The sequence below is a fragment of the Arvicola amphibius genome, chromosome 5 (assembly GCF_903992535.2).
Source record: "Arvicola amphibius chromosome 5, mArvAmp1.2, whole genome shotgun sequence".
NCBI classification, from domain to species: Eukaryota; Metazoa; Chordata; class Mammalia; order Rodentia; family Cricetidae; genus Arvicola; species Arvicola amphibius.
Genome location: NC_052051.1, coordinates 157,815,503 through 157,887,591, shown reverse-complemented (window position 1 = coordinate 157,887,591; position 72,089 = coordinate 157,815,503).

Below are 72,089 nucleotides of genomic sequence, written 5' to 3'. Positions count from 1 at the left end.
CTTTTCCTTTGTATCTACATTTGGCTTTTCTGTCTAGCTTTATTATGCCTGGCTATAGATCAATTCAGCTTTTTTATCAATCAGTGAGAGCAACACATATTCACAGAGTACAGAAGGGTTATCCGACAGTATTTTCTTCTTTCTATCTAAACAGAAAAGAAGGTTTTCATTTTAACATAGTAAAATTACATACAACAAAACAGTTATTAAGCAAGAATTACAGCTTCAATATCTAGTCTATTTGTATTTGGCAAAAGTAAAGAAAATACCCCATTATCTATCTTATCTTGATGAGTCTAAAGCTTTATATTTAATTTATCTTTTTATCACAACTAAGAAAAACTGTAAATATAATTATCTAGTCTTCAACTCTATCAAAGACCTGAGAAGGAAAACAATATTACTGGAGTATGCAGGAAGCCCAAGAAATGACTTCCCAAAAAAGTCAGAAATGACAGAAACAGCGGGCTGCCTAGATAGTCAGGCAAGCCTGCTAAGGAGCATTGGAGCTTTTATCATTGGATTACAGGCCTGGATTATCTGGGAGACTTTCCTGTGAATCAGGGAATTTTAAAGGACTATCCTACCTTATCTTGCTAAAATTTGTCAGTCATTTTTCTTGTGTCCTGTGGGTTCAGTTTGGACTGTAACTGTCAGCAATTAAAACAACTTCCGTTTCTTAGTCCATATGGATAGCTTTGCCATAAAGAAAATAAACTCCATGAAGAGTTTCTTTGGTGCCCACCGTCTCTTCTGAAATACTTTGGTGCTGCCAGGACCAGACATGTCTCATTGTCATGAAAAGTCTAAATTTTTAAAACATTTAAAATTCCATATTCTGTAAGTTTTTGAAATGTTTCAAAGATCACTTATCTATCTGAGAACTCTCTTTGTATATCTAGAAAACCTAACTATTATGACTATAAGTTTCATTTATAATGTCAAACAACCCACTCTTAAGATCAGGTCTCATGCCAGAAGTGCCTAATATGAAATAAACTGCATGGCGCTCTTTGGACTTTCTTTGTTTCAGAATTCTTTATCAATGTTTGTTTGTTTGTTTGTTGTGGTGCTTTCCTTACAACTCCTTTTTTTAAAAATTTTTCTAGACAGGGTTTACCTGTAGCTTTGGTGCCTGTCCTAAAACTAGCTTTTGTAGACCAGGCTGGCCTTGAACTCACAGAGATCTGCCTGCCTCTGCCTCCCAAGTGCTGGGATTAAAGGCATGCAGCACCACTGCTTATATATTATGATTTCCAGTTTTATGCTTTTATGAGATTTCATGTAGGGGAGACTGTACATCTCTGTGTCTATATAGGTTTCCTATGCTTTTTTTAAAACCCATTTTCTTCTGTTTACTTTGTCTTATTCTTGTTTGTTTTTGTTTTATCTTATTTTTATTATTTATATTCCTGTTTCTTGAGAGTATGGAAATTTGGAAGGGAGGAGAGGTAGGGGGCTGTGGAGGGAAAGTCACATTCAGAATATTATCTGAAAAAATATTTTGATAATAGAATCAAAGAACAACTAGGGATTTAAGTTATGCAGAGTTAATACATGGAAAAAATCTCTACATATACTTCAGAGGAGACAGTAAGGAATAAAGTAGACAAGAAACTCACTTATCCACAATCTATTCCAAGAGGAAGGTTCATGCTCGCAGAGCTGGAAGTCACGTATGATCCAACAATATGTTCATCTACTCATCAAGACTGACACAACCATCACTCTTCCTAAAAGTCTGGACAGTACAGGCTGGACTGAGAAGCATCCCTGGAAGCTGCAGCAGTACTAGGAGAGATCTGGTTGCCATGTGATGAGTCTGTGTTAGACTCCCATCTCTTGGCAGGTGGAGTGTTTGTCATAACCTAAAAATTGAAATATTGTCTTCTCTACCTGAAATGGCTCATCCTCCTTACAGACAACTCTCCTATGATCTCATTCAGAGTCACGTTAGACAAAGGACCCTGTTTGAGGAAGAACGTGGAAAGCTCAGAGTCATGTCTTACTGGTAGTACACCCTGATTCAACAGCCATTAGAAGGCAGTACAAGTGTGTATTTAGGTAATTGATTATTCCTGTCTCCAATTTAGAAGTGGAGGGGGAGTCCTGGCTCCCATGGAAGAGATAAAGATACTTGAAGTTCAAGTAAGTGGTCTGTAAGATCCAAAGTCATAGACAGCATCTGGTCATACGAATTTATTATAAGAGTAAGCTTCTAGACAGAGGTAGAAAGAAGTGAGCTACTCTAACAGAGTAATTGGCAACAGTATCACGAGTAAGGACATGTCTCTTCTTGGTGGCTCTCACATCTTGCTTAACCCATTTCTAATAATCTGTGTAGCACCACAAGGTGGTAGCTTACCGGGATAGATTCAGCATGTCTGACCTGGTGGCTGGCTTCATGGTGACTGTCCCAAAGAGGAGAGGCATGGCGATTGCCCAAGGCATCTGCCTCACTCCCAGCATCCTGTTCTGTCTACTCTACCCAACTAAGGGCTGACCTATTAAATGGGCCAAGGCAGTTTCTTTATTAACCAATGAAATCAACTCAAACAGAAGACCATCCCACATCACTGATAAAAGCAGCTTCTGGGTGAAAGGGATTATTTCCAGGTTCACACCTCCAGGTTTACACTTCCAGATTCACACCACCAGGTTTACACTTCCAGATTCACACCTCCAGGTTTACAGTTCCAGCTTCACACCTCCAGGTTTACAGTTCCAGGTTCACACCTCCAGGTTTACACTTCCAGGTTCACACCTCCAGGTTTACACTTCCAGGTTCACACCTCCAGGTTTACACTTCCAGGTTCATACCTCCATGTTTACAGTTCCAGGTTCATACCTCCAGGTTTACACTTCCAGGTTCACACCTCCAGGTTCACACCTCCAGGTTTACACTTCCAGGTTCACACCTCCAGGTTTACACTTCCAGGTTCACACCTCCAGGTTACAGTCATCATATCCAAGAAGTCACAAATGCAGGAGCTTGAGGGGTCTGGTCACATTACATCCATAACCAGGAGCAGAGAGCAATGAGCAATGCGGAACAATGCTTTCTCCATCTACTGCAGCCTACAAGACCCTGTCCAGGGAATGATCCCATCCATTTTAAAGATGGATCTCCTGCCTAAATTAGAGTAATCCAAGAACAAATGCTACAGATGGCATAGAGGCTTCACTTCCAGTTGATTCTAGGATCTGTCAAGTTGGCAATTAACACTATCAAGATGTCCTCAAATACAACAACTAAGTTATATTTAACTATTTTGATAAATAATATATGTAGCCCAGAATGCTTTATTTCTAAAAAATTACTCTGAAAATACTTTGATCATAAATATTACTTGTTAGCTGCACAATTTTAGTGCTGAAAGTAATCTTTCATTTCACTGTAACAAGTGACCTGATGACATATGTCATTGATATATAATATATATATACATATATATATATGACATACATATTTTCTGTATATTTAAAATAATTGGGTGAATTCCAAGAACAGGTGGCTCAAATTTCTCCACTATCATCTATTGTGCTATGTCTCTCTAAATCCAAATCTCCAGCTGACTAGTTATATATTGATCATTAGCAAACCTGTGCCTTACTTCTGCCTATTATCCCATCATATCCTTGCTCTATCCAAACATAGATACCTACAGCAGTTCATTTTCACTGGGACTTAAGTCAGACAGAGTGTGAGTAAAACAGAGAATCTTCCTGGAGGGAAGAATGATGAATAGCACCTATGATTGCACACTCCTGCTGAAGTCTAGTGGTGATAGAAACAATGGTTTGTTCAAGTGTATAGGTTTCTCTGCATGACTTGAGTCAATCAAGAACTTGGAAGAAAAAGGGATTGGAAAGGGACCATAAAATCTGGGGAAGAATTAGGTGACTAGACCTTTCCGAATAGGTACATAATGGGAAGATACTTCTGCTTTTTCTAAATTCTCAACAAAACTTTGGGAGTAACATTATAAAACATATAAGATACATCCTAAAACATGTAAGCATTAAGAAGGCAGAAACAAAACAAGTTTGGATATTTAATGTGCCTGAAACAGCTTTATTTAAAGACTTTGCCCCCAGATTGACCTATCTGAAAACAGAAAAATAAAAACTTTTTTAAATTCATTTTTGCTGAGCTCTACAGAAAAACAAACTTTTAGGTACAGGACTGTGGTGTGATTGGAGATTTGCGGTGAATGGCGTGGTGAAACGTGCTGCTTCTACCTCCTTTCACCCTTGGCTTCCCAGATGCAACGATGCAATCTGTACCCTCTACCGCCTGCTCTCACCAGGATGTACTGTGTTATACAGGACTCAGCGTACTAGGACCAACAAACTGTGGGCTAAACTCTCCAACCTGAGAGTCCAAATGAAAGCATCTTCTATTTTAATTTCAAAATGTTGCGTTTTGTTACAGTAACAACAAATAATTAATACATATCCTTTGTAGTCAACCAGTTCCTCTCCCCTTGTAGTTCAGGCCTCAGGCACAGGTCCCACAAATAAGCAGCCTAGACTGAAGGTTTAATGTGTTCATGCTCTTCCTGTTGAGGGATACCCGCCTACTACTGACAGCGACTCTGAGTCCTGAGGTCCTGATTGATATTAAACTGCGCTTATCCTGACACCTAACGACAGGATGATTATGGTGGTCTCATTTGTTATAGGTGGAGACATGTTTGCTCACTGGAGTATTCTGTATATGGTTTTGCTTTCCTTGTCCCTGCTGCTTCTGTTGGCATTGTACCTATGAACTCAGGCGGAGACAGAGTCCATGTTCTTCCAGTCACAGCAGCATTCCCAGGTCACAGAGTTCATTCTCTAGTCAGATAAATAAAGGGAGACGGCCTTCTGCCTCTGAGAGAAATCTGGAAGGATGCCAAGATAGAGACTGTGGTATCTATGGCATTCATTATTGACTTTGACAAATCTATGACAGTCCATAAGGAAAGACAATGAAAGACATAGCAAGAAGGAAGAGAGGGGAAGTAAAATGCACAAACTAGACAACATGCACGATTTAAACCATGTTAATCTATCTTGTTGCATGGCTTTGTTTTGCTTAGGTCAATTCCAGTTTTTTTTTCTGTGACCACACCATTTACTGAAATAAAACGTTTAAGTCATTTATCTGAAATCCATGATAATGTCTGATCAGCCTCCATAGAGGTGTTATTCTAAGCAGTCATCAGCTAATCCCACAGGTGTTCTTCTCCTGCTGTGTATTTATGCAGATACTCTGCCCTGGTGCTCCCTAAAGAAAACTAAACTTAACATAATGTTTGCTAAGCTAACAGTACACTCAAGAGAGAATCAGAAAGGAAACATTTGCTACATCTCTAGACTGGAACTCAGAAATCCAGGGGATATTTGGATTTCTAGTGCTTCACATTTTTTATAATCTTTTTGAGACAATGAAAGAGTTGATAAATTATTTAAAGGAATATACCTATGTTATGCAAGAAGACAGATTCCATAGCTCCATCTAATAGAACCTGGAATTTGCAGTAGACCTCAGTACTTTCAAAATAGCTGCACTCTAAAACACAGAGGACATTTGTCTATTTCAACAAGCAGCAGAAATTCCCATGTTGCTGCTCATAAAAGGTTTGCCAAATCCATTATCTTATTGATTATACTAGAGTTAATTCCTCAAAGACGGATGGAGGCATAACTGCAATTATTTTCTTCTTCTATATAGGGAAACACAGGAAAAGGAACACAAGTGTCCAATCTAAATACGAAAGAGGCATAAAGGGATGGACCAAAATGGCAATCTTAACAATATTGCTTTAGCAATCTCCATATCTGAAGCTCCAGTGAAGAAATGTGTATGTGTTATGTTTAAAAAACATGGTATTATTTCTGTGAAGAATTATATGGGTATTTCGGGTAGGATTGCATTGAATCTGCGAATAAACTCTGGTAAAATGGTTTTTTTTCACAATATTATTAGCTCAACCAATCAACAAACATGGGATGTCTTTCTGTTTTCCAGTATTTTTCACTCTCTATTCAGAGTTTTGAAGTTTTCATCATAAATGACCTCCACTTCCTTGGTTAAGTTTATTCATAGATATTTTATTTTCTCTGAGGTTATTGTGAACAGGAGTGTATTTATATTCTATTTCTCTGTATGTTGTTGGTATGTAGGAAAGCTATTGATTTTTGCAGGTCAGTTCTGTATCCTGACTCATTGCTTAATTTGTTAGTCATTTCTAGTAGCTTTTGTGTAGAAGTTTTGGAATCTCTAGTATATTTTCTGCAAACAAATATAGTTTTATTTCTTATTTTTCTATTTCTCCCCCATTGAATTCTTTATTTTGCCTTATTACTAAAGCTACTTTCTCGAGCACAATTTTGAAAAGCGTTTGGGAAAGCAGATATTTCTGCTTTAATTCTGGCTTCATATAGATTGCGTCAAGTTTATTCCATTTAGGACAATGTTGATTGTGATTTTCTCATTTATAGTGTTGGTTTGGCTGATGCAGGTGCCTTATAGCACCATGTTCTCTAGGTCTTTTATTATGTGGCCGTTTTGGATTTGTCAAAGAATTTTTCTGCATCAATTGAGATGGTCAAGAGATTTTGTTGCAGCTATTGTTGCTGATTTTGATCCCCACTATGTTATTTAATGCATTTATTGAAGCAATTCCTTTATTTCAGGGATAAAGCAATTTGGTCATAGTGGAAGAGAGCTTAAATATTTATCTGTATTCTGATAGCAAGTGTTTTTTGAGCATTTGAATTTATGGTCATCAGGGATATTGTTCTGCAGTTTTCTGTTTGGTGTCTCTGGTTTGATACTACCTTCATTAAAAAAAAGCTTGGGAAATTCTTCTTCCTCTGTTTCTTTGCTTTCCATTTCTCCCCTTTACTTTTTCTTTCTTCTTTTCTTCTTTTGAAGGGTTAAATAAGAATTGGATATATACATACACAAATATGTGTAGAGCTCATCATTCATAAAGGAAACTTGATTAAGAAAGAAAGTATTGTAAGAAACCACAGTCAATAAAGATGTAGAGTTATGGAGCCCAGTCCTAAAGGGTAAATCTATAGTGTAATGCCTGCATCCAGATATCAAGGATCATTGTGGGAAAGGAGGCATAAAGAGTATGAGAGACATAGTCAAAGGAAACTTGCTGTGAGAGTGTGTGTTCTAATCATGTCAGAAAGAAGCTACACTCATAAAGGCTCACCAACATGACTAAAACATGATCTGAAACACGATCTGAAAAGACTATAGACATGCTAGCACTGACATGTGAAAGGCCAGGAGATCTTAATCCTATTCAAAGAACAACAGGAAATGTAGGCATGCTGAAAGTAGGAGAAATGGTCTTTCTCAGAGAAGCACACATCAGTTGGTTAACCAATACCAAATGATGAACCCTGAAGACACATACACATACAATTACGTAGAATGAGCAAGTTTCATTTATGTATTTAATAATATATGTACATACATATACATACAAGTATGTAGCACCAATTAATAAAAAGACATAAATTTAAAAAGAGTAGGGAGGAGTATATGGGACTGTTTGGACAGAGGAAAAAGACTGGGGAAATGATGTAGTTATATTTCATAAAATAAAAGATATATTTATAAAAATTTAATAACCAGAACTGAAATAATATACTAGGATCCATTGTTATGATCTTGTAAATTTTAAAAGTTGACAATTAGAGTAAATTTTTATAAATAGACATTTAAAATACTTTATTGAACTTGTTTTTTACACCTTTATATATTTTATAACATATTCTAGTTATTCTCCTCTTGTATCCCATTTCATCTTGCTCTCATACTTACTACACACTCTCACATCAGTCTCTTTCCCAGATTTATGACTTTTAACTTTGTGTTGATGCAATTTTTCTTTTTCAAGTTTAGCTTTGATGCTGAAAAGCATAGGTAGTGACAGATGGCTTTAGAATTTTAATGCTTTGGTGACTTTATTGTAAACATAATTCAGATTGACAAAGATGTGAGAAACATAATGGAGGGAAAGTGGGCAGAGAATAATGATAGAGAGACCTTATTCCTTGTCCTGAAGAAATGGAGATTTCTGCATGTAATTTTCCAATAACAATTTTTGAAAGATATTTTATTATTTTGAGGGGGTTAATATTTTTCTTAATTATGTCACATTAATATTGAAATTTAGTTTACAAAGTAGAATAACACCCACACTTTCTGGAAATATCAACTCAATGAATGTTATAGAAATACTGCCATTGATTCATCAGTTAACTTAATATTATGGAACATCCATGTTTTCTATGGAAGATATGTCATATCTAGCATTACCTGTAATACAGAGACTGGACATGTCCGGCTAAGCAGAATGAGACCAGGACTTTGGCTTCATGCTTGCTCTTTCTCTTGTAGTAAGGAGGCTACTAGTTTGTTCCCGCTGCTTAGCCTGGAAATAATCACACAAAAACTATTAATTAAATCACTGCTTGACCCATTAGCTCCAGCTTCTTACTGACTAACTCTTACATATTAATTTAACCCATTTCTATTAATGTGTGTATTGCCACATGACTGCAGCTTACCGGCAAAGTTCCCAGCGTCTGTCTTTGCTCTCTGACTGCCTTCTTCCTCACAGCATTTCATTTAGTTTTCCCCACCTAGCTCTGTTCCCTGCACAGGCCCAAGACAGTTTCTTTATTAACCAATGGTAATCACAGCATACAGAGGAAAACCCCACATCACTCCCCCTTTCATGGGGATCACATTTTGGACTGTCCACACAAGATTGCTGCAAAATTAGTTGGTATTTATTCGGCAGGACGTCACTCATCTTCTCATGAATCCCTTCTCAAAGGTTTTTCTTGTGGTTTCCTCAAATTCTCCTACATTGTCCCATGATTCCATGGAAGGAATTGTTTCCAAAACCATTGTCAACACCAGTATCAAAGGTTTTTCAAGTTTTTTTTTTCTTTTTTTTTTTTTATAAAATAGTCTTTGGGATTTTCATATAACTGATGAATAATCCCCATACTTTGATCTAGGTGAACTAACAAACCCAATAGATTCTCATTTCCACATAAACCTTTATGCTATATTCTTTAGGGAAATTGAGAGAAAAATCTGCTTGTGTCCAGTGAAGACCAATTATTTTTAGGACATTTTCAATGGAGTTTTTTTTGAATCAAAGAAAGTTAGAAGAGAGGGCTGACTGTACTTGCTCTGGGCAATTTAAAACAATGATAGTTAAGGTGCACTGTGGTGAAATGGACTGAGAAATTTCAAGTCACCTGAGAAGTCAATGAGTCAATGTCATAGTATTTGGAGGATATGCCATGTAGGTAGATAGCATTCCACATATATGTATTTCTTATAAATTTATAAGTAGATAATTTTATTAAATATATACACAATGTGTATTATATATATATATATATGTATATATATATATATATATATATATATAAAAACACACATTGATCAGTAAACAATGAGTTATGGACCTCACGCTCTTCCACACACACACAACAGATGCCATTTATTGGTCCTTTAATGTTGGAAAAATCACCCTAGTGTTGTTAAAAGAAGAGTAGGGTGTTGAGGTTTTTCTCTGTTTACTTTATTGTCCTATTGTACCTATGCATATAAAATAAGCAAATTACATAATATATGTCAAACAAAAGTACTACAACTTAGTCATTAAGAACCTCTTCTGTTTTTAAGACATATCAGTACTTATACTAAAGAGATAGTTAAGGATTTAGCATAAAATAATATCTTTCAACATATAATTCTTATAGCAGGGGTATAAGGTGAAATCGGATTAATGCTTATTGGGAACAAATACATCATTTAAAATTTAAACAAGCATGCCAAGGCAGTTTAGATACCAGCTCTGCTACCTTAAGAAATCATCTGTCTTTAAGGTTTCATTGGGAAAACAAGAAAACAGTCAAGGTATTGTGACAATTACATGGATATTTCTTGTAAAGCTGCTAGCTTATTGTTGGCTGCCTATCAAGTATACATGAAGTGTAGCTATCATTATTATTAATCCTTCTTAGTCTTTTCAATTAAGATAAGTATTAAGAAAACTGGTTTATTTCTTGTAAAAGAAAAACACAGTGAATTATAATAAAATAGCTTCCAGGAAAAAAAGAAGAAGAAGCCCTCTGGAAAACACTGAAGACAAATTGGCATCATGTCTGATGCAATTTTGTGAAATTCCATTGAAGTCATCATAAAGCACAATTGGGTGCTCAGAAGCATAAAAATCTCTCTTTATTAAGTTTATTTCCAAATAAATTTTCAAATGAAATTTTATATGATTCTTTAAAATATTCTTACTGAAATTATGCATGTCTCTCTTTGTTATTTTCCTTTCTGTATTTTATTGGCACTGGGGAAATAATTATTTCAAATATAATTACTCACTAAAAAACAAAACAAAATTGCCTGTACAAATACTTTCCTACATTGGTGAAGGATAAGATATCCCAAGCATCTCCTGTTTCCTCCTGGAGCTAACAGGAAAATCTTCATGGACTTTCAGTGGTATAATAATGAAATAATATATGAAAGTAAATGCGTGTGCAACCAAACTGGCATATGTTACCAATAGTAACCCCTCTCTGTTAGTCATTGTACTATCAGCACCAATCATTGCCCTTAAGGCCTCTTGTACGGGAGGAAGGAACCATGATTCTGTTATTTATAAAGTGCTTACTTGGAGATAGACTCAATATTAATACTACACATTTTGAATGCACGTCACATTTGATGATCAAAGCAGTTATACTCAGTCTCTTGTCCCTTTTTGGGTGAAGTCCCTGAAAGGTAGAGTGTAGACTTGGAATTCCAATGTGCCAAATTTGGCCAGTGACCTTCTTTTCCCCTCTCTCCAGAAGCCTAACTAGTATCTGACACACACAGGCAGTCAGTGCTAAAGGAACAATACACAAGTCAAGGTTTCAATGCCTATCACCTGATCCAAGTGACTGAGTCTACGATATATAAAAGTGCCCATTTCGCTAAAAAGTGTACAAAGGGAACAGCCCCGCCACATGTGCTGTATTAGCCCACAATTGGAAAGTCCTCTTCAGTAGTCGTGCCCACAGGCTGATCATTACAGAAGAGTTGGTACAAAGCTGCAATGGTCACTAGCTGCCCCTCTCCTTTTTCCATTCAAGCTTACAACTATTTAAAGGAGATCCATCACATCATGAAGGATACATCCTTTACTTAAACTTAATTGTCTGTAAAATATCTTGGAGTAATTATTTATCCAAATATCTAGTTGTCATAACGCAGTCACATAAGCATTCACTATTATGATCTCTCAGTGAGAGCCGGTTTACAGTAATCCTACTCAGACACTAATTTTACTTCAATGATTGACTTTCAAATGACAATACTGATTTTACACAATTGAACACATTCAATCCAGGTGCTATGATCAAGCATGTATCAATTACCCCACAGGCCGGAGTTTTTGGTATTGTTTCCCTGTGAGTCTCATTGTTCTTAGTAGTCTATTCTCACACGAAATCAAAGCTGAAATTTCTTTGCTCAAAAATCCCATATTGGGCTGGGCGGTGGTGGCGCACGCCTTTAATCCCAGCACTCAGGAGGCAGAGGCAGGCGGATCTCTGAGTTCGAGGCCAGCTTGGTCTACAAGAGCTAGTTCCAGGACAGGCTCTAGAAACTACAGGGAAACCCTGTCTCGAAAAACCAAAAAAAAAAAAAAAAATCCCATATTGGTTTTGCATTTCACATGCCAAACATCCAGTTTCCTCATGACACCATTCTCAGCCTCCTTGGTCTGTCCTGGAGCCTGAGGCTGCTCTTATAACTTATTTAATCTTCTGATCACTCAAGTCCCAGTATATTGGTGCCCAGCCCTTTTCCACATGCCAGGCTCTTTTTCTTAATGTATTACTGCCCACACCCACAACCCTCTCAGCCCTCGAGAGTCTACCTGAATAACCCCTGTACTATTGTAAATCTTCATTCTAATTTCAGGTTCTCCCTGAACTTATCCTGAACTCATCTCTATAAACTTCAGTACTTACCTAGCTGTTTTTGCTTTCTATTAGTGTATGACAAATTACCACATTTAGAAGCACAAAGCATTACCCATTTTCCTTTCAGACAATTGTAAGTCAGATGCTCAAGAGGCTTGATGAAGCTCACAGTTTAGTTCCTCAATACATTCCCTTATTTGAAGCAGCTAATAGATTAACTCTTCCACAGATTTTCTGTAAATGGATGAATGGAATGGGAACTGGGAAGAAATCAAGAGTCAAAGAGTTGTTTTAATGATGTGAAGTCCTATGCTATGTTCTCATAAATAATCTCAAAAAGACATCAGAGGAGAAAGGAGAATATCAAAGAGCACATTTCTGAGTTATCAGATACCCATGAAAATGAGTTTATAACAGAGTTGACTTCAGGAGTGAGCAATACTCTGGTTCTCTGTAACAGAAGGGAGACAGGTGGCATGACTGCGAACTCAGTATTAATGGAGAGTGGCTAATGAGGAGTGTTGAGCTTCTCTTTAGATTCCTCTTATTTCTTTAGTTGGGCAAGAGGAAGATGTAGGTGGAAGAGCTGCTTGTTCATCCTGGCTTTCTTGCTAGCTTGTCCCCAAAATAACCACACACTATGAGAAGGGATTGTTTAAAAACAATTGTGTGTGTGTGTGTGTGTGTGTGTGTGTGTGAGAGAGAGAGATGTCTCAAATTGTGACTTTACGAGTAACATCCATGCAGGTTATCCTTTGGGTAAAAGAGTTACTGGACAAGTTATGAAACCATAGATCGACAGCATATTGATGGTGACTCTGAGAAGCATTTAAGCCCTCTGGTTATTCTGTGCACCACAGTACAGAATGTGCCACATGCAGACTCTGATTGCTTAGAGTCTTGTGTATCCTGAGTTTTAAACATCTTTTAGAGAAGAGAGAATTACAAGCTGCCAGTCAAACTCTCAGTAAAGCACCTGATATTTTTCCTTTAGCAAGGACTTACATAATCAACAGTAAGGTGAAGAGAGAAAGATGTGGTTCTAAAGTTGGAGTTCTAAGACTAAAGTTCCTGCAGACATGACACCTAGGAACAATGTCTAATTCACTGGCGTCTGCTGTGGAATATCAGTTTAAGATGTATCACATTCATTTATCCTGTGTAATATTGAAGTTACACTTTCTAAGGAGGCAGTCTTATTTGGAGATTTTATTCAGCTGTATCCACTGCAGCCTAAAGAGTGAAAAAACCAACTCAACCTATGCCTATGCATTGTAGGAAGACAGCTCTTCTCTGCCAGTTCACACAGGGCACTAAATTCTTACAGTGTCCCACCCTAACCACCTTAGAAAATCATAATTACTTCTCTACGGCGCCATCTTCAAACACTACCCAACTATACATTATTAGTTCAATTGATAAATTAGGAGGGACATTTGGAGGGGGAAGTGGAGCACATTAAATTCAGAACTCTCACTTTTAATGATATTGTATCTTGAAATATATTCATTTTGCTCTTTCCTATTGTTAATTCAATCTTCTTTTAGAAATAAAGAAAAGTTGAACAATAAAACATTTAGTCATTTCTCTGCTCCCCTTGAGAGTCTGCAGTGATACAGTGGAATAAAATCCCCAAATAATTGTGCCATCCTTAGAAAATTGACTTAAAAAATGGTCTAACCAATTATGAAAATCAAGTCCACCAATTACATAAAGATGTCATTTTATAACTTAACCCTTGTAGGCCAAATCCATTTCTTTCTTAATGGTGTATTCTTTTGGAGCCAGAAGCATTACTTTTTATTTATAGAGAGGATTATAAAACATATAAACATAAGATCAACAAAACATCTTTCTTATTGTAGTCTTATGCTTTTGGAAATGTTATGAAACTCTTCTCATGGCTTTTGTTTGCTGAGACAGCATCTAACAATAGAGGTCAGCCAGTTCTGGTACTATGTAGACCACGCTGGTCTTTAACTCATTGAGATCTGCCTGCTTTAACCTCCCAAGTGCTGATATTCAAGGCGTGCACCATCATGCTGGGTTCTTTTGATGGCTTATGTGGACTGGCCAAACGTATACATTAAAATGTAGATCTTATTAACATAGATTGAAATAAAAACAATAAAACATAGTTGTCTGTATTTGAGAGCTCGTTGTCAAATTCACTAAGTAGAAAACAAGAATTTTATAGTTTATTCTAGTCTCAAACAAAAAAAATATAAAGACTTTGACTTTTGTCTCTGTCCTAACTAAATAACATTTTGTACTTTTGTTTTATAAACCACTCATTTATTTTTCATTCCATAAAGACCTAAGTCATTTCCCATTTGTGTGAACTATCTTCCACTTTGAAAATTCTATAAATTATCTTCAAAAATGTTAAATTTTATTATGAATATTCTTACTTTTAATTACCATGAAAAATATTATGATTCAAAATGAAAATTTCAAGAAATTATTTTTGTACTCTTTTCCCATATTTTGTCAAAAAAACCTGGAAATAAATATAAATGTAAATATTTTTTGTCTTGCTTTTCATAGTTTGGACAATTTCTTGGAGTATTTCTTCTTTGGAAACTGCCTTTGAGCGAACCACTGGTGGTTCACTTCTCTAAACCAAGTACTCTAGAGAATGAGACAGGTGAATCTCTGTGAGTTCAAGGCCATTATGGTTTACAAAACAAGTTCCAGCCAGGGCTACACAGAGGGACCCTGTCTCAAACAAACTAACAAACAAACAAACAAATAAATAGGTAAAGTTTCTTTGAGTATTCTATAGCAAAAAAATCTTAATATAAAAAATCTTAAATTCATTAGCACATGTATGCTTTAATGTATAATTACATAAAGTCATATTTCCTACTTTGAGATTTACTTTGAGATTTCTAACTAATGCAAATTTAATATGCAAAAAATGAACATAATTTTGTGAAATACCTTCTTAATTGGAAGAAGTTACAGGGATGCAAAGCAAAGACGTCAATATCCCAATTTTGAGATAAGGTGTGCCTGCAGTATTTTAACACCGTGATATAATCCTCACAGACAAATGTGGCCTCCTGCCACTTAGATCCTCAAAGATCACCTCATCCCCACATATCCTCTTTAGTTCATCTGAGAAAAAGGACAATGCCAAGAACAACTTGAGTGGCTCGGCCTGGAAGGGTCATATCCCACACAGCCCCGTGTCTTTTGGACAAAACTTGGAGATCCTGAAACACTTCTATTTGTTGTGTTCATAGATAAAGAAGCTAGCTTCCCACGTTCATTTCCCCCTGCACATCTCCACAGCTCACTGCTCATCGTTCACCGCCACAGAGAGAGGACAACTGTTAGCTTTCTTTCCATGGCAGCGCCTCCAGCCACCACACCGTCCAGGTCCCACCGGAAGTCCTCACCCTGCCTGCCAGTACAGTCGCCTGCAGTCACATTTATCTACTCTGCTTTAGACCACAAAACCCGTCTCCTTCATTTGGCACGTGTTCACTGCTTTCTCTTTCCTCATTATCAAATCCCCAAGAATGTCATTTCTCACTCTTTGGTTTATTTAGGCTGTGACATTTTAAGGAGAATGATGCCATATGTGTCTGTTTTAATTGAAGGCAGAAGTTAAAGGGAATGTTTGAAACAATATACTAAAAAGTCAGTGTCTCAATGTAATTCCCTGTTACTGCTAGTTGGAATTTGGTGTGAGGGCTCCATGTCTTCTCCTTTGAGTTATATTTCCTATGGGGGAGGGGGAACACTTAGCATTAAGGACTGAAAGCTCAAATTAATTTAATGACTAGTGTTTTCTGTGAGCAATGGTGTCAGCATTATAAGGCACAGTGATGGAAAAGCATGAACTCTACTTTTCTGTAACTACTCTTGACATTGTTTAAATGCAAGGACTCTCTAGAATTCTATTTTGTTTTGCAGCCTCAGTGAAAGTGGGAACCAAAACTCTAGAGTTGGTTAAAATAATTCTCTCTTTCTTTGTACCACATATAAAAATATGTACCTCAGAGTGTTACTCTGTATTATACACACACATATACCCACACGCACACACAGACACACACACAGACACACACACACACACACACACAGACACACACACTATGCTCCATCTCAGAAAGTTTGATTTGTTTTTTGAAGCACAGAAAAGCTGTAAGAGCCTCATACTAAAGATGAAGGCTTGAAGGGGAGGGAACTATTAGCATGGCGCTGCTATCACCAATATGGTTTTCTTGATGTTGTTCCCTTACTGAGACATTCACAGCCATGTTTCTTGAGTCTGCCTCACCAGGTTGTTCACCACTCTGAGTGGCCATTGTGCTGCTGATACTAGCATTACCAAGGATTAGGTGACTGACTTCTTCCTCTAGAGCACTTAGCATGACTTTCAACAGTACTGCAATGCCTTTTTATAGTGATTTCTATTTGTTGTCCTTTTCCTTCATTTATTAGTTTTTTTTTTGATAATTTTGTACAGTGTACTTTTACTGTATTTATCCCCTTCCCCCAATCCTACTGGATAACTGGCTTTCAGCTTCACTACTTACTAAGTCTCACCCCCCCCCCCATCCATCACACCCCATTGTTGGTGCTGTCCATCTCCATCTATTCTTGGATGTGTTGCTTTTCACTAGTGTTTGGTTAACCTTCCACATGATATATATATATATATATATATATATATATATATATATATATATATACACACATACTGACTCTCTTCCAGAAGGCGTCATTTCCCAGTAGCTCCTTCATTAGGAATAGGACTTCGTGCTTACCTACCCTCACCACGCTGACATGCTGACATTTTTCTTTTTTGGCTTGAGCTTGTGCAAGTCTTGCATATGCTGTCTTAACTGCTGTCGATTCATATGTACAGCTGCCCTATTGTATCTGGAACACAATTTCCACTTAGTCATCCATCCCTTGCCTCTAACTCTTACAGCCTTTCCTCTGAATCTTCCTCAATGATCCCAGAGACTTGGGAGAAGTAAATGTGATGTAGATGTCCTGTTTAATTAAGGCTGACCACTTCTCAGTTTCTTATTTTCCACAATTCCACAGGTTGTATGTCTTTCTTAATTGTCGTATAATGTAAATAGAAGCATCTATGGTCATGGTTCAGAAATGCACTTAAATATTTTCTGTATATTTTGTAATAGTGTACAGTTACAAAAATTGTAGTTGTAAGATTTTGCTTATGAGTCTTGAAAAAATTAAATACCTTTTAAATAAATTATGTTATGCAGCATAAGTAGCATATCATATTTTAAAAACTTCCAGTGTATAGTTGTTTGATTTCTAGATAGTTTAAATGGCAGCATTTATTATGTTTGGTACTGATACATGAATAAGTGAGATGGATAGAAAACCAGGAAAATAACTAAGAGAGTGAAACCTTCTTTCAAGACGTATTTCCCAACTAGGCAATGAAACAGTATAAATTTAGGTGTCAATTTAAATCTTTATAATTCAACCAAAACATTATACCTACAAAAGTGCTTGTGATTGTTTGAAATTCTAATTCAAACATCATATAGAAGCACTGAACTCTAGATGCCGTTCTATCCAGTTAGCAGGCTTCAATACCTGTTTGAGTGCCAAAGCAGATGTTTATCTATACAGTCAAATGATTAAACTGGATTATGGACTGTAGGTATAAAAGTAAAGACTTTTCAAATGGGAACAAACAGAACATAGTTATTCAAAGATTGCTATAGCCAGGAAGCATGCATTACCACTAGTGGCAGAGGCTCAAAGCCTCTAGGAAGCAAGTATACTCGATGTAAGAAGAGGCTCAATGAGGCCATTGCTATACTCTGACTGACAATAAGGGGATTTTAGAATTTGGATAGCTAAAAGTAAACCATCTTGTATTGAGTTTTATGATAGTTTCAATGAATTGGCCCTAATAGGGAGAGAAGGCTCTCATTCTTGCATACTTCAAGCCCAATTGAGTCACAATTTGAAGGGATTAAGAGGCATGGCCTTGGTGGAACAGATGTGGCCTTGTTAGAGGACATGTGTCTCTGGGGGTTGACTTTGAGTCTCTCTTTCTTTCTCTGCCTCCTGCCTGTTGATCAGGATGTAAACTATCAACTATTGCTTCAGTGCCAAGTCTGTTTGCTTGATGTCATGGTGACTGAAACAGTTACCAAGTCCCCAGTTAAATGTTTTCTCTTACAATAGTTGCCTTGGTCATGAAATCTCCTCATAGCCATCAAATAGGAGCTAGGTCATGACATCTCACAGCAAGAGAATTGGAGCTAAGACAGTCTGAGAACAAGTTTCTCTGTTCCTAGTTAATCTTGACTATATGGAAATGCATAACATGGAGAAAGTTAATGTCAGTACCGGCCACCTGGAACTGATTGCTGCAGAGTCTGTGGATTGGTTTTCTTCTAACATGGCTATCACTTTAGGAAGTCTTTTGTCTAAATAACCTGACCAATATACATCTGCTTATTTATTTTTCTATGGATGCTAAAATAACACATATCAATTGAATGCCATATAGCGCTGTGTAGTATCTCTCTAATTGTTTTATCTTTTCCCCACTCTCCTTTGAACATTGGGACAAACCTAACACACCAGCATAGCTTGAAGCATGCTTTACTACCAAACTAAAGTGGCCAAGAACCTGACCCTGGATATATCATGAGATTAGAGAAAAAACCCTTAACAAACAACAATGAAATGATTCTTAATATCATATTGTTATATCTATAAATCATTGCTCATCAAGGAAGTAGATAGAAATCAATACAGACCTACAACTGGAAAATGTGTTTCAAGTGAGAAACTTTAGTATATTCAGTTCTAAATGAGGTGTCTTTATCATAATCCTCCCCGCAAGTCTCAGGAATCTATGAAGAAGAGGAGGTGGAATATTGTAAGAACCAAAACTGATGGGTGGCTTCAAGGTGACAGATACAGCAGCCCTAATGTATACAAAATACCTGAAATCCAGATAGAACTCAGTACTGAGAGACAGACTGGACATGGGTTCCCACTCCTAACCAAGAATTTATTTGAAATTGATATCCACTGGCAAAGGTAAAACCAGTTTGCCCCATTGGAGTGTCACTGGGTTTATCAACCCCACAGACTTACTGGTCTTTTGTTTGTTTGATTTGATGTTTGGTTTTGGTTTATTTTTGAGAGGGGGGGGGGAGAGAGAGACAGACAGACACACAGAGGGAGAGAGAGAGAGAGAGAGAGAGAGAGAGAGAGAGAGAGAGAGAGAGAGAGAGAGAGAGAGAGAGAGAGAGAGAGAGAGAGAGAGGTTGTATGTGTATGAAAGTATGAAATGGTGTAATAGGCACTGGGGTTTGCTATTTTTTCCACATCTTTTCCATGAACTAAAGTGATTCATTTTCTGCATTCAAAGGAACTACTTATAAAAAATGGTATGATAATGGATTAGAAAGAAAATGTAATTAAGTCATAGGTTTATTCAGTGATTCAGCCATGGAGTCAGGAAAGTATAAACATCTGCCTTTAATGACACTTACCATTCAGCCAGAGGAACTCACATTTGGATTACCATGAAGTTAAAGTACAAACTCAGCACTGCTGTGACTAATGGACTGTTATAAAGCATTTCTAAACTTTTCTCTATGTGATTAGAAAATATTTAAAATAAGATTACAGGCTTTGTGATTTTTAATGTCCTATGTTTCCTATTATTTAATAGACAGTGAAATTTATTTTGTTAGAGCGTATCAGTTTTATAGGAAATCTTATCTTCCTAAGTGACTAAAGCATTTACTTTTCATAAATCAAATCACAGATATATTGGTATCCTATGATGAGGTGCAGCATAGTGACATCATACAGTTTGGTCCCTTTGTCATCAGGCATCATCCAGCACACATTCTCATTGTGAGAACTTCCCACACTGTTCATAGAAGAGGTACAGCGACACAGGCTGTGAGCCTGCAGGAGTCGCAGTGGTAGATCAGGGATCTGCCAATGAATGGGTGAACAAGTCAACCTACCAAGGGCACAACCTAAAAGCAAACAGACAAAAAAAAACAAAAAACAAAAAAAAACAAAACAAAAAAAAAAACAAGCAACCAAAAAAACCTGACCCTGATTTTTACAGAAGTTGTCAATTGCAATAGCTCCCCAACTAGTAGCAGGGCACCATTCCTTCCACTTCCCCTCCATTCTAAAACATGATGTTTCTGTAGGGAAAGTGCAGAGCAGAATCCAGTGGGAATTACAAGAAGGTAGAATAGCCACTTCCAAGTCAGGTGAAAGTGTCTAGCCAACTCAGACTGCACTGTGTACAAAGGCTTTGTGTGGGGGCTTGCAAGGACTACGTAGGGACAACTTTTTGACATCATAGGAGAAAAGTGTTAGGAAAACATCTTCCTTTTCAAACAGGCATTTGTATCTTAATCTTTTCTTGCCACTGTAGAGTCAAAGCTCATCATTTATAGGCAAAGGTTTGCTATAAAGTTTTCAAGATGGGTACCATAGTCTTTGACTTAAATGTCAAATCTTAGAAATCTAACACATTGAGTTGCCACACTGAGTTGCCATGTTTTGATATTGACAGTGATAAAACCACATTGGTATCATAATCTATAAGCACAGTTAAGGAGCAAGAGGAAGAATCAGTCTTCTTCAGGCTTGGGTTTCCTGATATAGCTATCAAAACAGAAATGGTCACTCCTAGACTAGTATACATAGGAGCAATACTAAGAGGACACAGCAAGGTGTGTGTGTGTGTGTGTGTGTGTGTGTGTGTGTGTGTAGGAATAACTAAAGAAAAGGGAAAGGAAATGGGGGACATAAGAGAAGTTAGAGGAGAAAGCCTGAGAAAATCCATGAAGGGCTTGTGTTATGATCTTAGAGCATACATCTCTTCATATTCTAGGACATGTCTTTGCTTTTTCCATAGTCATGAGTCATGACATACAGGGATTAGAAAGCCAAAGCATGCAAAAAACTTCCACAGCTCTACAAACAAAACATTTAAGTCTCTTCCATGATGGCTTTCTCTCAAATATTAACATCAGTCTTGATTTTTCATCATCATGGTTTCTAAAATAATCAGGCAAAATTTTTCAGATATACTTATTGCATTGACTAATGTCATTATGTCTCTAAAGTCAATATTAAACACTTCACAAAACATGTCCCTATTACTTTATCCATATTCTTTGGCTAATTTCTGTTTTCCTCTTAATAGTTCATGTGGACATTTGAATAGTTACCTAAAATGGCATGGGAGAACTGACTAGGGCAAGTCATATTTTTTTAGTGTTATTTGTTTTGAGATGGAGTTTCATGAATCATAGGCTGCTTTGGAACTTACTCTGTACTTGAGAAAATCCTAAAATTCCTGATATTCCTGCCTTCATTTCCTAAGCGCTAAAGTTATAAGTGGAGGATGCTGTGGCTGGCATCAGACTTAATTTCCAAGTTGCCAAACCATTATGGCACAATGTCTAGAAATATTATTTTTATGTGCCCTAGTATTGAATAGTATTTCTATCCAAACAGAAATAGCACAGAAAATCTAATTTCCATTTCTACAAAATAACCGAAGCATTTCTGAAGTTGCTTGATTTTCTTATTGGACAGGGTAAATTCAGTAACTAACTGGGGGTTATTGTGTAATATTTCCACCAGTGTTTCAGGTTCTAAAACAAGGAAAGTACTAGAGATCTGGTACCCTCTATGTGCACTCCACCCGCTCTCTGTCTGACTGTCTCTGCTGCTGTCTCCCTCCCTCCCTCTCCATCCCCTTTCTCTGAGTTTACTTAGTTTCTCGACAGTAGTCATCTTTAATTTCTAATGGGTAGGATTATATTACATGTTGGCTAGTTTGATCAACTTGGTACAACTTGACATTTGGACAGAGGAAATCTCAATTGAGAAAATGTGTGTATCACATTACTCTGCAGGCAAGCCTGTAGGACATTTTCTTGATTAAATACTGATGTGGAAGTAAGCAGTCCACTGTGACCAATACCACATATTTTGGAGAGCAAGTCAGTAAGCAACATTTCTCTATGGTCTCTCCTTCAGCTCTTGCCTTGAGTTCTGCCCCTAACTTCTTTTTATGATGAACTGTCAGCTGTATGATGTAACAAACCATCTCCTCCTCCAAATCACTTTTGGTCATGGTGTTTATTACAGAAAAAGAAAGCAAACTAAAGAATTAGCTACCAAGCTCTTCTACCAGTATTAGGCATATTCCCTTTATTTTTTCTCAACTGGAAATAGAAAAGCAGCCTGCCATTTGATTCCTAGTTTACTGCTTTCATGCACTCATTAATTCCAGAAAAACACTTCTGTTTCAGTGCAACAACAATAATCATCATGAAGACAGTAATAATCTTTGAAATTTTCCTGTGGTTATATAACATTTCCTAGAGTAAACACATGATGGAAAATGTACACAGATATTTATTGCTACGTGGCCTCATAATGCCAAACTTAATTATCTATTTATCTAAAATACATAACTATGGGAGTAACAAAACTGCATTACTATAAGGCATCTGTTTTCACAGGAGTAGTGTCTCATGAGGAAACAATAAGCCTTTATTGCCAACTCCCATGTTGACTCCTGAATCGCAAATGGGCCCTAGTTGTTTCTAAGGTATCTTTTCCTTCTTACTTGGAAATCTCTGAGTGAACAGAAGCTGAGACATGAATAGCAGAGCTGGAGATTAACTCTGCTGCTGATTCCCTTGTCAAGCATCCTTTCCTACCCAGGGACCGATAGGGCTATGTGGAGATAAAGGCTAAAAGAATTTTACTTGTGTGCAGAAGATGTTCTTGGCTAGCATAGGCCGAAGATAAGCACAGAATTGATTACATTCCACAAAGAATGTCTTGAGTATCTTCTATTCATGAGGAATATGTGTCTGAAAAAATAAAAAAAATGGCAATGCACAAAAGGTCCTTTAGAAAACTATTATGTGGTTATCATACATGCAATTTTCTCTTTAAAAATGTTTTCATCTTCACTGTGGAGCTGCGGTGAAATTTACTGGTTTTCCTTCCTTCATTTTTAAAAAGGATAACACACACATAATATAATAATTAAAAACAAAATGACATAGTTCAATCACCTATAAAAACTGACACATAAACTTCCTTGTATTTTTTATTTTAATTTTTAGATGTTTAGCAGATATGATACAGAAGTGATATCTTTTTTCCTATGAAGTAACAAAGAAAGTACACTGAAAGGGGACTGAGTTACTGAGAACCTTTTGCCAAGTGTAAGGTAGGTTGGAACCTATATTCTTGATACAATTCTGAAAGTGAATCTTCTGTTTAAAGAGAAGACACATGCATTCTTCAGCATTTTAAGTAAGTTAGGGTATATTTTTCTTTTGATAAACATGAAAGCATACACTGATGTCCATCTTCCTCTGTCCCACCAGCCAGCTTTCAAATCACGACACAGAGACTTATTCATTATGAATGCTCGGCCAATAGCTTAGGCTTGTTTCTAATTAGTTCTTGTAATTTAAATTAACTCTTACGCGGCTTGGTTACATTTACTTTGTAAAGTCCATTCTGCTTGCTCTGCGTGCCTGGTATCGCCTTATAATTCTACCCATCTTTCCTCCTGCATCCTCTCTGCCCCAGAAATCTTTCCTGGCTGTTGACCATTCAGCTTTTTAATTAAACCAATCACAGTGATGTATCTTTACAAAGTGCAAGCAAATATCTCACAACAATACACTGGCATGCATCTTGAAGTATGTGTATACCCAGAGGCTTATGTAAAAGGTAAGCGAAGTTAAGGGAGCAAAAGGTGACAGCAGACAGAGTCTATCTGCTGCGACACTGTAGAGTTTTCCCATAAATGTAGCTTAGCACATACTGCTGCAAGGAGACTGAAGGTTGGCCTTTGTTTCTGCCTGTGCTCCATGTTACAGTTGGATACACACCTCATTCATGCATGACCACAGAATCTGCACAACTATGGTAGGACATCTTCATAAACCTTAAGTGACATTTTCCTTTCTTTGAATGTATTTGTCACTTATATTCTGCCTCCACTCTCATTTTGCTTCATTCTTATCATAGTTCAAAGTAAGCTCAAGTTGTCAGTCTTCTTGCCTCAGAAATACAAATATAAATATAAACCTGGGAATATGGATGCCCATTGCCATACTTTATTCTTATACTACCATAGTTCTGTATTTTTCTCTTCTCAAAATTCAATTTCAGAAGTTATCAAAGAGTGTCTCCATTTCTCCTTGTAGTGATTGTTCAAACTCTAAACTAAGAGCATTTCTTGGGCTTATGGCTATTACTAAATAAACTTACCTGTCCCATTAGGTCTAAAAGCATATCTTTTGTCAAAGTAGCCTGCTTTTGAATTTTTAATTTTATTACAACCATAGTAACCTTCATTTTTTTTCATTAGAGTATGTGCTGCAATTCTCCACAGTAATTTGTGGCAAAAATAATAACAACAAAATAAAAAAACAAGTAGAAAAATGGAAATTTCATACAACAAAGCAGAGTAAAATTTGCAAGAGTTGTTCTGAAACAAACACTATTTATTACGCAGAGTTTTGTTATGTTCAGCTGCATAACACACATCCCCCAGACTTAGTCAGTTTAAACAACACAACGTGTTACATCTCTCAGTTTTGCAGAGTGACCAGGAATTTCTTTTGATTCGTGTATTGTTCACCTTAGCCTGGATATGATTTAAAGGAGTAATCCTCTTCAGAAGGCCAGAAGTTGGTGCTGCTTCATGGTGAAAAATTTGCTGGGACCTTTCCATGTAACTCCCTGGAAAGAGTCCCAGGGACAGAACACATAGAGGAAGAGAGTAAATTCCATCTTTCGAAGTGAGATTTTTGTGCTTCTGCAAGGAAGGTCAAATAAGGAGAACCATTGCTGAAGAGTACAGCACAGCCTTTGGAAACAACTTTTGCCACAGCCTACTGGATCTAAATTATCCCTTCGGTCTTCTCACAATCTAGATTAACCTCTGAAGCATTCTGATTAGCAGAATCTTCCCATACCTGACACCACAATTCCTCTCTACATTTCAGTAATTAAAATATAGCCAAAAATACATCTCCCTAGGCTATAATAGTATTATTCTGATACAAAATATAAAGCAAACACAGTATGGAGTGCTGATTATCCAGTCCTCAGAATGCCTTTTGGTGTATTTCTCTAAAGTAGGACCTCATTTGTATGATTCATTAGCTGTGAAATGCATTCTAATTAGTTCTAAATATTAATTCATTTAAAATATTCTATAATAATAAGCAAGAAGATTGTGGCTCTTTAGTCAGCATAATGCATCCCACGCTAGAAATAATTTAAAATGTAATGTTGATTGACCATTCCAGAAAATATTGAAGCATGTAAAATCAAAATGACAATACAGATATTTGAAAAACTTAATTTATACCAAATTATTTGGAATGTGCTTTTTTTTAAAAGAAAGAATCTCCCTCCCCTCTCTCAGAATATGTATACAGAGCAGTGGAAGCCTCTCTCTATATAAACACACACACACACACACACACACACACTTGTTTCAGGACTGAAGGGATTGCATTGTGAATAGATCCTTGATATATAGGTCCGATGAATTCACATACACACATAAATATACATAACTCAAGCCCCCACACCCACTTCAGAAAACAAACAAATTCCCCATGTTTGTGAAAATTGGACATTTCTGGCCAGAACTCAGTTGTCCCATTTTCTTTCCAGCCACAGAATGATAGTAGATTCATCTGACTTTAGTCACAATCACAACTTGAGAGACATCCAGAGCCATCAGCATACAGAGTAGCTATGGCCTTCGGGATAACTGCTAACTTATACATGAGTCTAAACTAATGGGAAGATGGTACTATTTATATTATCTTAATGAAACCACACATGGAGAAAGCAACAAATGATATTGGAGAACAATATTGAATGGAAGAATGCTCTACTTTTGTTGACAGAGATTTCTCTCCTGCTGATCCCACAACCTGCAGCCATTCAGTCCCAAAGAAACACACAGAGGTCTACATTAATTATAAACTTTTGGCCTATTAGCTCAGGCTACTTATTAACTAATTCTGACATCTTATATTAATCAATTATTCTTGTCTGTGTTAGCCACGTGGCTTGGTAGTGTTTTATCAGCGAGGCAGTATCGTCTTGCTTCCTCTATGTCTGAGTAACGAATGCAGACTGTGTCTTTCCTCTTCCCAGAATTCTCCTTTTCTGGTCTGCCTGCCTATACTTCCTGCCTGGTCGCTGATAAAATTTAATGATATGGCTAGGATTAAAGCTGTGGCTTTGATGACTGGATCTGCCCCATTCCTTAGCTTTCTGAGAGGCTAGCTTTATGGCAGAGGTATTGGCTGGGGCCATGTTTATTGCCAGAACTCTGTGGAGTTCAAAGGTTCCTGTCACCACTATAAAGCATGCAGTCAGCTATTCATCAACATCATTTAAATGTTTCATGGAAGGACCTCTTAAATGAGCTGTAAGGTTTTTGCACCTGAGTCAGGAAATCTCTCTTAAATAAGATGTGCTTGCCTCTAGCAAACATAGTCTACCCGAGAAAATGCTGCTACCAAGAAGCCATGCTTAACTCTGTTCTTTTGTGACTAGAATTACTTCCCAAACATTCTCAGTTTAGGAAGCTGATGTGGATTTAGCTGTCCACATTGGTGCCATTTCTTGACAAAGATTTCTCTCCCACCTAGACATGCAGTCATTGAGTCTGAAAGAAATACACAAAGGTCTACATTAATTATAAACTTGTTGTCCTAGCAGCTCAGGCTTCTTATTAACTAATTTTTACATCTTATATTAACCCAATATACTTGTCTTTGTTAGCCACATGGCTTGCTACCTTTCATCAGTAAGACAGTCACATCTTGCAACCTCTGTGTCTGCGTGATGACTGCAGACAGCGTCTTTCTTCTTCCAAGAATTCTCCTGTTCTGCGTCTTTGTTCTTCCAAGAATTCTCCTGTTCTCATTGCCCTGACAGAGAGTAAGCAAGATGAAATTGCCTTGTTGATTAAAGGTACCAAGCCACATGGCTAACAGACAAGAATAATAGGTTAATGTAAGATGTAAGAATTCATTACTAAGTAGCCTGAGTTAATAGGTCAACCAGTGTATAATTAATGTAGGTCTCTGTGTATTTCTTTTGGACTGAACAGCTGTGGGCTGCTGGGTGGGCAGAACAGAAATCTCTGTCAACATACTTTGCTACTATAATTCAAATGAAAGAATTTCCTTTATAAACATATAAACACATCAAAAATTAAAAATATGCCCTTATAAAACTGCTTAGTTTTCCAAAAGTGTATTACCATGCTAACAAATATAAATATGGAAAAATAAGTTGAAAAGCATTTTCTCTGAATTACAAAGGCTAAGAGCCATGTTGTTAACACTCAGAATATATATGTAAAATGTATTTATCTTTAATAAAAATTGTTATTGAAATATTTGAGAACAGATGTTAAACTTTACAGGATACATTTTTAGAATCATCTGAACAAACTTCATGTTCCAACCTCAAGTTCAGTCAGAAAAGAGAGGTTTCCACTGGTCCAACCCTCCAGACCATCTTCAATTTAGTTAGTGTTCCAGTTTCCTTGAACACACATCCCTACAGCTCATCAGAGTGACCTGTAGAAGAAGCTGGGTTATTTCAATGAAATGTGAAATAAGTTGAAAAACATGAGTTCTGTGAAATCAAAGTTAATAGACAGATGTTCTATAATGAAGCTCAACTCATGGTTAAAACCCCGGCAAATGCTTCAAGTTACATTCTGTACACATTTAAAATGTGAGTAATGACTACAACTACCAATTTTCTAAAGAAACCCATTAGCATTCTCCAGAGATGGTATTAAATAAGTGACTGAGTGGGCAGGAACCAGTATACACTGCTCTGAAGAAACAGCACTGAGCCCAAATATGTCATGACTAACACTATGTTGAAAGGTTCATTTCAGTGGCAAGTTCACAGCCTTGTCACCATGAATCAAGTCTAGTTTTCCCATTTATACCTTATGTTCTTCCACCACCATCCTGTATCTGAAAGTTTTTCTGGAAATAAGACATACAGACACATCAATGTATGTTTGCATGGATGGATCAACATAGTATGCTATAATAAGAATGCAGAAACCAACAAGCATATTTAACCAATCAAGTGATGAAACCTTGTTTCTAAGAATACGCAATGCCTTTCGACCTTATTGCTTGTGTGGCAAGATGACAGAGTAAGGTATTATAATTTCTTTGCCCAGGCTAACTGAAAAGGCTCGGATTTATAGGTGGCCTTGCATACATATAAAACTTGTGTTGGGTAAACGTGTTAAGATCCCTACATCAAGGTAAAAGGTAATTCATGTATGTGAATAGCCCTTTTTTCTCCAATGACAAAAAATACACAGATACTGTATGAATATATAGGTTTTATATATCAAGCAATTTAAAAAATATTTGTAAATATAATTAAAGTAGCCATGTCTGAATGGAAAATAAATTCCTTTATTTGTAATATTCAATTCAGTATCCCATTCTCTATGGAAATGAATGAGTATTTTCTTCCACAGTAATTTTTCTAATGCCTATACCAAGTTCGTCAGCAGGCTGAATACTGGCTCAGTCCCAAAGGACAAGGCACAGTTTCACATACAAAAGCAGGGACTTCTTAACTGCTTCTATTGTTTCCTCTTTTTTACACAGCTTCCCTTCCAAAAACCATGGACAGAGGCAATTGGAGTCTCTCTCTATGCTGGATTACAGTGGTCTTGAGGAGATTGTAAATATAGTGTCTCGGTCTTCTAATCTTGGGACCTGGGCTGGAGTGCAATGTGGTCACAGAATAAGCTTCCACTTATTACAGTGTATTGTGAACACGTGTTAGCACAGGTCTATAGACAAACAGACAAACACGGCTTCTTAGGTTTGGATCTCTCTCTCTCTCTCTCTCTCTCTCTCTCTCTCTCTCTCTCTCTCTCTCTCTCTCTCTCCTTTCCTCCTCCTTCCCTATCCCTTTCCTACAGTGGTGTATTATTTGTATTTTAATAAATAAATCTTGCTCAAAAAACAGAGGCTAAGAAAAAGCCACTAGAGATCAGGTAATGAGTGACACACACTTTTAGTCCCACGGTTTGGGAGACAGAGGCAGATGGACATCTGTGAGTTCAAGGCTACTCTGGGCTACACAAGATCAATGCAGAAACAAACTCCAGTGGTGGTGGCTCACACCATTAATCCCAGCACTAGGAAGTCACACCAGTAATCCCAGCACTAGAGGGAATATAAAATGAGAGGAGAGAGAGAGGCTTAGTCTGTTTAGTTTACAGCTGTTCAGCCTTGGTAGAGGTAAGCCTTGTCTAGTCTCTTAGCTGCCCTGCTTTTCTGATTTTGGGGTTGAACCCCAGTTTCTGCTTCTGGGCTTTTATCATTCATGGTACACCTCCAGTCTCCTTCTCTCTCCCCCTTATTAGGATTTTATTAGGCTATTTCTTTTGACACCTACCACAGGAAAACTCACAACCTGGGTTGGTTGGTGTTTTGGGGTCTTTGTTCTGAGTAGTCTACAGACACAGAATCTATTCCTTCCCACACTAGAGTCTGGGAACTGCTACTCGCAGCCACACTCTGGTGAGAATCATGTTGGATTCAGGGGTAATACTCACAGGTGTTGGTCCTGTCTCTTGAATTTGTTTTATAAGAAATTTGTTCCTCTAAAGAGCTCTCTTCCCACATGAACAAGCCTGCCCCTCAATGCCCCATTTCCTAGCACTACTGCTTGTTAGGTCATAGATTTCAGCCTATGAGATTTTGTGAAAAATAAACGTTTGGACTCTGAAAGCAGGGTCAGTCAAAACTCTCAACAACAAAAAGATGTCATGAGAAATCGGTGTGAAGGGTATGTGTGCCACAACCTAGTTAAGTCCTGAAAAAATATTCCAGTCTCCCTAGCTCTTTCCTGACATTTTCACAGCTGAAGGAGGCTTTTAGCCATAGTTTATTAATAGAGAACAGGAGAGTCTGATTTAAAGAGCACTTGAAGCTTCTCCCACACTAAAAAGAAGCCAACATTTAAATAAGAAGTTCACAAGCCTGAGATGAGAGTGCCTCACCAATATCAGTAGCACAAAAATCCCTGCAGAAATTTGCATCTCACATCAGCAGCCTTTGGTTTGTACCAGTCACAGTTTTTAGTCAGTTCTCTTTGTTTTCACCTTGAACTCAGATTTAGGATTTTGTCTCCTTGGATACAAATCATCTTAATACTCATTTAAAAAAATTAAGGAAAGCATCAAGCCTGTTCTGTTTCTTTCTCTGAGCAGTTACTGTTTTGGTTTTTTGAGACAAAGTTTCTCTGCAGCTTTGGAGCCTGTCCTGGAACTAGCTCTTGTAGACATGGCTGGCCTCGACCTCACAGAGAACCACCTCTTCCTGTTTAATTTTAATGGAAACTAACTTTCTTTATGCTTAAGGAAATTATGTTAATTAATAATTAACACTCTAATAAACACTCTTTCCAACTGTTGAGTGATCTCTCTTAGGTCCTGGTGTATTGAACTCATGGGAAGTTGGGCAAAGCAGGGTATACAGCTGCTGGATATGTAATTTCTCACCATATCATCATGAGTAAGTGGAACATTCAATGCACTTGATTGTGTAGCAAATTACAAATTAGACAAATTATTAGAACTTGTTTGATGATGTTCTTGGAATGGTTAATTTTTTAAATTCTATTGTTATTATAGATTCGAAATATGGAGTAAGGGTAACTTTTGTCTTGTTGATTTTTTTACTTTTCCTTTTAAAATAGATCAACAGAAATGACAGTTAACTGTGTGCAACATATTTATTTTGAGGTACATTTATTCTGTGACATTTAAGTCCAGCATAGTAATGGAATTCTTACCTTGTATAGTTACAAATTTCAGGGTGCTAACACTTAGACCTCTGCACTCTCCAAGAATACAAGCATTGTCTTTAGCACTAACTGCTGTGAGATTAAGACTGGACTAACTCATCCTCTCTAACGATACTTCTTTGGACCAACATCTGTCATTCCATCTCCCTTGTTGCTGCTCTAGCATTGGGTCACTAACATTTGACTTGACTCTGAACTTTAAGAAGATCCAATTGTCTGCTCCACATCTGAGTTACTTCAGAGAGAAGTTGTCTTTAGATATCTGGTTTATTTTATTTAATAAATAAATGAGTAGCATACGTTCTGATAAATAATGAGTAGATCAAATGAAATGTACTTATTTGCTATCCTGAGGCATGACCTGTTTATGTAGGGAAATTTTTCTTTTTAGGGTCAGATATGCATTTTTACATATTTGAATTCATACTGTCAAATCCTGGCTAACCTGACTGATCTTTTGATGTCACTTATAGACTAAATGTTCACCATATTTATTTAAAGTATTATTTTCAGCTAGATATGCTGCTACATATTTGGATTAGGAGTTCAAGCCTATCCACTTCTGCACAATGAGTTTGTGTCTAGCCTAGCAACATAAACACCATATACATAAATTTGCTATTTATTCATATATATGAATATATAGCCACATACACATGAGAAGGCAGCAAAAATTTATTTGAAGGTAAGGGATAAAATGTTGGCAATGCTTATAAATCAAACAATCAAAATGAATTTTGCCCATTCAAAATGAAAATGAATAAAAATGTATCATTTAATGATGACACAATTATGAATGATGAAAATGGATGCATATATTAAAAGGGACTTATTAGATTGTTAGAATTTGGAGTTTAGTCTTCGCAGGTGAACAGTGGCTGTCTCTCACTGGAGAGGACGAGACCGCAGTAGCTGCTGTATGCCCTAGCAGACCCAATCTATTGACAAAGGCTGGAGGATGACTCGGAGCTGATGGGCTTCAGTCCATGTTGAAAGCCGAGTTTTTATTTCAGTGAAGGAATGCAGCAGTAGTGGGAAAATAATGGACAAAATTGCTGGAAAGCAACCAGCAAAGTGTTCCCTCCCTATATCCTTGTATTATGATTCTACTGGAAGGAGTCACCAACATTTAAGATGTGTATTCCCAACTCCAAGATGATCAAGAAAATTCCTCCCAGGCATACACAGCAGCTTATCTCTTAGCTGAGTCTGGAGGCAGACAATGTCACAATCGAGATTAATGACAACAAATAGATTTTATATTCTTGTGTTATTAATATATACTACATGTGTCACTCAACATTTTTAAATATTTAGTCATAAACTTCTGTTTTATCTGTTTAAAATAACACTCAAAAATATTCAGTACACTTTGGGCAAGGCCTAATTGGAAATATTTACCCAAAGCATATAATTATTAATAATTATATTTTAATAGTCTATTTTAAATATATTAAATTGAACATAATTTAAAACATAAGACTATTATTTACTGCCCACAGCTTCATTTTCAGGAATAAATAGAAAGTGTGTATTCACAAAATTACAGAGATTAAAATCTAGAAAAAAGAGGTACAGTAATTTTTCTAATGTATTAAAATAACAATTGACCTAGCATATTTAGTCTTCTATGTTAGAATGGATAATTCATGCCAGAATGTTTTTATCTTGCGGTTAATAAGTCTTTAAGAACAATCATTTTTAAGACTTAGAGCAAGCTCAATGTAATCTCTTCAGCTATCTCAGCGCCACCCTTCCAACAGCCTGGAAGACATGGGAAAGTGATCATCCAGTAGGATAAAAGCAATCAAATACAGTGTTTCTTTGTCTATTGGATTCCTGCAAGCTTGCCTGAGACTTTGGCACTTGTGACAACTGCAGTGGCTTAGAGATGTGACCACCTAACCACCACCTACCATGACTAACATAGTATGCATGAGCAACTGAAGATTTTATTAGAAGATTTGTGATTATTTCAAAGTGAAATTTTGAGTGAGGAAAATACTAAGCGTTCAAGCCTTGAGAAACAGATAAATTAATCTAGGAAACAGAGGGCCAATTTATGTATAGATAATATGTTGATATGAATATATGGCACGAACTAGATAATGACTGATAGCAGTTTTTCAGAGAACACAAAATAAGCTATGGTGTGATGTAGAATATAGCTATTACTGCAAAATACCACTGCTATGGGCTTTCATATAAATAGGGCCTTGAGACAAAGGGCCAATACCTTCACATTATTTCCTTTGTCTTCATCTTTGTCATCCTGCTTTTGTGTGTCTGCTTGCGGGTTCCTGTGTGTGTGCTTGTGCTTGCCAGTATGTACCAATGTGTGTCTTCATGCCGATTGATGTCTACCATCCCAGCATCTGGTCAGAGTGACAACCTTTTCTCTGACCGAACAATGATGTAGTCACATCTACCTGTAGTCCCATGGATGTATTTTTTTTTTTTTAACTTCCTAACCATGCATAATCCTCCATTCCTGGCCTCAGAGCTCAAAATTCTATAAGGCATCATAGCAAAAATGACATCATAACTGTAGGTTCTACTTAACATAAGCTCCTAATAGGACTGTCCTGTGGTTTGGAAAAATCCACATACTAAACTTGGTACTGCGGAACCACAGTGGAGGGTGCTTTCTAGATGGAATCCTCATCTCTAAGTCTCCCCTTCCCTTGTTTTCCCAGGCTATAAAGTGAATATTTTACCTTCCAGCATGAACCCTTGTTAGAAAGCCAACTACAACCTAACCCCTTTCGCTCCATAAATCAGTTGCCCCTGTCATTTTGATATAGAACTGCATAGTTGTTTAATAGAAATACTATTATTTTGTCTTTTTTACAGTGATTTTTTTTCAGGAAACATCAATATAGCTTGGGGATCATTAATACTTATTTGTTACTGTTACTACCAGCATGGAGATGGTGAAAAAAATAGGAATGTGTCAATGAGTTAACTATGAATAAATTAATTTCTTTAGCAACACAACCAAGTAGGGAGTTTCACCACTTTCTGCTATGGAGTTACTGTTGGGGGTTTTCAGAGTTAGGGTCCAAAAGTTGGGCCAGGAACTTCCATCTAAAAATGTCACCCAAATATTTGGTAAGAATTTCCATATAAACCCTGATTAAACTTAAAAACAAGATTCTAGGCAGACAAAAACAGAGTCAAGCGCAGCTTATTGGTAACTGTTTTTACTACAGTAGACTCAGTGTGCTGATGGCAAGCAGAGGTATGTGGTACCTTTAAGAAAGGCTTCCTGAATCAGCTTTAGTAGCAAAAAACACATGGTGGCTTTTTTAAGAGGCCCCACTACAAAACAATTAAATGGTGTTTATGAGCAGCCAACAGCATGCTTATTAATGATGGCCTGGGCCTAGAAACTCTGCAGAGTTGTGACAATAAACATGACACCTGCCTAAACTACCTCCATGAAACTAGATGCTCAGGGAACTAAGGAATGGGGCAGAGCCAGCTGCGAAAGGCACAGCTTTAATCCTAGTTATTATCACTTAGCAGATTAAATTCATGTGGGCAGAAAAAGGTAGAGGTATACAGTAAAAACAGATTTGAATTGAAAAAACAAACAACAACAAAAAAAACAAAAAGACCTCTAAAAGGTTTACAGTGTGTTTAAAAATATACATAGGCTTAGTAGAGAGAAGGAAAAGAATAGAAAAGGTCCTTAAAGAAAAGAAATAGAGCAGTTGGGTGTTGAGGCACATGCCTTCAATCCCAGCACTTAGGAGACAGAGGCAGGTGGATCTCTGCGAGTTTGAGGCCAGCCTCAAACAGAGTGATTTCCAGTACAGGGAAAGATACACGGAGAAACCCTGTCTCAAAAAATAAAATAAAATTTAAAAAATAAAAAATATAGAGTTTAAACAAAAGCCACATAAACATGGAAAATGCAGAGAATCTGGATACTGAATGTTATTGTGTTGTCTTTGAGTTTTTTGACTGCTGACAAAGGAGCAACAGCTGCTAAAAGATATTTGATTATAAAAGATGCTAAATTAATCTAATCTATGTATTTAGAAAATGTCTTGTCTTTAAAATTTGGAGAAGAAGTTTTGCTTTTGTTTCTACAGAAAATGAGAGGCTGTGGATTCATTTTTGGCTAAGAAAGATAAGGTCTGTTTGAGGAAGATGCCCTGCAAAATCTCTAATAGGAACAAATGACCCATATGATCCAATGTTTCAGAACACCTCTGTTGCAGTTTCTTCTAAGTTCTGCATTCAGAACAGCCTCAAGACTGCTGGATGAGATGGATTCAATTTCACAGAATATTTCAGTGAGGACTTGACCATAATTCTAAATTTTCTTTGTGTCCCTATAAAATTATCAGTGTCTCTAATCAGTTAGAAGTAGCCTAGATAACTACACCCACATTCCCAAAAAATTGATTGTGGATGTTTGTCTTTGTTCAGAATGTTGTTCATAAGTTGTTATGGATAATGATCAGGAAAAAGCTAAACAAAAAGTATTAGATTCAGAGATTTTTGTTTTAAAGAGAAAAAAGGGAAAATGCTGTGGGGTTATGCTCTTGGATACTCTAAAATTTTGTCACTTGCATTGCTTTAATAAAACACTGTTTGGCCAGTAGCCTGGCAGAAAGTATAGTCAGGGCAGCCAGAATTCTTCTAGGAGAATTCTGGGAAAAGAAAAGGCAAAGATGCAGTCATCAGCCACACACAGAGGAAGCGAGATGAGAATGCTTTGCTAAGAAAAGATACCAAGCCATGTGACTAAACATAGGTTAAAAATTACGGATTAATTTAAGGTGTAATAGGTATTTAGTAATAAACCTGAGCAATAGTTCAAATAGTTCATAATTAATATAAGCCTCTGTGAGCTCATTTGAGACTGAATAGCTGTGGGACTGGGTGGGACAGAAATTTCTGTCTACAAATCTGATGCCTTTCTTGATTGACCTACACTTTATTTGAGAAGCTTATTTCTCTTGTTGAACTTGTAGCTTGGTGTTTAGGCTAGCCTACCTTGTTAGCTTGCCCTGGGGATCCTCTGCCTCTACTTCATGGCCAATTGTTATGTGGGTTCTGAGGAACTGAACTCTTGTCTTATGCTAATGGTGCTAGCACTTTATCACTGATTCTTTTCCCAACACCAGTGTTTACTCTTCTTGTTAATAAATGATAGCAAAGTAATTTGTGTGTAATTCAACCATTACATATAGAAAGTACCTATATAACATAATACATTGCAGTTTACTTATGTTTTCCTCGGACATCTTATATCAACCATTTTATGTGGCCCATAGCTCCCTAGATTTCTGAGAGTTGTTGTTTGTTAGCTCTGTGTGAACAATTGCCAATATTAGTTTAAAGGAACCACTTTATAGGCCTTATGTAAATACACATATCCATCTTGGATGTGTTTACGGAAATACCCAGAAAAATAGCTGCACATACTTAATTGTTCTACAAATCTTATTACTAATTAATCAATGACTGTGGCAAGTTGGAACTATGAACATCCAGAACCAAATTTATTTGGACTATTGAGCTCCTTAAATAGCCATTTTTACCCACCTTTGTGTGGCCTCTCACCCTTAGGAGTATAATATAAACCATTTAGATATTTTAAATTTGAAATTATTTACTGCTATTGTGCGTGTGTGTGTGTGGTGTCATATTTGTGTGTGTGTGATATTTGTATGTGTGTGTGATATTTGTGTGTGTGTGTGTCATAATTGTGTGTGTGGGTTTGGACACACGAGGTTGGAACTCGTGGTATACATATAGTGGTCAGAGGATGGACAATTTTGATAAGCTGATTCTCTTCTACCTTTATGACAGTACTGGGGATCAAATTTAGATCGTCACTCCGTGTGGCAAGCTTTTTGCCTGCTGAAACATTTCCCTAGCCTGAGTAAATAATTTTAGATTGTATCAGCAGAAACTTAGCGGCACCAACCCAAACATAATGAATGACGTCAAGTAACATCCAATGCTAACAAGATTTCCCTTTCCTTCTGTAATCTAAACACCTGATATTCCCACTAATGTATTTTAAAAGTGCCCTGATTTGTATCTTTCTTTGTCCTTTTATTATAAAAACTTTATTAAACTCTTGTCATGCTAGAACACAACATTTGAAGTATCCTAAATCTGTGTTCTTATGCAGTAGTCATAGCTGCAGAATGAACTGTCTTTTTGCTTATTTTCAAGTGAAAACCAGGGTTTTTATTTGTTTTGACAATTAAAACATTGACAATGATAAATATAAATAACAGACTTCTTAGGAGTATGTTAATTGAATTAGTAATGAGCATTGAAAATATGAGCAGGGATATGTTGTTTAAAAAGGAGCAGCCAATCTTGTTACTGTCATTTAAAAAGTCTATATAGTACTTCTTCACCAGTATTTGGGCAAAAATTGTGTGTATTTTATTTTAAGACTCTGGTTGGAAAATATGTCATTCTTCCATGAGCTGATGGGGTGGGGGGTGCTTCCATACCAGAGTTAAATTGATTCAAGCAAATTTTCTTTCAGGTTCAGTCAAATTGTATAACCATGTCTGCAAAGTCAGTAATAACTGCCATAGTCCAGACAGAAAAATGAAATATGTAAAGCAGTAGCAACATCAAAGACACTAGTCCCCCAGAAAGCTCCATAACAACCCCTTGAACAGGCTGGAATAATTCCTTATTCATGTATAAAAGGGATATAACATATGAGTATCTTAATGGATCAATTTTTTGTCTCCTAAAAAGGTACCATGATCTGTTTCTGTAATAGAATTACCATTTTATTTCATGGAGCCTGAATACTTCTCAGCAAATTACAATAATTTAATTAGGGAAGTTATATTTGAATATCTAGGTCAGCATATTTTAATAAGTAAAAATCAAGATAATCTTTTACACATAAAAATCTGAGACCCATTTTCCAGGTGATTCTAGAATCTGTCAATTTAACAATTTAAACAATTGAAACTAGATTCTCACATCTCTAAAACACGGTGTTAGGTGAAGCCTCATAAGCAATATTTTAGTAAGAGGTTAAAAAATTCTAAGATAGAGAGAGAAAATATCAGAAGGAGCAACAAGGAGAGCAAATGGAGACCCATGTGTCACCATGCCACACCTATTTTCTCAAGACACCAATGAGCACCTTATGGATGCCTGGCCTACTTGGTTACGCTCAGCAACTTCTTGAGAATAGAAAGAAAATCTGTGGGCCTATAATTTTATCCAATGGAAAAATTAGAAGAATGAGCTAAGGGCACAATAAATGAAGCTGGCTGTCCTGAGCCAGCTGAGGATTTTTGGGCTGAACAAGTAGGTCAGCTTTATCATCAAGCTCAGACTGCACAAAGCAATTAAGTGTCTCAATACATTGTGAGTAACAGAAGCTCGGCAATGCCTAGATTCACCTAATGCAGGTATCACATTCAACTTTGCTCTAAGCAAGGCTTAAACTAATAACCAAACAATTAGGTAATCTGCATATTAGTCAAAGAGTTTACAGGTAAAAGCAGGCTATAATCTTCACAAGTGTATTTAATGTGTTTTTTAAATTAGTTTACAAAGTAGCTCATTTCCATATGCATGTTTTATTGTCTTTCCCTACTCCTCATCTTCCTGCTCTTCATTCTCCAGTGTTTCTTTCAACTGCCAAGTTCCCTCTTCTACTTTTCGTTAAGGTGTCTTACACACTCTTTTCCATTAAAGTTACATTTTTTCAGTCACATGGAGTTCTTTCTAATTTCTTGGCCTTTGATCATGTTTGCTCTTATCTGAGTACACATTAAATACTTAGATGATACTATCTTCACATGAGGAAGAACACATCCCAAGATCCTTTTCTTCTGTAGTACTAAATAAAAGTCTACTGGATATTTTTTACTGCATTTTGATGTATCTGTTCATCCATTCACAGATATCTGGGCTGATTCCATTTTCTTCTGTTTCTGTTTTTGGTTTTTTTTTTTTTTTTTCTATACGTGAGTTTGTTCAATATATAGCAGGCAAAAGTAAAAAAAAAGTAAACAGCCAGTAACAAAAAATGGGGAGTAGATATAAAATATGACTAAATTGGGCTCTCACAAATTCATCTGCGATGACCATGTTAGCCCACATGAGAGGGCAACAAAAAGCCACATCATTAAATGGTGACTTAAAAACAACTCCAGATATTAACCAAAGAGGCTGGTAGAGAACTCAAGTCTTATCTAGAGAAAGAAGACGAAATACAAAATCAACACATACACTCCAAGACGGGTCAGTGGTGAAAAGTGCTTACTGCTCATCCTGAGGATCTCAGTCCACTGACCCACACCTGTGGTAGGTATTTCACAGTCTCCTCTAACTCCAGCTCCAGGAGATCTGATAGCATCTTCTGGCCTGGGAGGGCACCCCCTGCCACAGACACATATACACATAAATAAAATATGAACGTTAGACAATGAACTTATTGAAACTAAAATAGGAAAATATTACATTCATAATGCCCCCCCCCAAAGTTCTACAGACAAGCCGAACCAAAGAGATGTAAGCATCTATCTAGAAAACTTTTAGATACTGTAAAACATATTGAACATCCTCTAGAAGCTGGAAACACTTCATTTCATGTATTAGAATTGATATTGTGAAAATGTTATGTTTTCAAAAGGAACCTACAGATACATGTAGATAATGTAATCTGCATTAATACAGCAATGGCGGTCAAAGAACCAGCAAAACAACCCTAAAATTCCCATGAAGACTGAAAAAAAATAAGAATATATGGCTAAAGCAAATTTAAGCATAAAGAACACAGCAGTAATATAATATTATCTGACCTCTAATTATATTATAGAGCCATAATGACACAATCAGCATGGTCTTGGTACAAAGACAAAACACAAACAACAACAAAACCAAACAACCAAACAATAACAACAAATATGACAAGCAGACAGAAAGCAATAGCTTGCCCAGAGATAGCCCTGCATGACTACAGACAGTTACCCTGGGGCAGAATTGTCAAATGTATCTATTGGAAAAAAGACAGCTTTTCAATAAATGCTGTCTGTGCCTTTGGATTTTGTGCATTTTTTTTTCTCTTCTCGAAACAGCCATTCTGTGACTTTCCTATTTTTATTTCTGCTTTTTAATTTTTATTTGTGTGACACTGGAAATTACACTTAGAGCCTACCACATACTAAGCAAGTGCTGTACCACTGAGCTATGTTTCCAGGCCTGCTTCTTTATTAGGATGGAGAAAAGTTGTGGTAAATGCAGAGGCTCCTCTGAGAAGAGCAGGAGTTTTTTTCTTCATCCACCAAACTGCATTGTATGCTTGGTTTTATTTATTTGGTTTTTATTTTAGTTTTGTTTTTGTTTTCTATGTTTTTTTAAATATTCTCTGCTTATTTGGTGTATGATATTTATCGATTTCAAATCAGGCCGAACTCATCTGAATCCTCATTTGACCACTTAGGGCTAGTGCACCCCGAAGGCACGTCCTGGCAGTAAACGACAATGCATTCATTAGGGAACTACAGGAGACTATTTGCATAATTGGATGATGTGACATCATGGGTTCTGGCATAACTTAAGTGACGGAAGTTTTCTATTATTACCTGCACTTACGTTCTGACCTTTCATATGAGTCTCACCCCGTAAAACAACGTTACTGAGTCAGGCCATTGTTTTTAGTAAGACTGATATAATTCATGGAATCATTCCTCATGGGTCTCATTAGAGCAAACCAACTTTGAATCAGTTTGCCAGGGCATTGACATCCATTTATTTCAGTTTGAAAGTTTTATTAAAGAGGACTCTAACATTATCTACTACACCAGTCTGCTTATTCTTCTACAGAATAAAATGAATTTATTTTATAAATTATATTTGATGGTTTTGAAAGCATTCACTATTTCATTCAAAATCCCAGCGACTTAGGAAGGACAAATGCACTGAATATTAATTCAAAAGAAAATATATTATTGAGAAACTATGGGGAAGCAGTAAGTGTCCTGGTTTTCAGACATGGAAAATCAGATGAGATCCTAGGAACACCGTAAAGTACCTAGCATATTACCTTGATCTAGCCATTTCCTCATTCTTAACATTCTATGGCGTGACCAAATAATGTCACTCACACACACACATGCACACACACATATGTATGCACACAGAGGGACTCACAAACACACACACTCACACAACACACACAAACACACAGAAAAACAAAACAAAACGTTGGTAGTTTAAAGACCACGTGTCATCTCTTATAAACACAGCGGTATTTTCCAGTATCACAGCGGCATTTGGCTTACTTTTTCAAAAGTTGCCCATAACAATTCCAGCTACTAAAGTCTTTTCTGACTCAGCAAGCCCACTCACATATGTATTATGGATCTGTTTCCTCATGTCTTTTCCCCACTTACATCATATATCCATCCTGGAATCCCTGTCTTTGTCTTTAGCAATATGTATGTACCACATGCTATGCACACACACATGCCTCTGTGCTCACTCTAGAGCGTGCTGATATGATATGCAGGTCATCTCTCCATAGTGCCGTTTCACATTAGAAATGTCACCTTTTGTCTTGGTTGTTTTGCCCTACTTGTATTGCAAACCTAATAAAAGATGGGGTCAGATAAGTTACAATGTTTGTGCCTGTCCATAGCTATAATAAGATGTTTATGATGGAATAAAGACCTCATTGGTGAACGTTTATCTTCCTAGAAATCAGGAATATGGATTTAGACCAATGAAAAGCTATCATAGATAGAATTTCAAATAGGGGCCGGGCGGTGGTGGCGCACGCCTTTAATCCCAGCACTCGGGGGGCAGAGGCAGGCGGATCTCTGTGAGTTCGAGACCAGCCTGGTCTACAAGAGCTAGTTCCAGGACAGGCTCCAAAGCCACAGAGAAACCCTGTCTCGAAAAACCAAAAAAAAAAAAAAAAAAAAAAAAAAAATTTCAAATAGGGTTATTTGAGCCCTGTGGTGTATCTTAAAGCACGCCCCCAACCACTGCTGTCTGTGTTCTCTCTGGTCTTGTCCATCTTAGACATTTTGCCCTTCGAAAGGCTAACCAACACAAATCCAGTTTCTGGGAGAACTCTGCTGATAGTCTTGGCAGTGTTTCTGGCTCTGTCAGGCCAGGATTTACATCAGTTTTCCCAGGACCATGTGCTCACTCCTAGCTGCTGCCACTCCCGTCACAGCATGCTCTTGAAGGCAAGAAATGAAGGTTGCACTTTCAACCCTGCCATAAGTGATCACTGTATGGAGAAATGGAAAACAGATAGATGTGCTGTTCTGTAAAACTGGTCCTGGCATCCATGTTTTTATGATTCTGTCATCCTACATGGTTTTAGTATGCTTTTATTATCAGTAAGTGACCTAGAACCACAAAGCCAGCCAAGAAATGTGCTTAGTAGAATTTCGGTTTTCACTTACTGAATTCTTTGATATGAGTTTAAACCATTTTGACATTCAGTTGAAATTTAGTTTCCTATTATATATAATTCATGATATTGTGCCAAAAAGGTCCTATGCACTGAAAAAATTAATACATGCTTTATATATGCTAAAATTTATTTTTATTGACAAAATCAGTTAAAGCATATACATTTATATACTATATATTATTATATAGTTTATACTGATATATAGAAGGTGTATGTGTATGGATATGTTTTATCTTTAAGTTAAAATAAATATTATCAAAAATGCTATACATTTAGATTTATTTTACTAAAAATCAAGTTGCTATAAATTTCAAAATGGCTAGGACTTTTAAAGACTGAATATATTTATTTTCCCCAAAAATGTTAAGCTACAGTATTTATATCAAAAATATGTCTCTTGAGTCTTTTCTTGATAAAACCTTGTTGTCTTGGACCACAAGTGTAGTCAATTTCTGCAACCTTTTCCACAGTTCCTCGGTAAATCAAAATCAAATATTTTCATTATCCTTCTCTTTTGTTTTAATGCAAATATCAAATCTGCAGCTTCAGATACAGAAGAATCAACATGGAAGATGCTGTAGAGTAGCTCATGTCGCTATGAGGAGCCAGAGGTTAATCCTCCCAGGCAAATTGAAGCTGGATACTCCATGCATCCAAGGATTAATCTAGGACTCTGACTGAGCAGCATCTAAAATTGAAAGTGTTCTCAGGTCAACACGGTTAATGAGTGTTATTTACAGGAAGTAATTTAAGCAGTGACTTAACTTTCACATCATGTAGAACCATGCCTTGACCTACAAGCGTAATAAATAAGAGTTGTCTAGATCTATAATAGAAATTTGGAATACAATGTGTGTCCTGTGAACTCACTGAGGGAGCTGGTAGTTGAGTAATTATTTCTTCCCGGGGCATCAAGAAGACTATACAAGCCCCAAAAGCCTACTCAGAAAGTAGAATTCTTGAACAGTAGAGTTAACCAACTCAGAAGTTTCTGGAATGTGCTTTGACTCCAGAGCCACTATGAGAAATGTCAAAGATATTTAAGCTAATTTCATAAAGATGTGAAGATTGAGAAGTTGGGTGGAGAGAGAGAGAGAGAGAGAGAGAGAGAGAAAGAGAGAGAGAGAGAGAGAGAGTACAGTCCACTTTCAAAGGTCCTTTAAATAGAAACCTGATGCAAAGGAAACTCCTACCAATCTACAAGGACGACCCCAGCCAAGACACTTAGTAATAGTGATATGTAGCCTGAACTGGCCATTTCCTTTAATCAGAATGTTGACTACCCCAATTGTCATCAGAGAACCTTCATCCAGTAACTAATGGTAACAGACACAGAGACCCACACCCAAACATTAGGCCGAGCTTGGGGAATCCTGCTGGAGAAAGGTAAGAAGAATATTGCAGGAGCTAGATGTGTCAACACCATCACAAGAAAATCTACAGAAACAACTAGCATTGCACATAAGAACTCACAGAGTCTGAACCAACAACCAGGGAGCCTGCCTAGGACCAACCTAGGCCCTCTCCATATATGTGGTAGTTGTGTTGCTTCCACTACATGTGGAGCTCCAAACAATGGGACCAGTGACTGTCCCTAATGCTTTGGCTGGCTATTGGGATTCCATTCCTCATAGTGGATTGCCTTGCCAAGTTTTAATACAAGGGGAGATGCTTAGTCTTGCTGCAACTTGAAATGCCATGCTGTGTTTCTTTATGCCTGCCCCTTTCAGAACAGAAACAGAGGAGGAGTGGCTTGTGGGGGGGAGAGGTAGATGGAGAAGGGAATAGGATGAGAGATGGGAGGGGAAATGTCCACTGACTTCCAAGCAAAGGAAGGAGGTGGTAGTGGGCTTCCAGATCCAGATTTTTTAACTTCTTGGTAGAGACCAGTTCCTCCCTCCATAACACCACCTCTCACCAACAACAGTGTGGGAGAAGTGTTCTCTGAGTGACAAAGTGTAGACTAATGCCAGGCTTCCATGGGTTAAATACAAAGCATAACCTTATTTATAATCTTCTGAACTACTCAAATACTTATTTTGTGGTCACAATATGAATCCACCAGTATTTTGTGGCAGTAACTCTGATGTATGTATGAAACGAATGCTGGACTTTGTTTTAATACTCAGAAATTTAGTACCTCCCCATTTTTATTTACTGGGAGAATAAGCTTGAGAAAGCATCTTTGTTACTCATTAGTTCATTTCCTCATTTGAAAACCTGTCATGAAGGTAATCTCTGCCTCTGAAAGTTTCTTGCCTTCCTGTGCTTTTTCCAAGTCTCCCAATAAGGTAGGACCCCTAGGCTAGAGCATCCCACTAATTTCACCTCTACCTAATCTCTTTGCTACCTTCATATCTAAGGGGGGACCCTGGACTTGCAACAATAGCTCCATGCACTCCTAACCAACTGCACTCACTGCAGAAAACACTTAACAATTTCATTCAGATATATCAGTCTTGCAGCACAAACACCAACATTCCTGTGACCCAAAGACCATCCCTCTCTTAGGAGGGCACTAGACTCACACAGCTTGCTGCAACCATTCCTTCCACATGCTACAAGATTATGTGTCAGCTGCCTGCCTTTCTGCTTCCCTTTTAGACCTCCCCATTCCGGTGGGGACCCAGATTGCATTGTTAAACCATCTTACTCCCGACTGTTGTAGTGTGAGAGCAGCGGGCTTTGTCCCGTCGCCTGGCTAGCTTAGCCCCCAAAATAACCGCACAGAAATTGTATTAATTTAAACACTGCCTGGCCCATTATATCTAGCCTCTTATTGGCTAACTCTCACATCTTGATTCAACCCATTTCTAATAATCTGTATATCACCATGAGGCCGTGGCTTACCTGGAAAGATTCAGCATGTTTGACCTGGCAGCTTCATGGTGGGTGGCGCTCTGCCTGCCTTCTTTTCCCAGAATTCTGTTCTGTCTACTCCACCCACCTGAGGGCTGCCCTATCAAAAGGACAAGACAGCTTCTTTATTCAACCAATGAAATCAACACAAATACAGAAGGACCTCCTACGCCACCCAACCCTGGCCCAGATTGCCCTAGCTTCCCCATGAAGGCAGGGAGCCAAAAAAAAAAAAAAAAAAAAAAAAAAAAACCATCAACAACTCTAAATACCACTGACTGCTCACTTCATCCTATACTCAGAGTAATATTCTTCTTTGGAGCAATGTACTCAGCCCACATTGGCAATCCTGCTCACTCCTAAAACCTGTCTGAAAAATCACAAGAAACCCACTGATATTTTATTTTAGTAAAAAGAAAAAATATAATTCACACATGGTATAGATATCACCCTTTGATGATTATCTCAAATATATATATTTTTTTTTTGGTTTTTTGAGACAGGGTTTCCCTGTAGTTTCTAGAGTCTGTCCTGGAACTAGCTCTTGTAGACCAGGCTGGTCTCGAACTCACAGAGATCCACCTGCCTCTGCCTCCCGAGTGCTGGGATTAAAGGCATAAGCCACCACTGCCTGGCTTATCTCAAATATTTTGAGAACTATAAAATAATAATTTTCAAAATAAATAAAACTTAAAAGAGCGACTAAAGAATTAAATGACATCACAAATCAAATGGTCCTAATTGACACTATTAATAAAACCTTTAAATGTTATCCTTCAGCAATATTATCCCTGCAGTATAGCTCATAATTTTATTGCTATATTCTCTTCTTTTAACAGGTTCTCAACCACAAAGATGGCATTTTCTGAAGTTGCAACTCTGTATGACACACAATAACCCCTTATCATATTGTAATAAATGAGTTTACTGGGAGCTATGGAGAAACAAACACGGGCCTGGAATTGGTCATGAAGCTAGCAACTGCTCTGTAGCTGAGACTTTCTTCAGAATGAACAGATTCCAAGAGAAAGAGGGCTTTATCCTGCCATGGAGGGGATCATTGCCTGTGGCTGTGAAATTAAGAACAGCATGGTATCAGGAGTGAACATATGCCCAAGGGTGCAGCTATGAGACTTACAGCCTCCCTAGTTTAACAAGAATACCAGTGATCAGATTTATATCATATAAATATAAAATATGCATTAATATATTGAATATTATATTTTTTATAACTATGAATTACTTTTTATTATATGGATTATATTTTACATTTTATGAGCTATAAGTTTTATATTATATAAATCATGTAAATATTAATATATTTGTATAAATTATTTTATGTAAACACACATAATATTTACATGTGATTGTATATATGTTACAATTTGGTATATATAATATATAACATTGTATGTGTGTGTCTGTGTGTGTGTGCACATGTGTGCACTGTAAATCTGATCAGAAGTATTGTTAAACTAGGGAGGCTGGAATTATATTACATTATATATTTGCTTATGTGTGATTATATATAATTACGTGTATAATTATTGTGTGTATGTGTATAAGGTAATGCACACTTTATTAATAGCTCCACTTTTAAACCTCTGGTGTTATTCACTATACTTTTATAGGCTTAGGAAACAACTCTGAGAAAGAGCACATTTTGTGATTTTTAAATAATCTCTCAGTGTTTAATCTAGTCATATCCAAGGATTTGGTAACAGCTGTGGAAACAGTTGTGGTGTGCAGAGAAAGTGAGATTTGACTAGGAGGAGGTGATAAAAAAAACTGAAAGTAACAGAAGTTTAGGCTTACAAGGAACAGTTAGAGAAGCAGGTCATGGTGAGTATGTTCATTGCAACACTGTTTTTCTATGTTCTAAGGCTAAGAATATTACTAAAGGCATTTGGAGGCAAGTATTGAAAATCCTCAGATAGAATCATTGTAAACTTATCCCCAAGAAATACTGTGTAAAATGCACATTTTTCTCATTTGAAACTCTAGGTTGGAAGTGCTGCTTTATTGAACTAAATATGTATATGTGTATGTATGTGTATATAATATGAATTATTCTGTTAGCAATTCTTTAGCATATGTACAGAAATGGGATTTCAGTAAATTGAGAATAAAATAATAGAAAAAAATAAATAATCCTAAAGTAACATACAAAAATAGAGATAACAAAAAGCTCACTATGAAGCTGAGAGTTGCATTATTTTATTTAAAAAGTGCTATTTTTGGAGTGTTTCAAAATACTGTCTGACTAAATGAATTGTTCATATTTTCTTTCCAGAAGCAACCTCGGGAGGGAAACATTCATTTGAATTACACATTATGATCATAGTTCATCCTTGAGGGAGCCAAGGGAGGAATTGAAGCAGGGGCAGAGGCAGGAGCAATGGAACAATTCTAATCACTAATTTGTCCAGGGGTTTCTCACTTTGCCTAATTACAAAACCCAGAACCACCTTCCCAAAGGAGGCACTTAATATAGTGGGCTAGAACCTCTCAGGTCAATCATTAGTCATGAAAATGCTCCATAGTTTCTTGTGGTTGTGGATCAGGATTGGAGTCCATCTATTCCTCTACTCAGCCATCAGGAACTATGTAACTCTCTGACACCATTAGAAAAATTAAATGCTTCTATATATGTAAAAGAAGGTAAAATAAGATGATTTAGCCCTTAATATTTAAATTTGTCTCTAAGTCTTTCAACTTTTGTTTTCTGAAAATAATTGTTGAAAGGATATATGTTTTCTGGCATACATCTGTGGATCTAGCATTCAGGAGGTTAAGGCTCACGTATTGAAGCCTTCTTGAGTTACACAGAGTTCCAGGATAGCCTCAGAAACAGAGTGTGACACAGTAACAAAGAAAAAGAAAATCTTAATACATATAAATAGATATAAACATTATATAATATTATACAGATATAAACATTAATAACTGTAAGTTGGAATCCTTCAGAATTTTGCAGAAGTTAGGCTCCAGTATCCATTGAGGGCTGATGATATATTCAATAATAATTCATTTATTTCTGCCTGTGTTTGTAGTTTATTAGTACAGAAACTCCTCAAATCTCTGCTAATATGCATATGTGCTTTTATATCTATTGAATAATTAGAGATAATTTCAAAAGCACATTGTTTTCTCTATCCTCATCTGGTGATTTAGGTTGACATCAATAGGAGCCAATGCTTGCCACAGAATCCATGGACACAACTTGATAAAAGTGGTAGTTTGTCCAAAACCTATAACCTATTTCATGTGTAAAAAAAATTGAAAGCCAGGTAGTGATGGCACATGCCTTTAATTCCAGCACCCAGGAGGCAGAGACAGGTGGATGTCCATGAGTTCAAGGACATCCTGGTCTACAGAGCCAGTTTCAGGACAGCTAGGACTGTTACAAAGAAAAATCCTTTCTTGAAAAAAGGAAACAAAGTAATTGAAAAACCCTATCCTGTAAAGAACCTACAGGTCCTTCCCGAGATCCCTAGAAATCAACAATAAGACAAGTCTGAGAAACCATCAGGGCTAAAGGAACTCAAGGGGAGAGATAACACCATGTTGTAGTGATCAGGAATAGTTCTTGGGACACAGGAAGTTCAAAAAGCAGACTATGTGGAAATACAAGTGTAGACTTTGGAAAAATACAATGTGTCATGACTTCATGAGCTGGAAGCAACATATTATAGTAATGAACATGTTAATGACAGAGGAAGCTATGTGCAGAGCCAAGGGAATTCTTTTTACTTCCATTTCCTTCTGTTCCAAACGTATAAAACCATGCTTACTTTAAATGAAACTGGTATTTGCAAAGCAGATTTTAATTGACCTGATACATTATTCATATTTATACAATAATTATCAAAATTTTAATGGAGAGAAAATAACTATGAAGAAGCAGGTATATCAGATCTGACACCAACAAACGGATGGGTGAAGTCTCCCCTTTCTTAGCAGAATTTCTTTCAATAGAAATTATTTATTTGCTTCAAGTACGAATTATATTTCTTAATTAACTTACAGGCAACAGAAAGTCACATGTAATGTGAGCGAACAAGTCATGCTTATCTCCTCCTTTCCAGGTGTGTGACTCTGGTTATATTCCTTTCTAAGATATCCTCTATTTCTCAGGCAAGAATCCTTGTGAAATTATTCTAGTTATCCTCTCAATTTTAATATATTTGGAATGAATACTATTGTTTTACTTTGCCAATTTCCTCTTCCCTTCGATCTATTAATATCTGAACCCATGAAAATTTAGCCAAAGACACAGTCATGATCAGCAGAGAAATTGGGATTTCAGAAAGGGTGGTTGTTTCAGGATATTAATAAGTTACTCTGTACACAAGACATTTTGGAAATGTAATATGATTGTATCACTCAGTGCAAAGATAAATAAAACGGCACATTAGCTAGCACAAGCTCCCTTGAGCTTTTATTTCCCCTTCTGATGTTTACTTTTAATTACTGCCATTTTATCTCATGATTAGAAGGGAGAAAATCAAGCTCGCTGGGACCATCACCCGGTCCCATCCATCAGTATGTCCCATGTTTCACATTGTCTGCTCCCTGTTTAAGAACTGTTTTCTACTAGATCATGTGGAAGAGGAAGGACAGTGCTTAATTATTTCCTAATAATTATTAAATGCAGGATACATAAGTGATTTTTGCAGCTACTAAAGCATTTGATGACACTTGACATTTGTCGTACATCTTTTATTTCCTCTTATTTTATTTCTTGGACTCATGGGCAGCAGAAAATAGCAAGAAAACTTGAGTGAGTGCAATGTGCTCATCTAATCTCATTGGGTGTATAAAATATGTCTTAATAAGCTGTTGGATTATTATTATCATTATTATTAGTTATTAACTGGTTTTAGTGGTGTAAAACATTTCAAAGAGGTTCTTCAACAAGAACTAAGGAAAACAAAATGATGAACTCGTGTGCTCATATGTATTTTTTTTTTTTAATTTTCGAGACAGGGTTTCTCTGTAGCTTTTGGTTCTTGTCCTGGAACTAGTTCTATTTAGACCAGTCTGGCCTCGAACTCACAGAGATCCGCCTGCCTCTGCCTCCTGAGTGCTGGGATTAAAGGCGTGTGCCACCATCACCTGGCTCTCATATGTATTTTTATTGCTCATTATAATTGATGAGAAATTCAATTACATATAAAATCTGTTGCTCTTTTTTTTTTACCTCTGGCTTTAGTTCTTTATTTCTTTCTTCTTTTTCCTCTCCCTCTCTTTCTCTCTCTCTCTGTCTCCCTTTCCTTTGCTCCATAAACATTGCCTTCCACCTTAAATGACGAGTTTCCACCTTAAATAAATGAGTTTCCATCTTAAATGATGTTGTGTCCTTATCCCAGAATTCACCCACTGCTTTTACTCCTGTGACTCTTTTATGTTTCATACTTGCTGTTTGGAATAACCTGACATCTCGTTCAATTCTCTAATATCTTTTTAATGAAACAAAATTCTTAAACTAATATTTCTGAAATTCATCTGAGAGCCTGTTGTCTGAGCTTCTGTATTCCTGTTTAGCTCATCGAAGAGTGGAAAACTGCAATATTCATCTAGCATCACTGTGGTCTGGGAGTGACTAGAAGCAATCTGAATACTCAATTTCAGGATAAGCTCCATTTTGCCATTTCTGATTTTCTTTTTTCCCCTCATTTTCTTTATACCTATAACTGCACACCTACCTATCACTGGCGATCCTATTGGCTGGCTAGTTTAGTAAAACCATTCCTACTTGGGATATAATGGGATCACTGGTTCATCAGATATCTTTCACTCCAATAACTGACAGACATGGTTGTAATATAGTGGAAGGCAGCATGGTGTGTGTAATCGTTGGTAGGATGATCACCAATGAGTACTTAACGCAGAGGACTTATACTTTTCTCAGACGGGACTCCAAATTGTAAAAATCTTACTTCATGTATGTGACTGAGGAAGTCTTCATTGTGCTTTCAGACTGAGAAAGCCATAGACACTGGGTAGCTTCTTCCCAAGTCTATGTTTTCTGCATGGTGTTATATGTGTTTGCTCAGCTATCCAACATTACTGAGTTGTGACTCTTTTACTCATTTCTCCTTCCACCTAACTAGCCAGTTTCATCACACTATAAAAATGAATTTTGACAAATGAGAGGACAAAGTTAAAATAAAATCTAAGTGAACCTCCTGCCCAGTGTGCCTGTTTGAGTCCTGTGATATCTTGTATATCTTTCAGACAAAAAGAAATTGCTTGTAAGTTTGCCTCCGATTTGTTCATGTGTTTCTTTATGAATCATTGAGATTGTTGTTGTTGTTTTTAAGCACATTCATTTATATTCCTTTTGTTATATGCACACTGAGAAAAACAAAGACTGTCTTTGTAACCAAAGGTTTAGAGCCATCACTGAAAGTTTAGTGAGATCAGCAGTGGGGTTACAGCTAAATAGAATGGTTACCCATACCCCAGAGTCTAATAATAGCCAATATTTTAGAGGTGGGGATACAGCTAAAGAGAATGGCAAAGAAAAAAAAAGAATGGCTACCCATTTACCAGAGTCTATCAATAGCCAACATTTCAGAGGTAAATGGTAGAGAGCAATGAGTTCCACCTGTACTTCCCTGACTTATTCTTTAGAGATCTAGTTTTATATGGGTCCAGTGCTGGTAATTTCAGTTGTTGAGAGTTAATAATTGGAATAGTTGTATTGAGTCTGGATAATGATTGTCTGAAATTCCACAGACTACCTTGCAGCTCTTAAAGACTTCAAACACCCTTATTCCACAGTGTTCTCCAAATATTAGAGGGGAATTGTGTATGTTTTATTCACCTTTGTCTTTTACTCATCTTCTAGGGACATGCCTCCGTTTTCTTTCTATTGTTCTGATAAAACACCAAGACCGAAAGCAACTTGGGTAGGAAAGGGTTAACAGTTATAGCACATCATAAAGAGAATTCAAGAAACTCAAAGCAGAAACTGAAGCAGAGCTAATAGTGAAAACTCTCTTATTGGCTTGCTCTCTGTGGCTCAATCAGTATAATTTCTTAGGCAACAACTTGTTAGGGGAGACAACACTCACAGTGGACCGAACCCTCCACATTAACCATTAATCAAGAATTTGCCCCACAGGCAATTTTATAGACAATTCTGAAGGGATATTTTCTCAATTGAAGTCTCACTTTACAAATGATTCTTATTTATGTCAAGTTGACACAAACTAACCATCATATCTAATAAAAAATGCTGGTACTTTCATGAATTCCTGATACAAAAGGCTTTTTTTTTCCTCGGGAATTTAAAGAAAAGCTTTTCTTAATTTTGGCAACTGTGGGGATGAAAAGATCACTCAGTGGTTTAGAAAATTTACTGCTTTTTTAGAGGACCCAGCGTATGTTCCCAGCACCCAGATGGTGGCTCACAGCTGTAGTGCATTTCATTTTTATTTTAATAAATAATGCTTGCCTGAAGATCAGAGAGTAAACCAGTCCCATTGGTCAGCCTTACAGACCAGGCAGTGGTGACACACACCTTTAATCCCAGTAGTCACACTAGTTGTCATAGAAACTGGTCGGTAGTGATGCATGCCTTCAATCCCAGCCCTAAAGAGGATTACAAAATGGGCAGAAACAGTTCACAGACAGTCTCATTCTGAGATTCCTGGATGCAGGATCACCATTTGGACTGAGGCTGAGTTAAGAGCCAGTGACTGGTTGCTTTGTTTTTCAGATCTTCAGGTTGGACTCCAATTTCTATTCTTGAGTTTTTATTAATTGTGCTTCACACAACCATTCATAATTCCAGCTTCAATGGATTTGTTGTCTGCTTCTGATCTCGGTGGGCATCAGACATTGATGTAAGTAAAGCATGCGCGCGCACACACACACACACACACACACACACACACACAACCAGTAGCTTATATTTCTTTTTCCGAGAGACCCAACCAAAGTCCATTAGTTGTATAAGACACTGAAGTACCTACAAAATGAGACTGAAGTACAGGCACAATAATGTAAAGCTTCACCAGATGGTTGATAGCATCGCATATTCTTCAAGAAATCTTGATGGCAGTGAGTTGTATTACACAGCAGAAAATAAAATGATTTAAATCTTCACATCAGTGTCCCTATATTGAAGTGGTTCCTCTATGCATACCTCCTGTTTTTAATGCATACAATGGAATGACCAACCATATAAAGGATATTAAGAACACAATACATCAAAGTAAAAAATTTAAATGTGCTTAGAAATTTTCTGCCTATCTGTTTTTGGAAAATATTTACTAAGTAGCAATTCACTGCCCTACACCTGGCAGGAAGATTCCTCTTGAGTTTGCTTTCCAAGCCCTTCCCGATGATGATAATTACTTCTTTAGATTTGTATAAACATGCTTATTATGATATTTATAAAATGAAGCTGTGTTTGAGGGATAGCTATAGTAAAAGTAGAAAGACTGAAGCTCCCAATCCATTCTTCCTGTTCATTCCTAATATATATATAACTTGAGGAAATCTGTTCACTCAAATAGTGGGTGTGTATGTGTCTCTGTGCGTGATGTCAGGTTTTCCCTAAATTTCTTCATGATCTGTGCCTAAGCAATTGTTTACTCTCTAGGAGGAAGAAGTAGGGATGTTGTAGCTAGTAGCCACTTTCCTTTGGGGGAATGTATAAAGGAGCCTCTGTTGAAGTGCTTTTGCATCTCATTATCAGACATTATATTAAACTAGTTCTTTTTAGTGGTATAAAAGGAGCCCTTTATCCTGTGACAGTCTGAAGCTCCACACTGTTCGTTAAAAGGGCTGAACAGAGAGAGATCTCACATCTTTTTCCAAAGCCCCCATTAGATGAGTTTTTAAGGAAATTATTAGAACCGTCTTTGTTGCCAATCCCATCTCCTTTCCTTAATTAACCTCTTCTTGTGGCTCTGTGCAGATTCCCCAAAGGGAAACAAGCATGTTCTATTCCCTTTGCTGCAAATAAGAGGGGACTTTCCACTCACCACTGGTTAATAACCAGTCCTGGGTAAGGCAGTCTGGACAGGTGAACTGAGTTAATTCCTTTTCATTTATCACAGAAGCAAATGTATTTGCAGGGGGCAGGTACTTGACTGAGGCCCAGAAACACAAATTATGAGAGCAGGAAAAAAAAAAAAAAGAAAGAATGTGTCATGTTACAATGGATTTCTAATCTTGCCTGGCTGTGATGAGCCCAAGGTATCAGAGTTTGGGGATCAGGCTAAACTCACTGCACAGAACAAAGGAATTGCTGCTCCTCTTTAGTCTCCACATGGAGACAATTGCTTAATAAAGAACTGAAACTAGCCATGCATTTTCAGAACCATCAGAGGGTGGATAATCAAGTTCATTGCTGTGCAAGTGAACTTGTATCTTTAGCCTTTTCCCTTATGACTTCAAGAGAATCCACATCCATGGAAATAAAAACAGCTGAAGATAACATTTTTTTCATGTAATTAATTTTGCATCTGCCGAAACTCTCACCTGAGACAAGTTCTATACCCATAAAAACATATGGAACATTCTCATGCTGCTGACAAAAATAATCTGAAGGCTCAATTATGAAATTCAGAGAACGTAGAGTCATGGGTTCTCGTACGGGGGAAGACTGACCCAAGGTAGTTTGTTGATGGCCAGTATCATTGTATATACACAGTTTCATGTTTCAACCTTGTGAGCTCTGCTGGTTTACAGCTGTGTATAACAACCCCATGATATCACAGGTGAGTTTCAAAGGGTGATTGGCTTATTTACTGACCAAGCTATTATTTAACCATCCTGGGATTTATTGCATTATCTATACAATAGACACCATAAGCATACCTCACCTTACTGTGAAAATAAGATAAGTAGTACTCAGAATAGAATCATATACATTTAAAGATCTGATAAATTAAAACTGTGATGTTCTTTTGCTTTCACAGAGGATGAGCACCTATGGATTGCTTCCAGACTAAAAAGGTTTGATGGAACAAGACCCCCTAAAAGGTCACTGTGAACAGCTCCCCAAAAATTACTTCACCCAACTGCTGACTGAGTTGAACCTAGCATACAGGATATACCTTGAAAGACCTGGTTAATAGCACCCCCAATCAGCAGGAAGGAAGTAGTCTAGAGAACCACACCCATATTCCCAAATATTGTTTATAAATGTTTGTTTTAATTTAAAGGGGGATATGCTATAGAGATTTGCATTGGCATGGATATTGGTTTATTGATACAAATTTAAGGTCAATTTTGTTATATTTTGTATATGTATTTCCTTTCTTGATGAAGAAATTGTGTTTGTCCAGTTCATTTGAAAATATAATGCATAATTAAGAAATGTAGGTTAAGCCGGGCGGTGGTGGCGCACGCCTTTAATCCCAGCACTCGGGAGGCAGAGGCAGGCGGATCTCTGTGAGTTCGAGACCAGCCTGGTCTACAAGAGATAGTTCCAGGACAGGCTCCAAAGCCACAGAGAAACCCTGTCTCGAAAAACCAAAAAAAAAAAAAAAAAAAAAAAAAGAAATGTAGGTTAATAGATAGTCATCTATAATAGTCAAGCTTGTAGTCATGTTAGTTAGGTTTTCTAGATATATAGAGATATATTTCTGTTAGGTACTCTTCAAATCTTTCAGAGACCTTCAGAATATGGCATTTAATATGTTTTAAGAACTTAGGACTTTTCATGATAGTGAGACACATCTACTCCTGGTTGTATAAGTCTTCTTCAAGAGCAAGATTGTCATTGAAGAGGCTCCTTAAGGAGTTGGCTAGCCATTTGGGCAAGAAACTGCACTTGCCTCGACTACTTCATGGTATGCTGTAAAAACTGGACATGCGGGACCCACAGAAAAATGAATGCTGAACTCGACTAAAGGTGAGGTGATTCTTCGGGGTTCCTGCTTCATGAAAGAGTCTTGCGAGACATTCTGAAGGACACAGAAGAAAGGGACTGACAAAATGCCAATACAGGCAGAACTGTCTTTGAAATATCCTGCTTCATGGAAAAGTCTGATGGATAGTATGGGTCTATATGCTGAAGATGGATGCTCCAATATTACAGAAGAACTTTGGGAGTGAGATGTCTCTGTCAATTCTAAGTTTTGGAAGTTGCTTACAATGCACTTCCTGTTTACCTAAGCAATATTATATCTTTCTGGAGTCTTTGATGGAGTTGAAGAATTTACACTTATAATTACAGTTTTCCTTAGTTATGCTAAAAATAAAATAGATATAAATATTGTAACTATAATTCTTGCTTGATACCTGTTTTGTTATATGTAATTTTACTATGTTAAAGTTAAAACCTTTCTTTTTATTTAAAAGGGGGAGGTGATGTGGGATTTCCCTCTGTATGTTGTGATTACCATTAATGAGTAAAGAAACTGCCTTGGCCTGTTGATAAGGCAGAACTTAGGTAGACAGGGAAATCTAAATGACACACTGGGAGAAAGAAGGCAGAATCAGAAAGCAGCCATGTAGACCAGCTGGAGCCAGATGGAACTTTAGGAGGTATATCACAGCCACGTGACAATACACAGATTAATAGATGTATTAAAAGATGTGAGAGTTAGACAAAAAGAAGCTGGAGATAATGGCCCAACAAGTGTTTTAAATAATATAGTTTCTGTGTGATTATTTCAGTTCTGGGCAGCCGGGACAGACAAGCAGCCTAATGCAATATACAAGGAATCTTAAAGCCACACTGCCTATTATTCGCTAGAATACACTGAACCCTCACTTGGTGCATATTGAGTTTGCCCTTTGTCCTGTAGTAGGTATCCCTGCATTCGCTGCTGGCATGGACACAGTAATGGATGTAGGCTTTGCCTAGACATACCTTTCACCCTTTGTGCAGGGTGGTGCTGTCAGCAAATTCAATAAATGTAATATGCTAATTTTGTCATTCCAGTGAATAATCTTTTAAGTAAAACTGCAGTTATATTCATGATAAATCTTTAAAATTAAAAAGTATAGGGAAGTAGACAGTATATATTTTCCAATATTTAACATACACAGTTACCAAGTTGTAAATAGCAAACATTAGTCTCAATGTATATGAAACCTGAAGAAGAGAAAGAAACAGGGAAAAAAGATTTTGTAGACTTATAAACCAAGAAGTTTTTGAAGAAAGAGTTGTTGGAGAGTGCTGGGGAGAGGATGTGTGGATGCGGGGGAGAGGATGTGTGGGTGCAAATGAGTGAATATGTTGTGCATCTTTCCTGATCATTTAGTGTATTGATTAATGAGTTGGATTAAAATAATCAAATATTCTCTTTTCCATTGTACATGTGTATTAAATACTACTAACTGAATAGGTTGTACTTATATGTACAGGAGTGTATGTGTGTGTGTGTGTGTGTGTGTGTGTGTATGTGTGTGTTTTAGAAATTCAACAAATTAATTAAGAAAACAGGCCATAAGTTAAATGAGGGCAAGAAGGCTTCTGTTATGTCTGAGCAGTGGTGGCACAGGTCTTTAATCCCAGCACTTGGGAGGCAGAGGCAGGTAGATCTCTGTGAGTTCAAGGCCAGCCTGGTCTACAGAATGAGTTCCAGTACAGCCAAGGCTATAGACCCGCTCTCAAAAAAACAAAAATGAGGGGAATATATATGAAGGGGATAACTCAAAATAAGATATAGAATTCAAGAACAAGCTAAGGTTGTTGTATTTAGTTGGCAAGGAGGCTTGCAAAGATAGATTTGCTCCAGGAAGTAAATAGAAGTATTCTGTACAAATACCTAGTCACTGGTATGAAATAAATGTATTGTTGGGATTTGACCTATTCAGTAAAAAAATCATGGGATATTTTATAGTTCTGTAAGCATGAGATTTAAGTTTACTATCTTAAAATCTTAATAGGAACACGATAAGGAGATATGGTCCTAAAATTTAATATAGAAGTTGTACTTGTACTCACTATAATACTGAGGTAACATCACAGAGCTGATGTCATTACATGCTGTCAAGCTAGACTGCACAGCCTTTCATGGAGTAAACCCAGATGAGGACACAACCACAGGCTGGACATAATCCACATAGCATGCACACAGCTCAGGGTAGCACGAAACTCAAACACTTCAAATGATAGACGCTTAACTATCCAAAGAGTGTTAATCCAATGACTATAACAAGTTTATCATTAAGGATTATGAAGCATGCCATGACAGTAGTGGTGCACACCTTTAATCCCAGCACTTGGGAGGCAGAGGTAGGCAGATCTCTGTTAGTTTGAGACCAACCTGGTCTACAAAGCAAGTTCCAGGACAGTCAGAGAAATACAGAGAAAGCCCATCTGGAAAAACAAAATAAACAAACTAATCATGTAACATATGAGCAAAGAGAAACCAAACATGTTTTTCCAAATTGACTTTCTTATTTACTTGTTAATAGGTGTGTGTGCACAGTATGTAGGTGACCAAGGAAGTTAGAAGTGGAGCATCAGATTCTTTGGAGCTAGAGTGGCAGGCACTTGGCTCCTGCCCAATGAGATGCTGCTAACTTAGCTCCTTTGCTAGAGCAGCATATGTTTTTAACTGCTGCATGAGAAACCACAGAAGAGACAAATATCTATGTGTGAATAAAAAGAAAGTTTGAAAGGAAAATCCCACTGTACTAATTTTATATGACTGTGATAAAACACCATGACCAAGAAAATCTATAAGCTAACGCTTCCAGAGAATAAAGGTTCATCATGGCTATGAAGCATGGCAGCGAGTGTCAGATGTGAAAGGTCCAGGAAGCTGAGAGGTCACAACTTCAACCAAAATTTCAAAGCAGAAGGTGAACTGGACTTAAGGGAGGTTATGTACTATCGAAGACTGCCTCATGACCTATCCAGCAAAGTCATGCTTCCCACAACCTCCTCAAAGTCATAACTGAGTCCAAGAAATTTCATGGCCAGCATGGCAGTAAGCATGACAGTAAGCATCCAGTAAGCATGGTATCACACAGGCAGACATGGATCTGGAGAAGGAGCTGAGAATTCACATCCAGATCTACAGGCACTGGAAGGAAGACTGGCACTGGGACTAACTTGGGCTTTTGAAACCTCAATGTCTGCACCCAGTAGCGTACTTCCTCTGACAAGGCCATATCTACTAATCCTTTCAGGTAGTATGACTCTCCAAGCATTTAAGATATGAGGCTATGGAGTGTTATAGGAGGCCGCTAGTTAGTTCCTAGCAGCTTAGCCCTGAAATAATCACACTTAAATTGTATTAATTAAATCACGGCTTGGCCCTTTAGCTCTAGCTCCTTATTGACTAACTCTTAATATTAATTTAACCCATCTCCATTAATCTGTGCATCACCACGAGGTCTTGGCCTACCAGCAAATTTTCAGGGCATCTGTTTCTGGCGGCAGCTCCATGGCTTCTCCCTGACTGTGCCTTCTTCCTCCTACATTCAGTTTATTTTTCCCAGCATAGTTCTGTTCCCTATAGCTCTGCTATGGGCCCAAAGCAGTTCCTTTATTAACCAATGGTATTCACAGCATACAGAGGGGAATCCTACATCAATGGAGGCCATTCTTATTCAAACTACCCCAGACCCAGTGTCTAAGTGGAATACACACTGGCAAGCAATATGGAGAAAAGGGATGCTCAGCAGCTGAAATGTAAGCAAATGACCTTATAGGTCTTTAAGAACACAATCATCTCTTTCCCTTTCCCTTATGAAACCCGGCAATAATGCGAAAAATGTTTTCTTCACACTTAAGATATTAACTCTCAGGCAAACAAATAAAAATCTCATCATTCTTACATTGTAAGCGGCTGAGTACAGAAAGGAACTCAGCAAATAATCATCAAAAGTGAAAGAAGATCGATTCTGTTTGTGTGGTTCAGAGATAAAATGAGAAAAGTGTCTGATGCTGAATATTTCCTATCAACTTCAGGTTCTTAATTGTTTGTCTCACTGTAAGAACGGGGCAAGGAAATGACATTGATTGTGGTCTAGGGAGTGGGAGGTAGATAAACTACATCCAGAAAGATATACTAATGATGGTGTCTAAAAATAAGAAAAGGCCCTTTCTGTTGGCCAGAAGCCATACCTTATAATTTGTATGTTCTATCCAAACATGAAGGGGTATGAATCACTAAGAACAGCGAAAATGACATGCAATGTCTACAACTATTCAGGCAAAATATTAGCTTACTATTTGACCAAATAAATAAATAACACCATAATCATTTCTACCTGAAGCCACTATGCTCCCTGCTTCTTCAAAAGTGACAAAGGTATATTCTATAATTAGCTCTAGCAATATTCTGTTGAGTTGAAAGCTACAACAGCAAACACAATATGATTATGCTTATTGGAATTTAACCTTTAACCAAAAGGGAAAGAAAATATACCCTGCCAACCCCCACCATGTTGATTCTAAACACTTCTTCGTGATATACATATATATCATAATATATATATATATATTATGGGGAAAATATGTAAGATTGTGTTTATGTGTGTTTGCATGACCTATTACTTCTCTTTCTCTTGATATATCTTCCTTCTTTGGGCAAGCTGTAATATCTTTTCAGCACTGTAATTTTTTTATTAATTTCTAAATATATTATCAGCTTGCAATCTAGCCAGCTACATATACCAATTCTCTTAGATCATATGTTCTTTCTGTAGTCAATATAAGAGCATGAAGTAGATGCCCACTCTGTTGATGCTGATTGCCTACTGATAACTGCAATATTACCACCCATTGATAGGGTTATCTAGTTATTTCATCACAACAGAAGCAAATGGACAATTTGTATCTCCTCACCACTTTAAACATCTTACATCTTATCCTTGGAAATGGCTATAATTTGTTTATGACCATTTATAAAGTGTTTTATAGAGTTATTTCCTCTCCCCAGTTTTTTTTTCTCTCGTTTTTTTCTGGTTGTAGTAAACCTTAGAATTATTACATTGATCAAGTATTCCTGGAAAGCAGAATCATTTTAAAATTCATCATTTAAAAAGTATCCAATAATTTCTTGTGATTTAGAACTACATGAATCATCTAACTTTAATATGTGATGAGTGAATTATTGAGACACACTATGCTAAAACCCAGTGCATTGCTACAGAATATCGCTATGCTAAAACCCAGGGCATTGCTACATTTTAATAAAATTGAATTCAGTTTCCAACTCAGGTAATTTGTGGAGCTGGAGAGACTCCATCTCTGGAGAAACTGAATATTGATTATGTAGATCAAAAGATACTCCTAGAGTCTGTTTACAAATGCACTCGTGAAATACTCATCATGAGCCATGTCATTTAAGGACTCATGACACTGCCTTCAGTAGAGACAAGGACACAGAAGAAACAAACAAACAAACAAACAAGCATTTTTCTACATGTCTTTTTTTATGCATGTTTCTTTGTCTCCGGTTTGTCCTCTGAAACTCCTGGATTGGAAACAGGCAAAATAAGATGGAGAACAGCTCAGAAGCCATAACCACTGAAGCTCCATGTTCACAGACTAGATTCATTGTGTCTTATACAAGCTTTTCAGGTGATGAGAACGATGTTTATAGTTTCTGGTATAAGAGCAGAGTACTATTTCAAGGAAAATTTAACATCTTATTTGTAAACAATAGAGCTTCTTCATTTCACTAAAGACTGACAATCTTTTAAATAATCAGGAGTTTGAATGTGGTATGATCAGTAAGAAAATATGAAAAATAAATTGTAATACAATTTTGTAATTATAAATATTTATGTGTTTTTACTATATTTATATTTAAAAAACAAGTAGCTTTTAAAGTTATTTTTATGTCACTTCTGTACTGGGGCATGCACAAAAAAATCAACCTAAAATTGCTCAGCTACTAAAAATAACTCAGTTCCTTGCTAACTGCCTACTTAAAATACAACAATCTATTTACAAATACTTTAAAAGAAGAAATTATACGTTCTGGGGTAACATTTCTCTTCTTGTTAAATTTTCTGAGAAGCACAAAGCCCTATTTAAAGCCCTTAATAGCATCTTGCACATTCTTTTAAAGGATTAAGAGCACACTTTTGTGCTTACAATGTGGGATTTCAGAGAAATGTTCAAGGGAATGGAGTTGAGTTAAAAGCAGAGTACACAAGTTATCTTAAGTACAAGGTAGCAAATACACCATTATCTACTTACTACTGTCTCACATAACTGAATCTGGGCAAAAGAACATACAAGGGATAGGACAAAGGATAGTATTTCACACATGGACAGTCACAGCTTCATTCTCCATGGCCAAAGAAAGAGCAGGACGTCTGCAAGCATCAGAAGTAAGTGCATATAAGGGAGCTCTGTAGGTGCCTTTATTTGCTTGCCACTGAGTCTTCGGACTTGAGTTTTAACACTGGAACCTGCACAGTGACTGTTTGTCATGAGTATCATTTACATTGCTAGTTCCTTGTGTTAGTCTGGATTTCAGGAAAGGGAACTACTACTGACTTTGAAATTTGAAAGTCATGACATTTTAGGAACAGTATGGTTGAAATCTATACATTAAGGGGGGGGGGTAAATTTTAGATTTAATTTGACATTACAACCACAGTTCTCCCACCCACCCCTTCTTCTGCTGCTCCCCTCACCTCACCACAAGCCCATCCCCCATCCAACCTCCCAAATGGTAAGGTCTCATGGGGAGTCAACAAAGATTGGGTCATTTAGTTGAAGGAAGGCCAAGCCCCTCCCCCACTGCACTAAGGCTGAGCATGGCATCCCACCATAGAAAGTAGGCTCTGACAAACTACCTCATTCACCAGGGATAGAGTCTGGTCCTACTTCCAGAGGACTGTCAAATAGACCAAGCTACACAACTGTCTTACACGTGCAGAGGGCCTAGTTTGGTCCCTTAGAGGCTGCACAGTTGTGGAACCTCACAACTTCTTCTTGTAGATTCTTGTAGACTCAGTACTAAGATTGATTCATCGGCAACCATTTCTATGGGCTTTTTCTAACACACCCTAACATTTCGCCCTCTGGATTTTCTCTCTTCTTTCCCAATTGTGTTAGCTCTGTGAACAACTACAGATTTCTAAGAACCATTAAGAACTATTCATTCTACCTTCCATCACAAGCTTTGAAAATAGGAACAATTCTATGACCCCTGAGAAAAGTAGTATTCCATAAAGCACATTCCTGAAATCACCCTGTTCATGATCAAGGCTGTCATCACGTAAGAGAGGACAACTGAGCATAGGATGAGACAGGCATGATGTAGCAGATGAGATCTGAAAGACTATAACTTTCCACATAAATACTGGGAATTAAGTAAAATAGTATTTTCTATGAGGTGTGTGTGCACATGGGTTCTCAGTATATATAATTAGTGATGCTAAAGCTATGTCACCCTACCTAGAAAGGCATTCTTTTACGCTATTGTGAAGAAAGGGCACACTAGGGTCAAGCTTGTTAAACTGAAAGTTGCTTGTTTGGGATTACATAAAAATATACAGGGCTCGTGAAAATTTAACAATGTTAAAATGCTTTGGAACATGTAACAGTATAAACGTCATACGGTTTCAGACATGTCATGAATCTATGGAGACTTTGACAGTTGTCTCCCGTGTTGCTGGTATCAACTTGACTGTAGCCTTAGTTCTGACTGTATATACAAACCCTTTGCCCCCGTGCATTACTCCTTCCCACACAGCATCAACTACCACAGTCTAAACCAGGTCCACTGAGGATCCAGAACACATGAAGTTACTGCACATCCAGCATTGTTCTCTCTGTATAGAAACGTACTGATTGCAAGCAAAGATGTGATGTCCGTCCTTCTACAATCTCTCTTCAGCATTGGTTTAAAAGGAATATACCTTGGAGTTACATTGTTACAATATTTGATTAGAAATTGAATTGCTGTTTTGAGTTTTGTAAATGCTCACATAATAAAATTTGGCCAGAAATTAGTATAGATCATTGGACATTTCAGAAATTTTTCTTAACAATACTCTTGCCTATTTTGTGCTATGTAATTGTATGAAGCACTATTCTTACTTAAGATGAGAATATCAATTCTGAAAAATATTGAACATGCACCATGTCTTACCATTTCTAATAGTCAACCAAGATTTAATTCTTACATAAAAATACCTTGTATGGCCATCTCATGAGTGCAAGATTTCCTTTCATTTTAAATAAATGGTAAAATTGTTTCCACATTTTAACATGGGTTATTATAAAAATGTTTCATTTGTATATTTATTTGTATAGACTTATATACCCATGGTTGTGTAAAATATTCTCACTTTAAAAAGGCTTATGTGTGGAAGTTTAAGAACCCCATATTAGACCTTCAGGTTTTATAAATCTTGGATCCCGCTGCTTCTCATAATCCTTCTCTGTTAGTAAGGTTATTTCCCTGAGAGCAAGTTCCAATACACTGTCTTGTATGTCAGGATCCCAAGAACTGACCCTACTTCCAGCTGAGTTGGGCTGTGAACCTCATGACACTGAAGGTTGGAGACAAACTGATGTTCATTTTCCTTAAGTGTCAGGTTCTGTTTTCTGATTCCTGACATTTGGGGAGAATAATAGAATTGAACAAAACTGGGGGGTGGGGGATTCAGCCTTAGATTTTCAGCAAATAAGGTGTTTGTATTAATTAGAACAGATGCAGTCTGTCCTAGCTGTTTGGGACCATGTCATTAAAAGTCAGATTTCTAAGTATTCATGACATAGTTATAGTTTATTACTTTCACATGTACACACAGGGCACATATAAATACAGAAAAGTTATGTAAATAAATGTATAGAGACATACACGTATGTTTGTGTGTGTGCATGTGTGTGAGTGTGATTTTCACTTACATGTTAACTCATTCAGAGAGAATACTGATTTATGTGGAAATGTCTGTAAAGTGTAGGAAAAGTAAAAAAAGTTTCTGTTTCTGCCTTATTCAACTATCCTGCAAAAGTATATATTAGATTATTCTACAAAGGAACTTGTTTTTCTTTTTTGTTTTTGTGTGTTTTTTTTTTTACTTTATGCTTACCATTTAATAAAATTCTTTTTCTGCAAAACATTTAACTTTTGAGATAAAACAATTTTCTTCTATTATCTTTAAGATTCTCAGTAATTTTCAAAGCAGTATATGTAAGTGTACAATGGAATATAACATCTTAAAATTACATACCTTCCAAAGTATATTTTGTAAGTGGGTTGAAGAGCTCCATTTCTGTGTTGTCTTTTAAGAGTTTCATTTTAAAGTAATAAATTATTCTCAGTCTTTTATCCAGTTTCTTGAGTCCAGTTTTGTCTAAAAAGTGTGCAAAACCAAAGTCAGTGTTTGCTGAGTCTCACGAAATCATATTTCTCTTTCATCAGACAGATCTCCTTGCAACATCATTTTATGCTCATTGTAATTCATAAGGAATACTGCAAGTTTAAAACTCTGAAACATGTCTTTTAGGAAATATGCAAGATTAGCTGTATTATAAATGCTTCATAATTTTAAAAGTTTCATCATTAAGTAAAACTCATAGTCAGCTAGCTCATTTTTTGCATAAGTGGTTCTTTCCTTTCTGTCTTAGACTAGAACCTGAGAAGTGCCTGATTTCAAAGCGCTGTGTGTAGACATTAGACAGAAGCATATCCTGTTGCTTCTGTGCCTAGCTACAATCCCCACACACACAGAAGAGAAAGAAGAGGAACGTGGTATCTGATCCTGAGTGGTGTTTGATCTTATGGTAGGCTGGAGAGAAACAGATCTTTGTTTGTCTGCGTGCATTTTCTATTGACTCTCAATCAAACAGAATCATGGGAAATTTCTTTTGCTCCCTCATAGAAGTTATCCTTTGTACATCCAAATTCCTACCCAGCCTGGGAACTCTGCCGTTCTCTATCCCCATTCCCTCCCTGGAGTGCCCAGCTGTGCAGATGCTGCCTAGCAGACTAAGTGGGTCCTACCCTGCTTTATATCCTCTTCCTCAATCTGCTCTCATTTTTCCTCTTCTCAGCCCATAAGGATCATAGCTTTGATTGTGGACTAATCTATTTGGATCCCTAATTCTTACATAAAGTGACAGTCATGCCATGATGTACAGCCCATCATGAATACTCTGAGGCAGAATGCATTGCAAATGTGTCCAGCCACATTCGGTGCTGCACTAAAATGAAAAGGTTGTTGACTTATGGAATAATCTTTTTGTACCCTGTGAAGATGTGTCTTCACTAAGGCACCTTCTGATTGGTTTAATAAAGGGCTAACTGGCCAATAGCTAGGGAGGTAGAGGTTAGGCAGGACCTGCAGACCAATAGAGATTGTCTGGTTGAAAAAGGATAGAGCTGCTAGCCAGATGCAGAGGAAGGTCTATGTGGTAGAATATAGATAAAGAATATGGGTTAACTTAATATGTAAGTGCTAGTTAGTAACAATCCTAAGCTGATAGCCAAGAATTTATAATTAATAATAAGTCTCTGTGTGGTTATTTGGGGAGCTGGTGGCCCCAATAAAATATCCATGTACATTATTGTATAAAGGATAGCTCTTAATATTTAAAAGAAGATACTATCCTTACCTGATATTTCTCATTTGAATATCACAAACTTATATATGAACATAGCCTTATGGTTTTCTTTATATCTTATTTTCAACATCAAAAATCATCCTTCACAGCAGAATAATATCCTTTGGAAGATTATTTTGGTGATTTGATGTGGTATATTCTGTTCACACATGACCAGTACATCTCCCTTGCTTGCACCTACCTGAAATAACATTTTACCCTGGCAGCATATTTAAACCACTTATCTTAAAGATCATCGTCTCAGGAGAAGGGATGTAAAGTATGTACTGTAGCTCTCAGCATCTCTTGTACCTTTTGTAGTATAGAAGAAAGGAGGTAAAATTGCTCTAACACAATTACAAATAGTGTGATAGTTGGTGTACAAAATATGATTTGATATTGTAATACTTATAATCACACTGCCATTTCTTTCAAAATTCACTTATTTAAATAACTATTTCATAAGATATCACAGTTTTTATTTTAGTATTGACTAATCAATAATATTAGCATCCTTCTCATCACTAAAGTATACAAACCGAAGAACATTAGTGTCCACAGAAAATTCTTACGATACAATGTATTTCAGGCTGAGGCAATGAACTCCATAGGAGCAGGACTGAACCAACAACCTGGGCCAGTGGGTTCTTGGACAGTGAGCCCCATGGAGCAGGAGCAGATCCAGACCAGGGACATTTATGGAAACAAGACTGAGACTGCAAGCTAGGCTGGAACAGACCAGAGGCAGTAAACTCCACAGCAGCAGATATAGGAGAGCAACCACTGAGGGAGAGGGCTGGAGCCAGAGACCTCTACAGATTCAGGTATGAGTCTAAGACCTATGAGGGTATAGGCAGGAAACAGAGACCTCTGTGGATCTGGGCATGCGTCTGAGACCTTCGAGGGAGTAGACCTCAGCCAGGACCCCTGCAAGTCCCCACGTCAGTCTGGGACCTCCTAGGAACTAGGCCTGAGCATGAATCTGTGACCTCCGAGGGAGTAGGCAGGAACCAGAGACCTCTCTGCAGGTCCAGGCATGAATCTGAGACCTCTGATGGACTGGGCTTGAGCCAGAACCTCTGCGGAACCAGATGCACCGACTGGGACCTCCGAGGGAGTAGATTGGAGCCAGAGACCTTTGCAGGACCAGCTCCAATCCAGAGAGCTCCAGACCAGGGACATTTATAGAAACAAGTCTGAGCCGGCAACCTAGGCCAGAGCACACATGAGGTAGTGAACCCCACGGTAGCAGAGCAAACCTTGGGAGCACTGAGTAACCTCCAAGAACACAGAGTGACCAATGGGGTGACTGGAACCATGGCACTGACTGCACCACAAGGAGTAACCATCTGAGCTTTGGATCTACTGGTACCTGGAAGATTGATCATCAGAGTTACAGACAGCCCCAACTATACCAGTCAGAGGAAAAGATGGGTAGACAAGGTAAGAATACACCCAACACCAGTAAAATCTAGTGATCCTACAACAGCAAGACTTGAACAACCAAATACAAATGAAGCAGAAGAAAATGACCTAAAAAATAACTTTAGGAAAATGTTTGAGGCCCTTAAAGAGGAAATTCCCTTAAAGAAATGGAGGAAAAGACAAACAAAAAAATTGGAAGACATCAACAAATCCCTTAAAGAAAACGAAGAAAAAGCAATGAAACATATGAAAGAAACTATTCAAGACTGAAATAAAGACAATAAAGAAAACACAAGCCAAGGGAATTATAGAAACAGAAATCATGAGAAAATGATCAGGAACCACAAATGCAAGCATAAACAGCAGATGACAAGAGATGGAAGAAAGAATCTCAAGTGCTGAAGATATAATAGAGGAAATAGACTTCTCAGTCAGAGAAAACATTAAATCTAACAAAAGCTTAACACAAAATATCCAGGAAATATGAAACACCATGAAAAGACCAAACCTAAGAATAATATGGATAGAAGAAGGAGAAGTTTAACTCTAAAGCACAGAAAATATATTCAACAAAATCATAGAAGAAAACTTTTCCAACCTAAGGAAAGATATGCCTATGAAGATACAAGAAGCTTACAGAACACCAAATAGACTGAATCAAAAAAATCCCCTCACCACATAATAAAAAAAACCCACTAAATATACAGAATAAAGAAAATATTAAGAGCTGCAAAGGAAAACATTCAAGTAACATATATAGGCAGGCCATCAGAATTACACCTGGCTTTTCAATGGAGAAAATAAAAGCAAGAAGGTTCTGGCCAAGCATTATGCAGACATTAAGAGACCATGGATGCCAGCTTAGACTACTATATCAAGCAAAACTTTTAATCACCATAGAAGGACAAAACAAGATATTCCATGAAAAATCCATAATTAATCAATACCTAGCCACAAACCCAGCCCTACACAAAGTATGAGAAGGAAAACTCCAACCGAAGGAAATTGGCTATATCAATAAAAACTCAGACAATTGATGGTCTCACAGCAGAAAATCCCAAAGAAGGGAAAAAACACACAAATTAACATCACCAACAATGAAAACTAAATTAACAGGGGATAACAATTACTGTCCATTAATATCCCTTAATATAAATGTGGTGTAGTAAGACCTTCTGTCTATGTGTTGCTTTCATTGGTTAATAAAGGAAGTGCTTTGAGCCTATAGCAGAGCTATAGGGGAAAAGAACTAGGCAGGAAAAACTAAATGGAATTCTGGGAGGAAGAGGCAGAGAGAGACACCATGAAGCCACCGCCACTAGAGATATACATGCTGAAACTTTACTGGTAGGCTACGACCTCGTAGTGATACACAGATTAAGGATTAAATTAATATAAGAGTTAGCCAAAATATAGCTAGAGCTAGTGGGCCAAGCAATATTTTAATGAATATGGTTTCTGTATGATTATGTCAGTTCTGGGCAACGGGGACAAACAAGCAGCCTTTCTGTAACAGATATGGACTCATCTAACCTATAAAAGGCATGAGCTAACAATTTGGATACAAAAACAGAATCCATCCTTCTGCTGCATACAAGAAACACACCTCAACCTCAAAAGCAGACATCACTTCAGAGTAAAGAGTTGGGAAAAAATTTTCCAATCAAATGGACCTAAGAAACAAGCTGGTGTAGCTATCCTAATAGCTAACAAAATAGACTTTAAACTAAAATCAATCAAAAGAGACAAAGAAGGACATTTCATATTAGTCACAGGAAAAATCCATCAAGAGGAAATCTCAATATTGAACATCTAGGTCTCAAATACAAGGGCACCTTCATATGTAAAAGAAACACTTTTAAAGCTTAAATCATGCATTAAACCCCACACACTAATAGTGGGAGACTTTAACACCCCACTCTCACCACTGGACAGGTGAGTCAGACAAAAAATGAACAGAGATATAAGGGAACTACCAGATGATATGACTCAAATGGACTTAACAGATAGCTATAGAATATTCAATACAAACAGAAAAGAATATACCTTCTTCTCAGAACCTCATGAATATAGTTATAGTTTTCCTTTGTTATGATAAAAGATAAAATAGATATAAATATTATAACTGCAATTCTTTCTTGATAACTGTTTTGTTATATGTAATTTTACTATGTTAAAGTGAAAGCCTTTCTTTTTTGTTTAAACAGAAAAGGGGAAATGCATATAGAAGAGAAACTGGGAAGTACACTTGAATGCATTGGCACAGGAGACCACTTCTTAAATATAACCCCAGTAGCACAAACCCTAAGAGAAACAATTAATAAATGGGACCTCTTGAAACTGAAAAGCTTCTGTTAAGCAAAGGACACAGTCAAGAAGACAAAACGACAGACAGCCTACAGGATGGGAAAATATCTTCACTAACCCAACATCATACAGAGTTCAGATCTCCAAAATATACAAAGAACTCAGGAAACTGGTCATCAAAACAACAAATAATCCAATAAAAAATGGAGTACAGACCTAAACAGAGAACTCTCAACAGAGGAATCTAAAATGGCTGAAAGACCCTTAAGGAAATGTTCAACATCCTTAGTCATCAGAGAAATGGAAATCAAAACAACTCTGCGATTCCATCTTACACCCGTAAGAATGGCCAAGATCAAAAACACTGATGACAAATTATGCTGTAGAGGTTTGGGGTAGAGGGAACACTCCTGCATTGCTGGCGGGAGTGCAAGCTGGTACAGCCCTATTGGATATCAGTATGGTGATTTCTCAGAAAATTAGGAAGCAACCTTCCTCAAGACCCAGCAATACCACTTTTGGGTATATACCAAAAACATGCTCAATCGTGTCATGAGGATATGTGCTAAACTATGTTCATAGCAGCATTATTTCTCATAACCAGAGCCTGGAAACAATCTAATTGCCCTTCGACTGAAGAATGGATAAGGAAAATGTGGTACATTTACACAATGGAATAGAAAAAAATAACAACATCTTGAAATTTTCAGGCAAATGGATGGAGCTAGAAAGCATCATATTGAGTGAGAAAACCCAAACCCAGAAAGACAGTTATCATATGTACTCACTCATACGTGGTTTTAAACATAAAGCAAAGAAAACCAGCCTACAAACCACAATCCCAGGGAACCTAGACAACAAAAGAGGACCCTAAGAGAGACATACATAGATCTAATCTACATGGGTAATAGACAAATACAAGATCTCCTGAGTAAATTGGGAGCATGGGGATTATGGGAGAGGGTATAAGAGTAGGAGAGAAGCAGGGAGTAGAGCAGAGAAAAATATATAGCTCAAAAAAAATCAATAAAAAAAATAAACAATGTATAACAGCCCTCTTCATGGCTGAGCGGGTTTTTGTTACTTCATTCTTCATTTTTTTTAAGACACAATATTGTGACACTTTTCTGATCAGTAGAAATAAAGGAAAAACATTAGCAATTTAGGTTTCCAAAAACTGCGTCATTTTTATGATTCTGGGTGGTGTGATCTCACCGGTAAAGGGTCTGGAAGTTCTCCTTCTACCATGAATGTGATAGTGAGAGATCCCATCTGCTCCAACTTGAATAGCTATTCCTCATGGTACCTGAAACACTGCCAGTGCAAAAAGTTCACTTTGAGTTCCTTCTTTTGTGGGCGTCCAGAAGGCGTTTACACTCATTTGTGGTGATAATAGATCCACACTGGTAATCCAAATATTCTCAGCATCTTGGTTTCTGAAGTTTAATCCTCTTGGCAGATCTCTTCCTGCCATTTAGGATATAACAGTCATGAGCGGTAGATTACAGTGCAGACAATATGGAGGACCACTGCGTCATGGTGACTTCAAATCTCCATTCACCTCACCCTTTCACTTGGGTTGCTAGA